We start from the raw sequence: 72,089 nt of genomic DNA, 5'->3' as shown, positions 1-72,089 counted from the left end.
ACTGAACCCCCGCTCTCACTCCAGATTGATGAGTCAGCAGAACCTATCGCGCATCACTCTCCAATCCCCGTGCCATTCTACTGGCAAGAAAAAGTCAAGGCTGACCTGGACCGGGATGCACTGCTTGGTGTTCTCGAAAAAGTACCCATCGGAGAACCTGTGACTTGGTGCCATCGAATGGTGGTTTGTGCCAAGAAGAATGGAGAACCTCGACGTACTGTAGATTTCCAAGCACCGAATGTCTGCGCAACACGGGAGACTCACCATACCCAGGCTCCATTTTATCAAGTACGTCAAGAAAACCGTCACGGACGCTTGGAACGGATACCATAGTGCCCCTCTCTGTGAAGAAGACAAACACCTTACTACCTTCATCACCCTTTGGGGCCGTTACCGATAGCGCACAGTGCCGCAAGGCTACATCTCATTAGGAGATGGTTACACAAGACGTTTCGATGAAGTAGCCAGTGACTTCCCGAACAAAATCAAGGTCATTGATGATTCTTTTCTATGGGCAGATAACTTGGAGGAAAGGTTTCACCAAACAGCAAAGTGGCTTGACCTTTGTGCTCGCAATAGCATCATCCTAAATCCTGAGAAGTTTGAATTTGGAGCTGATACGATCGAGTTTGCGGGTTTCGAAATGTCACTCACCTCTGTCCGTCCTAACAAAAAGATCATTAGAGCAATCATGGACTTCCCAACACCAAAGAACTTAACCGACGTTCGCTCGTGGTTTGGTCTTGTCAATCAAGTTGCGTACACCTTCAGCATGACAGCCTTCATGGAACCATTTCGATCATTGCTAACACCAAAGACCAAGTTCCGATGGAGTGATGAATTGCAAGGAATCTTCAATGAATCCAAACGTAAAATTGTATCAGAAATCGAGAATGGCGTCCGCATATTCGATAAAAAGAAACCAACCTGCCTTGCCATCGATTGGTCAAAATCCGGCATTGATTATTGGCTGTTCCAGAAACACTGCGTCCGTCCGGACATCAAACCATTCTGCTGCAACACTGTTTGTAAGGTTGTGATTGTTGGCAGCCGATTCACCCACGCTGCCGAAACCTGCTACGCCCCCATCGAAGGTGAAGCCGTCGCAGTAGCTGATGCATTAGACAAGGCCAGACACTTCGTATTAGGCTGTGACGACCTGATTGTTGCAGTGGACCACAAACCCTTGCTCGGTCTCTTTTCCGATCGCTCACTCGAAAAGATCACCAATGGTCGTTTATGTAACTTGAAAGAAAAGACCCTTCAATACCGATTCAAGATGTGCTACATTCCAGGTAGAAAGAACTGCGGCTCCGACACCATGTCCAGACATCCAAGCGGATCCAAATCACCTGCCAAGATGCACCTACCTGATGACATCTTTTCTATATCATCCACTGAGCTACTACCACCGAAAGTCCGTCAACCTCAACACACGCAGACGAACAAGTCCTCCTAGTCCAATCCATTGCTGCTATCACCACCACATGCAACTCAGTAACATGATATGATCAAAGAAACCACCTCAAGCGACAAAAGCATGATCCAGCTCACAGAACTCATTGAATCCGGGTTCATCCAATCGTTGGTAGAACTGCCAGAAGCGCTTCGCCCATATCACAAATACCGATCCGACCTATCCACACTGGATGGTGTCGTTATCTACAAAGACAAAGTCGTCATCCCACCAAGTCTTCGGAATGTCATCCTCGACAACCTCAACTCGGCCCATCAAGGTACCAAATCGATGATCGCTCACGCCGAATCTGCAGTATTTTGGCCGGGTATCACAAAATCAATCAAACAACGACGTTCTAGATGTCACCAATTCGACATAATGGCACCCTCTAAGCCAAGCATGCCCTCAACTACCCCACCAACACCGGCATACCCATTTCAGTACCTTTGCTCCGACTTCTTCTACTACATGGGGAAATACTATCTTGTGTCCGTTGATCGCTACTCAAACTGGCCCATCGTAGACCGTGCAAGAGATGGAAGCAGCGGTTTGATTGATAGCCTACGTCGCTCGTTTGTTACCTACGGTATCCCTGAGGAGCTTGCATCTGATGGCGGCCCGGAATTCACCTCGAGATCTACAGAATCCTTCCTTAAATCGTGGGGAGTCAGACAACGTATATCGTCAACAGCCTTCCTTCACAGCAACAGCCGTGCTGAAATTGGTATCAAGACCGTGAAGCGCATGATTATGGGCAACACAGATGCCAATGGGAACCTCGACACTGACGCTTTCCAAAAAGCTATGCTCGTCTACAGAAACACACCACAGCCAGACACACACATCTCACCTGCTACATGTATCTTTGGCCATCCTACTCGATCGCCTGTACCTATTCTACCTGGAAAGTATCGTCCACATCCAACCTGACAAGACTCCCTCCAAAGGCGAGAAGAAGCCCTCCGACACCGTCATCTCAAGATCGCTGGACGCCTCGCCATCGGGACCCGTCCTTTACAACCACTGAAGGTTGGAGATCATGTGCGTATCCAGAATCAAGTTGGCAAAAGCCCCCGCAAATGGGATAGGACCAGAAAAATCATTGAAGTGAGGCAGTTCGACCAATACGCTGTCAAAGTGGATGGATCAGGGAGAGTCACTCTCCGCAACAGGAAGTTTCTGAGGTGCTTCACCCCTGTCATGCCCCAGGACACTTCCTTCCAAATCCAATCTCATTTCACACCTCTCATATCACAGCCATTCACAACTCATCCCATAATTCCATCTCCATCACAAACTCGTCCAGTCCCTCTCAATCACCCCTCACATTTGGGATTGGACAAAACTGCTGCTAGTAGGGGGAAATTTGTAAAATCGCTCGATTTTTTTAGTCAAAGCACTTGTTATACGTTGTTGGAAAGCTAAGGGGTAGGGGAATCAAAATAACTTGGGTGCCAATTTTGTTTCGGACACTTTGGTTTGATTTTCGGACAAATACGACGTTCTGGGGCCAAAATCATAGGGTGAAAAATTAATGAAAATTTCAGCTTGATAAAACGGAGACCTGTTGTATATTTTTGGATAGCTCTCAAAAAATTAATATTAGTGATATATTGCGAGTATAGGTGATTTCTTTACCTAACTCGAGATATTAATCCTTAAAAACAGTGTTTTTCAGTGTTTTTCAGCCAGAAACAGCTGTTTTGTCCAGTTTTTGCGCTTTCGGAAGCTCAATATCTCGAGTTAGGTACTGAAATCACCTATACTCGCAATATATCACTAATCTTAATTTTTTGAGAGCTTTCCAAATATATACAACAGGTCTCCGTTTTCTCAAGCTGAAATTTTCATTACTTTTTCACCCTATGATTTTTGCCCGAGACCGTCGTATTTGTCCGAAAATCACACCAAAGTGTCCGAAACAAAATTGGCACCCAAGTTATTTTGATTCCCCTACCCCTTAGCTTTCCAAAAATGTATAACAAGTGCTTTGACTAAAAAAATCGAGCGACCTCAAAAAAACGAACAAATTTCCCCCTACTATGCCCCTGTGGCGGTGAAGAACGACGAATATCAAACATCATCTGCACCACCAATGAAGGAAGTTATACCACCGCGTATCCAACGGTCAGATGTCCAACCAACTACACCAGTCGTCCAACCAACTACACCAGTCGTCCAACAATCAACAAAGCCTGCTCAATCAACACTGTCCGTATCTTACGCCTCACCATCCGGAGTTACAACATACAATGCTTGTCCACGCTTTGGTAAAAAAAATCAAAGCTCAACGCAAGAACCCAGGCGATCTCAACGTATTAAAAACGTCCCTGGACACTTGAGTGACTATGAGCTGAAATGAGTACTTGAACTGTATAGTACAATTTACATATTATTAATCACAGGGCGAACTATTAAGATAGCCTGCTCATTTTGCTTTCGACGTCATGGTGGTACTTTCATGACTCTATGACACATATATAATGTCATCACAAAGCGAACTATTAAGACATTTCTCAGAGTTGTTGATATGTTGCAATGTTGTTATGTAGTGGGCATTCATTGGGCGAACTACGATACCCTAACCCTACACAAACATGTATAAATGTATATAGACTTGAGACCATGTTCTCCTCATCACTTTAGATGGACATTTATGTATATATTTTATGGGTACATGCCCTATATAGCTTTTTGCTTTGGACTTTCAGGGGGAGGGAGATAGAGTTATATTTATATTATATTATAGAAATTATATTTGCTTCTTATATTTTAGATCAAACATTACAATTATAAAGATAATAAAGTAAATGGTATTCATGCCTATCTATCAACTGTATCTAAGACTCCGTTTCCCTTCAGAATGATATAGACTGGTTATTACTATCCCATCTCGATATCTGTCACGTTCTGACGCTAGGGAAGTTTGGTAACATCAAACATGCTCACCCATAATCCTTAGATGGAAACCAATTGGAACAAGTCTTTGAAAAAAAGAGCTTACATTCGACGAACACATTGCAAAGCAATCCAAAAAAACTCGAGACCTGGCATAATCAATCGAGGATTTGTAAACATGAGTCCAAGTACATTCAAAACATTGTATTGTACATTTGTTTGACCACATCTGGAGTACGCTCAGTCGGTATGGTCTCATTAGCCTGGGTATCAGACTCAAAATTTCAGAGACTGCAACTAAAAATGTCTGGTACAGTTATAATGAAACAGTCTGTGAGTTAACCCCTGTTGACAGAATCTCAAAGATTTGGCACACATAATTTACTTGCCAGAAAACCTCTATTACGAACTTTAAAACTTTTCAAAACTACTTTAAACTACATCCAAACGTCAGCCACATTCATAAAGGCTCCTTTCGATCGGCTGTATTGTTTAGAAATGAGCTTTTGTTTTCAATTTCATTTATGTCATAGAAAAATATCGAAAACCCAGTGAAAATTCTGCTCAGTGATTCGCCGCGAATCGACTAGTCAGATGTACTCACATATACAGAAACAAATATCCCTGCACGCGAGTTAGATGTTGTGGAGCAGACTGTAAACAAGAAACAAGATTATCAAAAACTAGACGGTGAAATGGTTTACGGTCTAGATATCCAGGCTACGTAAACATGTAAATCTGATCGATGGAGAAGAGATAAAATAGTCATTATAAAAATATTGGTCTGGTAGTTTGTTGTCTCTATTTATTGTTGAAAGATGGAGCTTACATACTAGAATCAATTTACTTTGCAAAATTTTTGATCATGTGATTAGAAAATAGACCAAGCACAAGAGGAGATTTAGATATCGTGTTGAAAAAAGTATACAAATCGCAACTTGTCTTTTGTTTGTAACAAAAGATTGAGCAAAAAGCTTAAATTATACATTGCCAGACCAGGGTTTTTTGTTATAAGACTATGAAGATACCATCCCCAACAAGATAGTCCTGAGCGCGACAAAACAGAAGACACAACTTTGAGATGATTCTAAACTTTGGAAGCGGTAGATTCCGTGTTGTAAAGACGAATTCCTTATTTTATCGAACCATAGTATAAGAAAGCCGCGGCTGGAATGTTCGCACCCTCAATTATTCGAATTATTCTTTTGTTTTTTTATTGTTTTCGGGAAATAAAAAGTTGACCTAAGTATGTTGTCGCTAATTGTGAGCTTTCCGACGCGGACGAATTAAAACTTTAATAATATGAGGTGCTAAAGCACCTTTTAACAGATCATTTCTTCACCGAAACATTCAGTTTCTATTTTAGGTTCATCATATATAAACATTTTAAGAGATTTTCTACGCCTGACGTTCTAAAAGTGAAAATAAACATCTAAAATTAGGTGAAATATAGTGTTTTTCAGATTTTGCCAATGTGGGCACTTTGAATCAAAATTCCAAAGCTATCCCTTTGAATAATCACTTGAAGCTTTACCCCAGTATTATTTAACCCTTTCTTGATCTAATACAAAAAAAAAATTACATTAAAATCTTGTCGAGGCGCTTCAAGGCACTTCCTTTTTTCGACCTACCATTGTCACACTGAAGTACAATAATTAATTTTTGTTTTGATTCAACGATAATGTTTTCTAGCAAAGGTGCTTTTCGGATTTTTTACTGTCACATGACAAATAATGTCTTGTGAGAAATTGCGGCCTCCAAAGCCAAACTGTTTATTTGAATCACGTGATAAGTTTTAATTTCTCGCTCACGAGGACAACACATCGAAAATCCACACATTTTTGAATCGTCTTGTGGGAAAGAAAGCTCGTCTTATTGTGAAAATTTTTATCTCTTTTACTGGTTTACTGTTGGATTTTTTTTGGACACTGATTTCTGGACAACCCTCTATTTGACATTATGAAGAATGGTAGAGTCGGATGGTATGTCTTCCATTTTGCTGCAGAAAAAAAGGCATCCATGAATGTAGATTGGAGATCATGATAGATTTGGTTTGAGACAAATGTGCGAAGTTCACGTTGCAAGATGAAAAGGATGTGTGCGGCCTTCGATATCTTTTCAAGTTGTAATGTTATTGTCGTGTCAGGGACTGTGTAACAACAAAGGATGCCTTCGATCACAAAGCTAAACAGGTGTAACTCTTCTGCTACGTCAGCAATTTTCATGGTGATATTCTGTAGCTTTTCAACGTCCGTCACGGCTTCGCAGAATTGGTAGAGTAGAAGGGTTGCCAATTTCACATTCTGTTTATCTCTGGGGTTGAGTAAGCTTGAATTGGACGTGTCGGATTCGTTGGGGGCAATGCTTAAGATTTTACTGATGTTAGACTTGACGAGGGTACGGCCACCAATGCGCATATTGCTGTTGATAATCCAGCCTCTGATCCATTTACTCAAATGTTTCGGGTGAAAATTGACTGTCTCATCATGCTCTCCAACTTTAAGATCGATTAGTTTCAGTTGTACCATGGTATCGTAGATTGGTGATGTAACGCTTAGATCGTGACACATCAACTGGTCGAATAAGATTCGGCGGGTGGGTGATGTCTCCATCAGTTGCCCAATTGAGGAGCGGAGCACCATGTTTCAGATAGAAATCGTTGGAGATAGACGAAATTAACAGATTTTGGTGTTCGATTTCATCTTTGGAGCATGTTGGAAGAGCCGCAACGATTTGTGTATTATAATCCAATGAATTGTTTGAGCAAGCAATGACAATCGACTCCTTAGGAATGTGGAGTTTCCCTTCCTTGACTTTTAATGCCAGGTCCTCTATTTGCTCAAAAGACTCGAATTTAAGATGCTGGTCTTTGCCGTGTTCGTAATAAACTCCGTATATGCAGTTGTCTCGTGGATTCCATCTAAAGAGTGAAAAGAAACTTCTTTCATCTGCTTTTATGATAATTTCAACGCACAGAATATTCATGAACAATCAGTGGAAATTTTTTTTAATTGTGGTAGCATCATTAAAGTGATCAGAAATGTTGGTGAGAGACAAACCAATTTGAAACAATTTTCAAATAAAAAGATTTATTGAAAAATGTACTAGACTGTACTAGACAGGATGCCACTAACCTTATATTTGGCTCCAAATAAGTTTCATCCACCTTCAACATAAAGCCATAGCGAGGTTGATCATCATATAAAGTTATATTGTTTACCAGGGTATGTGCATCGCTTATGACTGATGAGACGATCATATTTTGACACTTTTTGAGTAGCCTGTATGCTGAACTGGTTGATGGTAGATTTATTGCTTTATGCACGATATCAAGCAGACCAGGGCCCCCATACTGTAAGATTAGGAATGCCAAATCTTGATCATTTTCAGAGCTATGAGGGTTATATACCCCATCAATGGCATCAACCATGCGATTAATTGTGTACTCTAACCCCCTTTTACGATTCATTGCTACCTTAACAATTTCATGCAGCTTTGGTATTGAATTTTCCTTGAGCATGTATCTTTGATGGAGACAAAGCGATTTGTGAAGGGTTGTTAGTTTTCGGGTTGATTCTAAGTTTTTCAATTTCAATTTATTCATAGAGTTGTGAGCATTAGCTACCCTTTTAGACATTTGATTGAATGTTCAGAAAACAGTTCTTTGCACTAGAACGGTGCTTCTCCATATCACCAGCATTTTCAAGATAACGTTTCAAAGTAGCATGTTCTTTCAGCTCGGCACAAAACGGATTCACATCAGCTGTGCTGTCAACACCAATGTCAAGAAACTAGTCATTTAATAAACAATTTTTACTATGAAAAGTTCCATTTTCAACAATAATCTCACGCAATGGCTCGTAATTGGAAGGGGAAATTTTCAAAAATGCTTCCAGCTAAGGATGGAGAGTATCCTTGACATTTCTTCAAAGAGACGTTTGTCCCAAAGTTAGAGCACTTTAACAATTCTTCATCAGTTTCTTCAGGATCTAGTTGAATCTGTTGCGGTTGTTCTGGTTCTGGAAGTTTCATCGGTACACTCGACTCACTCTTTTCATTATCATTTCATTGTCAATTTCATTTTTATTAGACTTATCGGACGCTGACTTTGGCTTGAAAAATGATGTTATGGAAGCTGATTGAATCTTTCTTTTACGGGTAGCACATGTCTCAACATGACGATGTCCATTCTGGATAATGTGTCCTACAGATTTCAAATTATATATCTCACCACAGTGACGACATTTTCTGAAGCTTTCACAGTTTGTATTCTTATTTGATTTATCTCCCATATTTGCATTTCAGTATCTTAGGTTTTTTATTTCTAAACCGATCATGTAAAAAATTATTAAAATCATGTAAAAACAAATTACAGCAGATAATTACGCACGAGCGAGCGCAGCGAGCGAGTGCGTCCCTTTTTTCAACGGCGGGCGGGCGTGCGAAAAAAAAAACGAAATTAACCCGAAAATCAATACTATGCGTGTTGCATTTTTCAAATCTTCCACTTGTTTGAACGATTCGAACGTTCAACGGACAAACTCACTAAATTAACTTTACATTTACGAATCTGTTTTTAACTATGGTAAGTCCAACCAAGTATAGGAAATCGGGAAATAGGCGGGAAAGTCACTAATCGGTAAATCGGGTCCCCCCCCCCGACAACAAGAAAGTAAACAAAACATTTTTGTCAACAAAACCAAAAACCTGGAAACTTTTGGTTGTTGACGACATTGATTGGTTTGTTGGGTTTGACTTGCTTTGACTAGAAGATTTGTTTTAAAATTATCAACAACATTAAAAGTACTCCTGTTTTCTATCCTGGTGTTTTTTCTATCTAACAAACTGGCAAATGTCAAGGCAGAATATTCAAAATGGCTAGCTCCAGCATCACTTTTTTTTTTATTAGAGAATTGGTTGTGACTTGCCTGCTTGCATTACAGCTGTCAAAAACAGTTAAACAGAACAGATATATCTAGGAACTATGCCCGGGGGGGGGGGGGGTACTAGGTTTGCGAGGTGACGGGTATGTCCGAGCCGAAAATCGAAAATCGACCCTTTGAGAGACAAACTTTTGGTGATTTTGGGACCCTTTGAGAGACTTTTTCCTAAATTTTGGTCCATTTTTTCAAAATTTTGGTTTGATTTTCACCAAATTTTGGTCAAAATTCTTGGAAATCGTGACCCTTTGAGAGAGAAATTTTTGAAATTTGTGATTTTGGGACCCTTTCAGAGACTAACTTTTGAATTTGTACCCCTTTGAGAGACTTTTGAGGAATGAGAAAAGGTACCCTTATGGCTCGCACATACCCGGCACCCATTTTGCCTAAGTACCCCCCCCGGGGAACTATGATGGTTCAGTTTTCTACCTCATTCTTCAAATTTTGAAACTGTAGCTACCTGTTCACTGATTGCTTTGTTTGAGCGAAGACTGGAAGATTTGATTTTCCTAAATTCACGATTCTTTTGGAAATGGCATGGGAACAGTCACAGCTGGTAAAGACTAGAAATATCAGCTTACTCAAGTGGATGGAAGAAACAAGGGAACAACGGCTTGATGATCAAGTACGATATATTAATCACGTAATACGTGTGTGCAGGTGTGAGTGCTGTATATGCATAGCGTACATTCATCATATGCTTGATAAGTTTATATGTTATGATATCTGGATATGATTATTATTGATGTTTGACGGACGGTAACTGACAGCTGGACGGATGACAACTGACAGCCTGATGGACCATGAAAGTGCATCAAATGGGATTTGTTTGCTTCAATATAAACTTGTTAAATGGATAATTTTTGGATATTTTTCTTCTCTAAAATCTGTATATTACCGTCTAACTTGGGACGATTGGTCAAAACATGGGACTGTTGACAATCTGGCCTGCACCAAGTTTATCAATCTTACTTTCTGTCATAACATGTCACGATAACTTTCACTGATAACGCGCCCTTTTTATCTTTTTTGTTTTCATTCAAAATGACTGGACGCTGATTGGAGAATTAGAGAACGCCCGTCGCTAACCGCTTATCGCCTGATGGGATTAACCAATAACAAGCGTGTAACTTGCTGCCCGTGCAAGTGACATCAAACGCTGTCGTTTTGCCACTAATTTCTTCTTCTTCGTTCCAGACACTGGCATGTATTTCACTACGGATTTTCTTCATATTTTTATTTAAAAGCCTACTTGGTGCGAAAAAGAAATCGTGTATTTTTTGATACGCCGTTCATTAACTGAAATCAAATTATTTTGGAGGTTCGGTGAAATGGTGGCCGAATTGCCGTCCCATGTTTTGTCAGATAGTCCCAAGCTAGAGCAGTTGACGGTATAAATGATTGTGCTGTGCCAGAAAAAACTCTTCATTGGGCTTGGGTGATTTTTCCAGGGACCAGGGGTATTAAGTGATGGGTATGTCCAAGCCAAAAATTGAAAATTGACCCTGTGAGAGACAGAATTTTGCACATACCTGACACACCCAATTTACCTTTAAAGGTACAACCATCCCAGTTCTTGAAAAAATTGCAAAAAACAGTCATACCCAGGCCCAGGGGTCGATTTGTCCAGAGGTAAAATTATGGATTATTTCAACAAAAGAAATAGATTTATATATTTTATAATCTTTGACTTTTCTGGGTTTTTGAACTTATGAATTTTTTTAGGATATATGGAATTTATGGAAATTTCTAGGACTTGCTAGATTTTAGATTAAGTTATGTCAATAAATTTTGAGAAATTTTAGGACTCTTGGGGATTTTTCGGATTTTTCTAAGACCTTTTGGTTTTACAGTTTCGTTTATTTAAACCGGTAGTTTTTTTGTTGAGACCTTGCTGTTCTCATTTTTTATCTCATTTTTTATCTCATTTTTATTTCTATGATTCCTATGAGTTTCAATAAGATAATAAATCAATAAATACTTTATTTGATTTCAATTTTATTGTTTACCACATGCTTGAGTTACTCATATTTTCTTCCAAAACTCTTAGTTGAGCCTAGGATGTTTTTATTTTTTCTATACCAAAGAATCGTTATGATGTTCTTATTTTAGATCGAAATTTTAAGATACTTGAGGCTATCTTTGTCCCATTAATTGTATTTATTGAATTTTTATAATAAAAAAGCATACAGTTTTTGCTTATTTCACCTCAATTGTTATTTTTTTGTAACAACTGTGTTTAAAGTTGTTTTTAATACCCTGGCCATTTGAGCCTCGACTCTCATAATATCGTTCTTATAAAGAAATATGTCATTCTATCTTGTATTCCATCAGGATTTACCAAGTTCTTCTTTAATTAGGTCTTAGAGTAAACATTCTGACATTTGGTGTAGTTAACACGTTTCCTTTCCATTAAAATTCACCAACATTAACATTTGATGCTTTATAACCAATCAGCCGGTGGAGCTGGGGGAGGGTCAGTGTATCATATAGCAGTATGTAATTTGAGGTTGGTCGGTGCCTTCGGAAAATGTTCAGTGTTTTACTACACAGATATTATATAATTTCAATGATTTTTGAAAATAGATTCTAAAGCAATATGTAGAAAAGATTTTCTTAAAAATTCAAAAAGCAGTTTATCTTAAAAATAGGATATCAACTTTCTAAAGAATTTTTGATTTTCAAAAACTTAGTTCTCAACTTCAGTTGAGTTAGAATCTGAGAATGTGTGTGTGTCTGTCTGTCTGTCTGTCTGTGTGTGTGTATGTCCCAAAACTTTGGGGCAGCCTGGAGACTTTAAAAATTGTTAGATTTGGCTGAAATTTGGCACACTTGTTCCTTGGGTGTATATCTGGGGGTGTTTTTTTCATTTTTCAAAATTTTTGATTTTTGCGGCCTGGGGACGAGTTTTCGCCAAAACGAGGCTAAAACTTTGGGGCAGCCTGGAGACTTCAAAAATTGTTCGATTTGGCTGAAATTTTGCACACTTGTTCCTTGGGTGAATATCTGGGGGTGTTTTTTTCATTTTTCAAAAATTTTGATTTTTGCGGCCTGGGGACGAGTTTTCGCCAAAACGAGGCTAAAACTTTGGGGCAGCCTGGAGACTTCAAAAATTGTTCGATTTGGCTGAAATTTTGCACACTTGTTCCTTGGGTGAATATCTGGGGGTGTTTTTTTCATTTTTCAAAAATTTTGATTTTTGGGGCCTGGGGACGAGTTTTTCGCCAAAACGAGGCTAAAATTTTGGGGCAGCCTGGAGACTTCAAAAATTGTTTGATCTGGCTGCAATTTTGCACACTTGTTCCTTGGGTGAATATCTGGTGGTGTTTTTTTTCATTTTTTGAAAATTTAGATTTTTGGGGCCTGGGGACGAGTTTTTCGCCAAAACGAGGCTAAAACTTTGGGGCAGCCTGGAGACTTCAAAAATTGTTCGATTTGGCTAAAATTTTGCACACTTGTTCCTTGGGTGAATATCTGGGGGTGCTTTTTGCATTTTTCAAAAATTTAGATTTTTGGGGCCTGGGGACGAGTTTTTTGCCAAAACGAGGCTAAAGCTTTGAAGCAGCCTACAGGCCTCCAAAATGGTCGGATTTGGTTGAAATTTGGCACACTTGTTCATTGGGTAAATATCTGGGAGTGCTTTTTGCATTTTTCAAAAAAATTTAGATTTTTGGGGCCTTGGGACGAGTTTTTTGCCAAAACGAGGCTAAAGCTTTGAAGCAGCCTACAGGCCTCCAAAATGGTCGGATTTGGTTGAAATTTGGCACACTTGTTCATTGAGTAAATATCTGGGGGTCTACAATTGGGCCTATGAATAATTTGAAGCCACTGCAGTTGAGCCCAGTGCGTTGCGCACGTTCGACTATTTTTTAAGCATTTTCAAAAATACGGTTACTTCGTGAAAGAGGCTCAATGTCCCAAAATCAAGTTTTTGTTCACCAGGCTTAAAATGCATCTGTAGAAATCTATCTTGCTCTCGTGACAATCATCCAAATCACCAAAAGTGGTTGATACATCATGCAAATATAACGAAAATAGCCCAAATCACGCACCATGCCTCGAATTATTTCCCGCGATCACGCATCACGCAAACGGCTGGGTTCCCTTAGTTTTAATTTTACCGTACGTACCCCTAGTAATCGAAAGCGCCAAAATTGCAAAATTATGGTATAGCCACTTTTTTGGGATTTCAGCGCTTTTGATAAGGAAGCGTTTGGATTGTTATGTGTAAGTACGGTAGATAACACCCAACTAACCCTTTATTAAACAAGTTAACAAAAATTGGGCTACTTTCGGTCCTTTTCTGTTGTAAATGGGAAAATTTCGCCGGGAATGAGAAATAAGCTTCCTACGGTACTGTGTAAAAAACCTTTCGCTTGCGAACACGAGACTTTTGTTTTGTGCGTAACCCCTTTTACAATTGATATACAGGTCACCTTAATCAGATATACAGTACACTACCAGGAAAAACTAGACAAAAACACACAACAACAGTCATTTTCCCAGTTTTTCCTTTTTGTAAAAAGTATAATCATATCTCTCGATGAAACTGAGGAAAAAAGTAGTTTTAACCAGTTTCTAACCTAGTTAAAGTGACAATAATGACTTTCCAGAAACATTTTTTAGACAGAAAACACAGCATGTTTGTTCAGCAACTTATCCACCATCTTTAGATAATTTTCTATTTTTCCCGATTATGGATCGGATGATAGGATTACCAAAACAAAACAGAAAACGTTCGAAAGTTCGAAATTTTCAAATTCGAATGTTTTATTTTGAATATTTCTAAGAGTTCTAAGAGTTCCTAGAATTGTAATGTCATGTGTCAAGCTGTTAAAAGGTATTCCTGACTGTCCTAGAAAGAAGATACATAAAAAAGATAGAACCATAAACCTCTCATAAACTGATAACAGTAAAAATCTGAGAAGTCTAGTTTAAAATTCTCGTTTTGAAAACAGTTAATACACCTTTTTTCTTCCAAAATTCTGTATACACCACCCCTTTCGGCAGTTAGTACACTGGTGTACTAACTGCATTTTGAAAATTTGAAAAATGGACCCACCACGGTACTAACTGTCATGTGCGTCGTGTACTAACTGCTTGCCCCCCCCTGATTGAGCCATTAAAAACAACGATAAAATTATACTTTATAGCAAGCCTAATTATGTGGCTTTACCATCCAATCAAAGAGCATGGCATAAAATGTTTTTGCTTTGAATATCATAAAAATTATAGCATGAGTCTATACAAATTACAATTTGGCTCTTCGCTGCAGCCGCCATGTTGTTGTTCCTTCTCGTAGACACGCATCTTCAACAAAAGAAAATTATTCTTTTATCTCGCACGGCCTTAGAAAATAGAAAAGTGACGACGTCATTTGCATAATTAACAATTCGACCAAATTCCTTCTTATTTCAAATTCCTTGCTCCGATTAAACCAACCAAATGCATTGGATTGAGACAGGGTTATAAACAAAAATTTACAGTGTTGTGGTAAAGTAGGGAAGACGCTTTTTGATGAAGAGCGCGTGTATAAACTCACCTTTTTGGAGAAAGATGATCAAATAAAATGAATTAACTTGATCATCAAACAGAGAAAAAAATCAAACAAATAAAAACACCAGTTGCCATTCAGTTGGTGAAAGGCTTTAATAAGAACCTGCCAAAAGTAATGTAGCCAATAATTCCTTTTTTACCTTATTCACTGTTCTTAAAAAGAAATAAACGTACAAAAATGAGTTTGTGTTTTAATAAATTTTTCGCGCCAAAACTTTTCCATGACGTCAAGGCTTTTTCTTTCATTTTAAAAACGAGTGAGGCATGCGGCTATCAATTTTTGGTTTTTCTACACAGAGGATATAAGTTATTTTAATCATTCTGATTATGATAAATTATTCCCCTTCTTTTTTAAATTTTTTTTTCGTTATTGTTTTATATGATGTTTGTAGCTAGCATTATGAAAACTTATTCGTACATAATTAGAATAATTAACGTAAATCGACATAAATCATGCATGGATCGTTCATCGTGCATCGTGAATCGTTGGATCGCGCATCGTAAATTACACAAACCGGTACATACTTTAAACTCATTCTTTTTTCAACCTTTGGATAAATGAATATTTTGTCAGTGAGTCCAACAAATCTCTGCACATGGTTGACAAGGGGTCAACAAAAAAAGATTTCCTGAACATTTTCCAGGTGAACTATTTGAATTCATACCTTTGTAATTTTTCAACAAGGTAAGATCTTGGTAAGTTTGGAAACACTTGACACTAAGAGAAATGCTGTGTTGTCCAAGATGTATTGTAAAGATTTCATCTTTCCTTCATAGTCTTCCTCTAAAATAAAATCAATAAATCTTAGAAAAAAACCTCGTTCATTGAACTATTTTAGAAAGCAGCCATTGATTGCTTTTTTCATTATCTTAAGATTTAAAAGTGCAAAAAACTTCCATTGAGTAACCAAAGGAACCATCTGATAACATACTTTTTTGGGAAGAAGCAAGATTTCTGGTTATGATTGGATATCTGAAATTGTTTATATGACTTGAAATGACGTAACTAAGGGAAAATTATTTTTAAACTTAAAAAAAAATAGTATTTACTAGTAAATAGCAGTATTTATTGGTAAAAAGGTTCAGAATTCTGATAGATATTTCTGGTTATGATTGGATATTTGAAATTGAAATGTCATCCGATCGTATTTTAATCTCGCCAAATTCGACAGTAGTTTTTTCTTTTGTTTGACCCTAACACAGCCTAGTCTCTTCTCACTTTCGCTACTATTTGAAGCTTTTGACATGCAGTGATTGATCTATCATCTTTTTCTAATACTATTTATATTATGCAAGGAAAGTGCAATGCTCTATGTAGGGTAATACTCAAATTTTTTTAGAACTTTATGTATTTTTAGTGAAAATCGTGTTGATTTTTATATATAACCGTATATAACGAGGTCATCAGTTGAAGATGTCAGTCAACAAGGTTTTCGGCCCGGTCCAGTTTGGACTTCTTCAATAACCTCTCGTGACATTGGGCCATGCTATTTGGTCTAGCATCCTCTACGGTTTATATAATAGATGTAAAAGGTAATTTGGTGTAATTACCACAGAGTATTAAAGTAAAATGGTATACCGATAAGATAAGTTCTTTACCTTCGTTTTCTTTATTCATGTTGAGTCTCAATGGATCTCTACTGAACATGGTTGGCTCGTGAAAAAAATGAGTGAAGGTTTCTAAAACCCTTCGTCTTATATATGGGTGGTACGTCCATATTAATACGTTATGTGGATGTTGTTAGAATGTTTCCTTACGTATTTGGTCGAGACCAGAGTCACCTATTGTTTTATGTTTACTGAAACAGTAAAAAAAATTTATTAATAGTCTATTGTTTTATGTTTACTGAAAATTTCAAAATTTTGTAAAAATTTTTTTTTTCGAAAGTGTGAACACTTTGTGAATATTTCTTTTATTTGGAAATAATGGGAGTTACGAAAGTGTTCAAAAGTCATTAGCAGAGGCCCCGCTTGTGGAGAATTCCGTGACCTAGGTCATGTAATTTTTAATTTTCAGTGATCCAGGGAGAAAAATATTTTTGACCCATGGGACTTTTGTACTGTGCTGCGTTGTGTTCTTAGATTTAATAGCTCTAGCTTAGAACCAAAATAGTGAAGCACAATCCCACAAGGGAATAAATTTCAGGGTTGGTTTGATTTACTAAAATCTGTCTTTTATTTGTCTTTAATATTCTCATATATTATTATATTATATATTGCATAATCATCTCGGGGATTTCAAAATAAATCGTGAGAAGCCTAATGTGCTTTGCCAGTTTGAACTTCAGTAGAAGTTTAGTGTCCTGAAAACTTGGAGCTGACCAATATGTCCTTTATATTTTTGTACCTTGTGTATGACACGAACGGTTTATTTGGGAAGGTTTCTTGAAGTAACGAATCTCTTTCAATGATGTTCCAGTGTTTTGTTAGAACTTTGTTAAGTGATTTGAAGTGTTCTGAGTAGGGTGTTATAAATGGTAGGGTTTTCTTTAGCCTTGATATTCAAGCTCAAAATTTTAGAAAAAACAAAAATTACTTTAACATACAAAGCTCTAAAATTATAGAGCTTGGTCTCCCTAGAGAAAGAAAGTGCAAACCCAGGGCAGCAAAATAGAAATTAATAAGAAGCAGTCTTACAAGATCTAAAACTATTTAAAACATCCAAAGATTACACCAAAGTCCATAAAAAAGTTTGCATGCATTATCATGACCAACCATGTTTTCTTGGAAAATGAACTTGCCTCTGTTTTCTTCTTTTTCATGTTTTCATGTAACAGAAAGCCCTATCTTCACTAGCAACTGGAGGACTATCCTATTTTTGCTTTAGAATTGCTCCGCGCTGTGTAGATTGGCCCTTACGGCTTTAGCGAAGTGAGCGCGAGCAAGCGGACTGCATTCTCTTAAAGAGAATGCAAATCGCTCTAGGGAGACCAGGCTGTAAACCAGAGCATAAAAATATCAAAAACTAGACTGTGAAATAGTTTACAGCCTGGATATCCAGGCTAGGTTTTCTTGAGTGTTTTTTTCTTTTTTAAAATATGGTAATTTCCTCTCTTAGAGTTTCCACATAGGAGTTGTCTTTGCGTCATTTGTCTGACTTTATTGATTTCAGTATTGATCACATTTAATGGATAACCTCGTTTCTGGAATGTTTTCTTAAGGTCTTTCAAGTGTAGTTTTAGGATTCTCTTATCACTGATAATCGTTCTGTATCTGATCGCTTGAGAGTACATTATGCTTTTTTTCGTGTGTGTTGGATGGTATGACTGATGGGGATTCTGCACTTGTTCGACAGTACACTTGTTCGACAATACATTTGGTCGACAAATCGTGAAAATTGTCGGCGAAATGTATTGTCGAACAAGTGAGAAGATCAATTGTCAGACTTCCCAGTTGTTCGAAATCCCACTTGTTCGAAATCCCACTTGTTCGACAATACATAATTGTCGAACAAGTGGGTCGTCGAACAACTATATGATCAGTTGTTCGACAATGTAATTGTTCGACAATACAGTTGTTCGACAATACAGTTGTGCGACTTTTATGTCGATATATTGTCGAACAACTGAGATGTCGAACAAGTAAGCGTCGACTAACTGGGAAGTCTAACAACAGATCTTCCCAGTTAGTCGACAATACAGTTGTTCGACAATTTTGCTAAAATGTCGAACAACTGAGCTGTCGCACAAGTGTACTGTCGAGCAAGTGACCTAGGACCTGACTGATAGTGTAAAAGGGTTTTTGTGTCTGTTGGTTTAGTAAAGAGTTTACTTTGTAACTGATGGGTGTTTGGGTGTTTGTATATTGTAGTGTCTAGAAAGTTTATTTCAGTCTTGGAGACAGTATATGTGAACTTGATTGTATTGTGAATTTGGTTCAGATGGTTAATGAAGCTGTTAAGTTCTTTTTCATTGCCTGTCCATACCATAAAAATGTCGTCTAGAAATCTTAGAAACATTTTGATAAATGTTTTGAATTCAGTGTTTAAGATTTCATTTTCTTCCAGATAGCCAAGAAAGATATTGGCATATTGCGGTGCCATGATTGTACCCATACTGGTTCCAAATAGTTGAGATAAGATTTTTGTCAAATTGAAAAAAGTTATTTTCAAGGACAAATAGGAATAGCGTATTTAGAATTGTTCTGTTTGGTACAAAATTGGGAAGTTCATGTCTGTATTTCTCAATGTAGCGAAGGCATGCATTTATACCTTCTTTGTGTGGAATATTTGTGTATAAAGAGGTAACGTCAATTGATACTAGGAAAGTATCTTTATCAATTTGTGTTTTGTTTGTAAGAATACGCCGTAGAAAGTGTTTGGTGTTCTTAATATATGAATCTAATTTCGGAACCAGATTGGCGATACATAGGCTTAGGAATTTTGAGGTATTTTGTGTAAGAGAGTCTATGGAAGACACAATTGATCTCCCTGGAATATTTTGTTTGTGAATCTTTGGTAAGATGTAGAAATTACCTATGCGGTGGTTTTCTGGAGGTAACATGAATTTTTTAGTTTTGTTTGTGATATGCCCTTTCAATTCTAGAATCTCCATGAAGCTTGTCATTAGGATTTTGGTGTTGGATATTTCCTCTAAGTTATATATCCTTTCATAGGCATTTTTGTTATCAAGATGGGCAGATACTTTTTCCAGATAGTCTGGTGTGTTTAAAATAACTATCGCGCTACCTTTGTCCGCTTTTTTAATAACAATGTCCTTTCTAGACTTAAGGTTGTGTATGGCATTTTTGTCAAATATAGTCATATTGTTTTTTATTGGAAGATTCTTTATTTTAGCTATAAAATTTCCGAGTTCTTAGGGACGTTAACTTATGAGCCACTTATTTTCCTCGAGTTTCACGAAATAACCTGATTTTTCAGGAAATCGGAAAATTTTCTGGAAAAATCTGGGAAACATTGAAAAATCGGGAAAACTGCACATGATGGGTGGAAAAAAGGGAAAATTCACGTATTCACGCACAAAATAGCCCAGATTCACGCATTCACGCAATCAAAAAGGGAATTTCACGTTTACGCAAATTTTTTCAATTCACGCATTCACGCATTTTCTTTTCAATTTTCACGCATTCACGCAACCGAAAATGCCCATTCACGCATTCACGCAAACCGCTGGGGGGGCCACTTATAATAGCTTTGTAATTTGGGATTTTTAATAAGTGGTGGTTGCCAATTTGTTTTTGTATAGAGTGGGTCCCTAGTCTGATAGGTGCTGGTATGGAAGTGGTATATTGTGGACATTTTGTTGAAAAATCTTTCCAAGGATGTTTCGAGAGCTTTAATTGCTATATTTTTATCAGGTGTAGGAATGAAGGTCAAACCTTTAATTAAAATCGAAAGTTTCCTAATTTGTAGTTCTTTATGTGACAAATTCATGACAATGTTATTTTCGAAAGTGGAAACAAGTTTCTTTCTCTTGGTTTTAGACAAGTTTATAGGGGTATTTCTTGTCGAAGTTTGTATTTCAGGGTAGTTATTTATTGAACTGGCTACATATGAGTAAGTTTCAGAGTGGTGTCTTTTACTAAGATCTATAAAATTATACAATTTATATGTAAAATTTTCACTAGGTTCTAGTCATTGTCTTTGTTTTTTCCTATATCCATTGTGGTAATTGTTTTGTTGCGCAGGGCGTTTTTGTTTGTGAGGGCGTGGTGTATGTTGGTTTTGGTTGGGTGGATGGTTTTGGTCTGTTGGTTTGGTTCAATGTTAGTGGTCGACTGGATGGTTTTTAGAATATTTGGTTGAGTTTTGGTAGTCAGTTGGTTAGTAGCAATGGTGTTGATTTGTTGTTTTGGTTCTTCTTGAGTTTCTATTGGTCTAGTGATGGTTGCAGAGCTGTAGTTTGATTTTGTTGGTTGGTCGGCCTTCTTTGGTATTTTGGGAAGGTCCATAGCTTGCGTGAGGAATTCGCTAATGCTATTGTCTGAGTCCATCGTTGTGTTGAACATGGTGATAGGGTGTGGAGATTTTTTGGTTTTCTGTTTAGTTCGACTTGTCAGTTTAATTGTCTCGGTTTTGGGATTAGTACGTTGTTTCAGAAACAATGATTTTGTTGCACCGGTGACTGGTGGTGACAGCGGTGATGTAGTTTCTAAAAAGTATAATATGAGTTGAATGTTAGATATATTATGTGGAGTTCACGATTATTTATTCATCCCCTTGAATTATTTAAGTTTAAAAGTTTAGAAGTTTAAAATTTGGTTTTCCCTACAGTGTGTACAGGGGACAAGTATATTGCCCACGTAAACTGTACATAGGTAAAACACTAGGATGTAAACATCAAATGACAAATATAACTTCAATGAGTCACAACGCCATTTACAGTGTTATACCTAAAGTCTTTTTCTAATACTATTTATATTATGCAAGCAAAGTGCAATGCTCTGTGTAGGGTAATCCTCAAATTTTTTTAGAACTGTATGTATTTTTAGTGAAAATCGTGTTGATTTTTATATATAACCGTATATAACGAGGTCATCAGTTGAAGATGTCAGTCAACAAGGTTTTCGGCCCGGTCCAGTTTGGACTTCTTCAATAACCTCTCGTGACATTGGGCCATGCTATTTGGTCTAGCATCCTCTACGGTTTATATAATAGATGTAAAAGGTAATTTGGTGTAATTCAGTTCTTTCATCAATTGAACAGCAATTTATACATTGGTACTTTCGATAGCCTTTATTGAGAATTATGTCTGTCCTCTTGCAATTTTGACATTCGATTCTCATATCATCATTATCTTTGATGCAGTTTTTTTCTGTGCATCGATCGGTACCATTTTCACTTTTCTTTTTTGGTCGATGTAGCAGCAGGAGAAGCCGTTTGTTGTTGAAACTTGGTTATTTTTCTCATGTTTTTTGATTTTTTTTATAAATGTTTTACATTTAAACATCAATTTTCTGTTGGGGGACTAAACTAGTTTTTAATATACCTCTAGGCATTTTTTTCTCATGTTTTAAGAATCTACTCGGGTAAATTAATGCGTGTCCAAATTTTCGTTAATTTCGCGGAGGCAATTCCACCCCTCCTAGCATAATAAATTATACCTTTAAAGAAGCGCATTACGATGTAGAACATGAAAATCGGTGTTACTTAAATTTAGGTTTCGCCAATTTTGCGAAAAACCGCAAAAACCAAAAAATGCTGACGTCAGCAAAATTAGTTTGTTAAATAACTCCAGTTTGGCTAATGGTGTATACATGAAATTTGGACCAAAGTTGCATATCATTAATAAAAACATTTTTGCATAATCCTTTTTTTCAAATTTTGCTGACGTCAGCAGAAATCAGCAAAATACGAAAATTTGTAATAAAGTGCTGAGATCAGCAAAATTAAAAAAAAAAAAAATTTTCAAAATGATCCTTTTAATGATGTGCAACTTTGGTTTTTGCGGCTTTTCTCAAAATTGCATCGTAATCCACTTCTTTTAAGGTATAATTTATTATGCTAGGAGGGGTGGAATTGCCTCCGAAAAATTAACGAAAATTTGGACACGCATTAATTTACCCGAGTACTGATATTTGTAATCATATATGATAAATCTCCTATATGAAAATGTAGATTTTATTTTTATTTGTTTATACTTAAAGGGGAACTAAACATTTTTTGAGGTCATGCTTTTTTTGTCTCCAAGAACTACACAACACAGTATAACTTCGAAAATATATAATCTTCACTCTCAATGTCTTTCCTATTTTGTATAAAACCTTCTTTAAAAAACGTATAATTTACACATGTTTGTGACGTCATATCGTTTATATTTTCTATGAATTTTGTGTGTGTTCGTCAACTTTAAAGCTTGATATTTCGTGAACAAGAAATTTAACAGTCTCAAAAAAGAATGACCATTAGTGAGGTGCTGTGTTTACTGACTTCTTTGACATAACGAAGACGCTAAAAATAATACAATAAACACATAAATATAAGAATACAAAGTAGATTCTAAACACAAGTCAATAGGTAACATAGACAGATAAGCTATACATAGCAAAATAGAATAGAATAGAATATGTACAAGAAATAAACTTACTAAAACACTGTGGCACAACACTACATCACATCACGTCACATAAACACTACACAAGCTTCTACAAATTTCACAACACATTTTATACATTTTCAAATTCTAGCTCAATAATAGCCTAGGGACATGACAAATACATTTGAGAATACTATATACAAAGGATAATTACTATAATAAAAGTACTTAACCGTACAAACACAGGAGAAGACCAACACACAAAAGATGCAATATCCAAGGAGAGTGACATAAAAGGATAATGAACTAATTTACAAAACAATAAAACATAACACAGATTTAAACTGCCTCTAAAAGGTAGTTACACTCCCCACCGTCAAGTATAGTGACATATTGCTTGACCAAAATCTGGAAATCAGAAAACCAAATAATCTCAATGTTCCATACCGTAAATCCAAATCACAAAGGCCATAAAAGTTCATCTGAACACTTTTCCATTTATTGGCTAATTGCAAAACAAGTATCAATAACAACTTTTCAATCATATCATGAACAATTGAACATTCGTGGATTTTGGAATCGTTCAATTCGATAACAGGTTCACGTTGCGTTACCTCCAAACCAGCTGGAAAATACGGTTCTTTAACAAATGACAAGTTTGATTCAATGACAAGGCTGAAACATTCCATGCGGATTGGTTCCACGACAATAGAGTGCAACGGCTCGACGATAACTGCACGTTTCAGCTCGACTACAACTTCAATCAGCTCTTCAACCACGGGAATCGACTCTATAACAGAAACTTGAATTGGCTCCACGATGACAGTGTGCATTGGCTCTACAACGACGCGAGACGAAACTATGGGAACATCATTTATTGGCTCTGCTTCGAACAATACTTGTGACAGATCTTCATTGACGAACAACCTTATAGCAATCAAAGACTCTTTAACGAAGGATGGCTTTTCAACGACAAATGAATCATCAATATGAAACGACTCTACATGCAACGGCTCTCTACTGACGCTCGACTCATTCTTGGCGACTGACTTACCATTGCGATTAGTTTTCCTTTGAGACTTCAACAATTTTCGTTTTCTCAGCTCCTCCTCCAGTCTTTCCAATTTTGCTTCATGTTTTTCGATTTGTAGCTGCAATTCACGCTTTCGTTTTTCGTACAGGAGATCATATTGTCTCTCCCAATTTCGACGTTTGATTTCTAACTTGGCACAGTATGCTTCATATTCAGTTCTCAGTTCTCTGCTCATTAAATTGCAAGAATACACTGCAGTTGCTGACTTTTGACTTGACATCGCCAGGAACGCCTCGGACCAAAAAGGAATTAACTTCTTGATAGTTTCCTCTATCCAAAACTCATTACTTTCGGTATATGTCCTTCTTAACGATCTGGATGAATCCATGTTGCTGTCGAATCGAAGGTGGCAGCTTCCAATATTTAATTACTGTGAAGTGACATGTTGAATAGTGTTTTACTTTAACGGTCCCAAAAAAGAATGACCATTATTAGTGAGGTGCTGTGTTTACTGACTTCTTTGACATAACGAAGACGTAAAACACTGTGGCACAACACTACATCACATCACGTCACATAAACACTACACAAGCTTCTACAAATTTCACAACACATTTTATACATTTTCACATTCTAGCTCAATAATAGCCTAGGAACATGACAAATACATTTGAGAATACTATATACAAAGGATAATTACTATAATAAAAGTACTTAACCGTACAAACACAGGAGAAGACCAACACACAAAAGATGCAATATCGAAGGAGAGTGGCATAAAAGGATAATGAACTAATTTACAAAACAATAAAACATAACACAGATTTAAACTGCCTCTAAAAGGTAGTTACAAGAAATAATAGGTGAACAAGAAATAAAATCATTTTTGATTTCAGGAAGGATTCAGTTTTACGTGGACTAAATATGGGGTTTTCAGCTTATTGCAATAAAAAGTTTTTTCAATCGACTCTAAAATCATTTTCACTCACTTGTTTCGAAAGTTCAAACAAAGTTTTACTCCCTCAAAAATGGCTTTTTAATGAATTCAGTCTCTTGGTTAAACCATTTGTGGATAAAAAGTTATGGCTACATTAAAAAAGTTAAAGGTTCTCTATCAACTAAAAGTAATAGCTTTTCCAATTACTTTCTGAATGTGTTTACGTCAAACAGATGGCTCGACCTATTCCCCTAACAAAATACGCATTGCTTTAAAAAGATTAGATTTTCTGAAACATAAAGAGCTATATTTTTGATAGAGAAGTTTTTAGAGAAAAATATTTTCAGAGGTCATTCCTTGGAAGTATTTAATGTGATTTAGGTATTTTCAAAAAAATCTAATTAATCACCTCGTATAAAAACCCCGGTCTGAAAGCCTTTCCATTTTGTGATTTCGATATTTATCTATTGATATTAAGTTATATTTATCCCACGGTACTGAACACTACATGGGATATATTTTTAACGTAGTTTTGTATATATACGGTACATTATGAAGTAAAGCATTTATGTACTCGCTTTTAGCCAATCAGACTGCTCATATTTTTCATGTTGGCGATAACAAAAGAAAAAACTGACATGTTAAAACTGGGATCACCAGAAACGAAACAAGTATCTAAGTAAACTAAAAAATTTAACCTTCTATTCGTAATACGTTCTATATCGCCTCCAAATGATACTGGGGGATCTTTGAGTCCGTCGAAATAAAACCAATCTGGTGAGTTGCAACGAAAATGATAAACAAAGTTAAATTTGTCATCGCCTGCCCATTAGATGGTCCAAAGAACTAGCGCTAATGTAAATGATTTTTCCAAAATATCAAACATAATCAAGAGTGGAATTTCATCGACTGAATTCATACATTCAGTGGATATGACAATGAAATGAGGGACATCTTTTATCGTGGTTGTGAGATTACCTTGAAAGCACTCTGAACAAACCACTGCGGTTGTGTTAAGCACCTTGATGATTCTATTGATCAAAGGAAGACTACCTTTATAAACTTTCAAAGTCTAAACCCTCCGTTTAGATTTACAAAATTCATCGCAAAGATTTAAACACCAAAGCTTACTACTAGTGTTTCTGACCATGGGTTGAAAAAGTTCTTTCTTTCGTTACGGTCAAAGTAGATATGTTCATGTCCGTAGATGTCTCTACCTGAAAAAGATTTGAACCATTCTGATTTGCCATAATCAGGAGCATTTTTATAACATTTAAAGACTGCTATCAATGAGCCATCAGGTAGCTCATCAAGGAATGTATGAAGTCTTTGACTGGACTCAATAGTCGCCATCAACCAAGACATTGGCTCGTTAACAGTATCAGTGTTTTTCAATTTCCGTCCATAGACATCTCCAACCATTTTAAGAAAATCGAGTTGAAAAATTGACGAACATCCTCATAGTGAGCTTGTTGACATCGTAAGTTGACCATATTTTTCTGACTTCTTACCAGTACTAGGAATGACAATTCTTTTACCGCCATAACTAACATGGTTCGAATTTACTATCTCAATTGTGACTGGACAGAGCATCAAATGCTGCTTGGATGACCATGCTATCGATCCTTGATTTATTAGTTGACAAAGATTGGTTTGGTCATCATAAAGGAATTGCTCAAAAAATGACGCTTTGTATTCACTTCATCTGCTGGTTTATCCCTCCTACATTCCTAGTGACAGAGCATAGAAAAAACAGTTACCATCATGTCAGTTAAATTTTCTTTCCCTCATGATTATTTTATACTTTCCATGGATGCCGTTTCGATTTCAATATGTTCTGTACTGCTTCTTAGGGCTTCCTGTAGGTCTTGTTGATGTGTGAATTGATTTAGAGCACATTTTCAGTCGCATTATGTCTTCAATAATGACTTTCAGCTAATATAAAAGTTTTGTAGTCGGTTGTTTTTGATGTTTTCGATCTATATTCTTTGCATGTGATTTCCCCTATGAATCTGATATTAATCTTTCACACTCATCGTGTTACCAGATTCGACACTTTTCACGTTCCTTCATGTTCTCTCCGTAATCAGGCTCAAGACAATAACAATGTAGTTGCTTTTTTTTTCAAATAAATTGATTAAAGGCTCCCCACACTCCATGAAACTAGTGATACCTTCCAAAATCTCTCTTTCCTTTTTAACCTTTAAACACACTGGATCTTTTCCATTTGAGAGCAACTCCGCAATACAGATTGAATAGGCGCCGGAAAGATTTGACTTTGATGCTGGAGGAACATCCACAACTTTAAGTGTAATTTCTTTCCCAGGAGAGCTGATAAATCAACGAAGTGATCTCAAAAAAGGGATAGGATACGAAAGACGTTTCTTTCTTGAGTTATAGTGACTTTTTTGAAATGAATAAAAATTTCCTTTGAGCGAATCTTTGGATAACTACTGCTAATCACTGGTAGCTTTTAGATTTGCAATTCAATATTAGGAGAAAACCCAAATTACAAGCAGAAAACTCTCCTTCGGAAGATGTTTGAAAGTCTGTACTACAACTGCTCTTAAGAAAAACATTGCTGCTTCCATTATCCTAGAATCAAAGGGTCGTCCAGAATGTATGTAACTTTTATCCTTAAACCTCATATCAAGAATGTGGCTGGAGTCAACATAAGCTTTTGTTTCTAATGACCCTTTCATCACACTCGAAACCTAAAAATAGTTTACGTTTGTGTCTCTTCGGTTAAGATCCATTTTTGTAAACATTAAAAACTACTTGCGATTCGGATATAGCAGATTTTGGACTTGGCTGATGATTGAGATCGATTGAAGACTCCGGGTTACTTATTTCATCAACTGGTTCAGATTTGAAACTCGATTAGAACCAATTGAAGATTCAAAAATAACCTACTTCAGAAGCTGGTTCTTGTGGAACAACTGTTTCTTCCATTGGTAGAGAAGCTGTACCCTCATTACTGAGCATGAAATGACTGCCAAATCGGATTGTACCAAGGATGTTAAAGTTATAACTTTTATTTTGCACGGTTTTGGTCACCAAAGTATTTTTTTATGTTAAAATTACTTAGCATTGAGCGAAAAAGGAATATATGGCTTGAAGGTTTCATCATATGAAGAAAATGTTTGGCCCTCCCAAAAACATAGAATGAAGGACTGTAATCTTTTCCATCCTAAAGTCTAAATGCTTAGAACTAAAGTGTCTTTCTTTTGAAAAAAGAAATACATATGAATACAACCCTAACCCTAAGCAAAAAATAAAGCATAAAATAAAGTTCTAATAAAATGTCGTTCTGTTTAAAAATCGTGCTAAATGTCAAAAACAAAATAAATCTATGCATGTTCATGTCGGAATAAATGATGTATAATGTATCAAAGTTTAAAAATATTAAGCGGATAATAAATTTTAGTCAACGAGATATCAGTCAATTAAAAAGTACTTTGTCTCGATATTCTTCGTGTACACAAAATTTGTGTTAACAAAGTAATGCTGGGAGAAATAGGGTGAAAATAAACAGGCGATGAATAAGAGCCCTAACCCTAACAGAAGCTAGCTAACAAAAGGTTGTTTATCTAATTAGAGGACTAAAATATGGGAAACAGTATGAGAAATAGGGCGTTTTATCAATGTGGAGGTTGCAGCTTTGATGATTAAACTTTCCAGATTTTCTTTTTTCGGAATCGTGTAAATTGAACTCTCGTTCAAAATGTCCATCATGCTTTGTTGGGTTTGTTCGTCAATAGCATCCACATCAGCATCAAACTGCCTCCTCTCTTCCTCCGGTAAATAAGCAAAAATCTTTCTTTCAGCTCCGCATCAGTTACTGGGAAGCCGAGATTGTGCTTCAGGGTCATCTTAGACAAAGATATCGGGACAATATTGTAAGTGATAAAAGCGTGGGTAAAGATTTTGCCAAATAACAACAGTTCTTCATCTTTGAACGCGATATTAAGTTTACACTTTGTGATATTTCTTTATCGATAGATGGTTAGAAATTCTTCATAGATATTCTCCCTCGATACTTCAATATCCTTTGAAATCTAAAGATTAAAAAACATAACTCACAGACAAACAAATATTGACACGGTATAGATACCGGGTAACTGGGTTGACCCACAAAACACTCAATAGTCTGAATGTAATTGAGTGTGGAGACATTTAAAGACGTTAACGGTTTAACTTCTGATTCTGATCTGTTTAAGAGCAATTGCATATAAGATAGACCCTGAGAAGGCAAAAGTGGTATCATGGGGGTCCTGGGATTAGGCTGGTTTTCACATATCTAATAAGAGTTAATGGGGAGGTCGTCAGTAGTCCGACAGTAAAAGTGCCCGACGTTGAATTTGACGAATGCGTCAGTATTCCGACAACAACTTTTTCCGACAACGAGTCAAAAAAACAAACATATAAAACGAAATATGAATCGCCGAAGAGGAGCCACATCTTTTATAAGGAACCAAATTTTTGACTTTGAGGTGGGCCCCTAAACCCGACTTTTCTTAAATTTTGGGAAGCTTATTAGGATTAGGCTTTGACGAACGAGTCAAATTTAACGAACCCTTTTTCAACATTCGACACTCTAAAGATCTTTCGTTTTCGGACGATTGAAGATAGCAGAATTAACCATTCCGGGCAATTTTTAGGCTTAAAGGTCCGCTAACTTTGAACTGGATTTTGCACATCGCAACACTATTATTTTTGGAAAACAGTTTTTTTCTCATGAAGCTTTAGCCTTTTTTACAATGTGAAAAAATCCAAGCAACATATTTTTTATCTATTTCAAACAATTCGCATCCAAAGATATCCTATTCTTGCTCAAATTTCCCCTAGCAACGTCCTAGTTGCGTTTTTTAGCTTGGTTACATTAAAGCCAATGACCAAATCTGCATAAGAAAGGTTTTCTATATTAATAAGAACCATTTTGGGTTAAAAGTTTGGTTTCTTAGGGTGTTTGTGAGGCTTAAACTTGAAAATATTGAATTTTTCCCCATTTTCCCTTAAAAACGCACTAGCAACAAGCCCATTTGGCCCATTTTTAGCATTTTTATCAATTCAATAGTTGATAATTAGGTTCATTTTTTAGCTAGAAAGATAATCCACATTCACAAATCCTGTTGTCGAACTTTGTCAAACTAATACATTTTTCGACTTGTCGAATAAATCCTGAACTTTTGTTGTTCGATTAAGTTCGATCAGTTCGACGGTCTGTTTGATTAATGTGGCGTAGAATGAACAGAAACCTGAAGGTGTATTTATATATATTTGCAGTGGAAACAAGAAAGCCTGTAACTTTTGACAGGGCTTGAATTATAATGTGATTCTGAGCTCCTTGAAAAGATATTTTTGAGTGGAATATTGTCATATGTCATATTTCACATCTACCTCTTCGGTATCATCTTCAATCTGCTCATGAATGATATTTGACGCAAACCCTTTAAAAGCAACAGTCCCTTATGGGGACATCGGTATAGCTTCATTTAAGAGGATCATGTTGTAAGAGCCAGAAGCAAGTTCTGTATGCAGAGGCAGAATCTTTCCATTGTATGATAAGATGTTAAAACATTGTGGATATACTGCCAGACTACCAATCCAGTCATACACTTGTTGATAAGATCCAGTACTTTAAACGATCTATTTCAAGGGATTCTTCATACTCTCTCTGTTGTTGTTGCCTCAAGATTACTCGCTCATGATTGCTTTCAATCAATCCAGATGTCTAGAAATAAGAGATATTTAAACTATAAAATAAAATACATAACAGACAATGGGCCTTCAGACGAACAACTTAACCATACTTGGACGGGGGGAGCTGCTCAAAAACTTTTAGCTGTTTGAAAATAACTTTTGACTTTTCGTAAAATTGTATTAGAAGAAATAAAGAAGCATTTTTAGTCAAAAATGTATTGTATTTCAGCCAGTGGCACAGTGTTTTTATCGGATTTAGGGAATATGTTTCACTTTTAAGCCAATTTTTCGTTCAATAATTCTCATTTTTATCCAACGTTCGCGAAAGTTTAGGCTGGCGAAAAATATTTTTAAGTGGCTGTTCCAGCATTTTTTAAGGATGGAAAGTTTTGGGCATCACCTTATTCAGTAAAGAATCGAGCGAATAAGTTGAAAAATGTCAAGGAAATGCACAAAAACGGTGATTCCCGGCACTTTTCTGGTTCTTCAGACAAGACAATATTATCTTCTTCCTATCTAAACATTTCCAGATCAGGCGACCGTAAAATTATCTTCGAAAATCGGGCTCTGTCATTTTTTGGGTTTCACCATTTTAAAATATTAGAAAAAACTGGTAACAGACTAACGAACGAATGAACAAACAAACATAGGTTAATTTATAGAACCTCCAAGGCAGGTCCAAAAATTATGCTCACCAGGAGTAATGAGTATTATAGTACAGATGCTTGAATGATCTGGATTATTTCAAGTTGGTTTTAATTTCTATGTTTGTGAAAAGTTGGGAACTCCAGATTATTTAAAAGTCCCAAATTATTTAAAGTTACCTGATTATTGATAGTATTTTGGTCTCGAGTAGAATATGACATATCCTAAAAAAAAAGAAGAAAAAAAATTATCTAACAGTTCAGGTGCGAAGAAATAAAGTTTAAAGAGAAACTTTGAGCTGTAGGATTTGATATTTTTCATTTTTGCTTCTTCGTTGAGAGCGAAGCTTTATACTTAAATTTGGAGCGCATTATCAAGACAAGATACTTTGTGTGCATAGTCTAGTTAATTCCTCCTCCAGCCAGGCTTAAAATTTGAGTATGATCTTTTCTGATTGTTCCTATCTAGTAAATTTTAGAGTTAAATTGCCCTAATCAGCCAAAGCACCAAATATTAAAAAAGGGGACACTGACCTGCTTTCCTAAAATACAACCTGCATATAACCCATTATACTGTAGGCATAACCCCTGACTTAGAATAAAACATTCAAGAAATACCTTGTTTGAGACATTAGGTGTGGAATCCATGGAATCATCACTCAAATCAATGAAATTATCACGAGGTTTCTAAATAAACAAGCAAGCAAAATGCTGAATGGGCCTACCTAATAATTAACATCAGATAAAAATAGGAAAAAATGGCAAAAATAGTAAGACAACTTAGACTGCAAAAATTCGAAAAAAAGAAAAATATTTAAAACATTAATGGAATATGCATCTTTGTGCAAAAAATCAAAAAAAAACTAATCATGGAATCTTGAGAAAAACGAGAATGAGCCGATTTAGAGAAAAGCTGGTAACAGACGGACAGACATTGGTTAATTTAAAGGACTGCCTCGGTAGGGTCCAACAAAGAATCATGTTGAGAAAAATTCATAAAATTTACATCATCTCTCATCTATCTCAAAAAAATAATATGATGAGCTTTAAAATTTGAGATTGAAATCACTCAGAAGAAAAGTTTCTAGAGAAGCAGATTGCTTTTAACCTAGGCTCTTCGTACATAATTATATGAAAACTTTCAGAACGGTTGAATCTTTCCTCCACATTTTGAAAAAGCCTCAAGCTTAGGTGCTGATATTCTCAACCTTGACCAACCTGGTTTGAATTTCATTGCCATAGCTCTTCTAGATCGAAAAAAATAGGTAGATACTACCCCCCCCCCTGGGGATACTAAAGTAAAAAAAGCTTGGGGCTAATAGGGTTAAGAATAATATGCTGAGCCTCAATTTATGAGATTTCAAAACATTAAAAAACTCTTTAATTACAAAAAAGCATGCAATGTACAAATTCATAAATTGCATCATCACATAAGCATAGTTTCAGCATATTCAAGGCTATTTTTAAAGTTTCCCTGTGGATACACTTGATTTAACATTTTTATTGTGTTTTCCATCTCAGACGAAAAAAATATCCATCAAGACTGATTAAATGATAAGTCGATAAGGTTCAGTTTGTAGGAGTAGACCACCTTTACTTTAACTTTACTTTTCCGTTCCTTTTCAGTATCAGGTCTGTGGCGACATTCACCAGTGACATATTCAAGCCTTTTATTGTCAAGTGTATCATCCATACTATACATGTTAGCTCTTTGACCATCGGATGAGCCATCCTTTCTTGTTCTTTCTTTTAAATAAGTTGTTGTCTCTGATATGTCAGCCCAACGCCCTCAAAGAATTCAAGTTGATAGATTTTTCTATTTTTAAACACATAAGTTGTTTTACTTCAGTGTATTTGAGGAATTTTTGCCATTCAAACAAGAGAAACACCGGCTAGTTCGAAACGCAGGTTCAGGATTCAGATTACAGGTTAAATCTTTTTTATGGAAATTTCAAAAATGAAATATCCCAACGTGTAGAGTGGAGCTTTGCGGTTTCGACAATATATAAATTATTCTATAATTGTTAATAGTCATTGAATTATCATACAAAGTAAAATGTCATAAAAAACTCGGTTATGTGAATCACAGAACTCACTCCCGAGAGGGGCAGGTTTAAAACGCCTAATACCTACTACTTAATACTTACTACCTAATACTTAATACTGACTACCTAATCCGTTTAGATACTTTACAGACCAGAACTTCCAGGCTATGGCTCTCCTTCGCCTGTTCGAAATCTATATTCTAAGAAAATGGTTTCGTGGAACGTGTTATCTAAAAGAATATTCGAATATTAAAGTAGATATTTTCTTCGCCTCGTATAATTACAAAGCAAAAGGTTATTATCTTTATCTATTTTTTCTTTCTTTTACTTCTCTCTCTCTATTATGACTTTGATTTAATTATAAGAACACATTTGCAAATATCTAAAATCAGCTATTCTTACACACCCCTGTCTCCTTTATAAAGATCCAAATGGCTAAAACGTTATTTAAACACCAACTCCACATCAGATATAAATTCTACAGAAATCAAATTGTTAAGCTCTGTAGAAGAAGTAAGAATAACCATTATAAAAAGTACTTTCAAACAAATATAAAGAACAGTAAAAATATCTGGAAAGGCGTATACGAATTGATCGAAAGTAAAAAATGCCGTAGTAGCACAACAATATCTCTAAATATTGACGGACAAGTAACATCTGATCCTAAAGTAACAAGCGAGGAATTGAATAAATATTTTACTTCAATAGCCGATAAAATACGTCAAACTATAAATGTTAATAATGAGGAAGCGAACTTTCATCAAACTCTTGTAAATTCACCAATAAATTCTCTGTTTTTCGAGGAGATACAAGCTGAGGAAATCGTAAAAATTATCAATGCTCTTAAACCTAAGGCAAATGGACCATTCAGCATTCCACCAAAAATCTTAAAATCGGTTCTTGGTGAGGTAGCTCAACTCCTTGCTAAAATTTCAATTTATCAATACAGACAGGCAAGTTCATAACAACTCTTAAAGTAGCAAAAGTAATACCCGTGTATAAAAATAAAGGTTCCCCATACGATCCTAACACTTTAGACCAATTTCGCTCCCTCTCTAATATTGATAAAATCTTTGAAAAATTAATTAAATTCAGAGTTGTAAATTTTCTTAACATTTAACAACAGCATTTTCAAAAACCAATTTGGATTCCGTAATAAACACTCTACTTCTCACGCATTAATAAATCTAACAGAAAAAATTCGGTCAAATATTGACAAAGGGTTGTATTCTTGCGGGGTTATTCATTGATCTTCAAAAAGCTTTCGATACAGTAGATCATGAAATTCTTCTATCAAAACTTCATCACTATGGCATACGTGGCGTTGCGAACCTCTGGTTTCGATCTTACCTGACTGAGAGGAAACAATATGTTTCAATTTCTGGGCATGATTCCTCAAAACGATCTATCAGACACGGAGTCCCCCAGGGCTCTGTCCTAGGGCCTCTACTTTTTCTAATATATATAAATGACATTCCTGAAGCCATTCTGAATAGCGAAACAAACCTCTTTGCTGACGACACCTGTCTTCTCTCTTCCGATTCGAATCTAAATTCACTTGAGACGAAAGTGAATTCTGACTTAATCAGACTCTCCTCTTGGCTTCGTGCCAACAAAATCTCTCTTAATACTACAAAAACTGAGGTTATCCTGTTTAGAAGTAAAAATAAACCTGTGCCATATACAATGAATCTCAATCTTGATGGGCATGTCTTGAAATTTTCGAAATGTGTCAAATATCTTGGTCTTTTTCTCGATGAATGTCTAGCGTGGAATTTCCATTTTGATCATTTATCCGCAAAACTTAGAAGGTCAAATGGCATTTTATCCAAACTGCGTCACTTTGTTCCACAGACCATTCTTAAAACTTTATACTATGCTATTTTTCACTCTCATTTGTCATACGCAATAATCGTATGGGGGCAAAGTCTCACTCAAAACTCTAGAATAGGCAAACTTCAAAAAAGATGCGTGCGCATCTTGACTTTTTCAGATTTTAATGCAGAATCTGCTCCTCTTTTCATTAACCTGGATATTCCAACTTTGCCACATACTGTAACAAAGTTCAATATCCGACTCGTACATCAAACTCTCACTAATCTTTCTCCTGAAGCTGTTACGAACATTTTAAACTTCAAAACTCTGTCTCATAATTATCTTACTAGAAATAACGAACTGAAACTTTTGAGCGCCCAAAAGCCAAAACATTAAACTATGGATTGAAATCGATTAAGTACCAATCTCTTTTTAAACTGGAACCAGCTAATATTACATACTAAAATCGATCTACAACCATTATCTGGATATATGATCAAAAAAAAGATAAGCGAGTTCCTTCAAAATTGACCTCTTTGCATACCAGAAAATGAAAGTCCATATAGATATAAAAATACTCTAATTTGATTTATTAAAACAAAAGATTACTTATATAACTATATTTTTTTTGTCGATAGTTACGTTGTGTTTTTTTTTTTTACTTTGTTATTTGGAATATTGAAATATTGTTACTCTAATAGTTATATCAACCCCACAGAAAAAAAATCTGCGTCCAGGTAGCCATTCCATATGATTAGACGGAAACGTCTATTGGATGGACTCCTGGCCTGCATCCCCTCCCCTAATTTATACAAACTTAAATATGTAAATTTTTAATGATATGCAGGCGAATAAATAAGTTTTGAATTTGAATTTGAATTTGAATTTGAATTTGAATTTGAATTTGAATTTGAATTTGAATTTGAATTTGAATTTGAATTTGAATTTGAATTTGAATTTGAATTTGAATTTGAATTAAACGTTATTTGAGATTAAATATATAGGTCATTTAATTGTATCCTTTTTTATTTATCTGCATCATATCGAGTAAAGTGTCATACTACTTCTTGAGGTTGGTTTGAAGGGCTTTATCATCTCAACTGATTCTTATAAATAAAACTAATATGAATGAGCATGCGAAATATTTTTCTCCTACGAAAAAGTGTGTGTAGTCTGTAAACTTTATAGAAAATGCGCGGGAAAATGAAGTGAAGAGAAAAAAATAGAGAAAATATTTTCATGTTTTCAAAACGCTGTAATACAAAAACTTGAAATTTTTTTGACACCAAAATTTCAGATTTGGTCATATTTGGCATGCTGATTATTTTAAAGGTATCTTCGAGCAATTTTGAGGTATATATAGTAAATATTAAGTATTAGGTAGTAAGTATTAGGCGTTTTAGACCTGCCCCTCCCGAGAGTGAATATTCAAGATGGTAGCGAAGAGAGCGGACGTGTTTATGCCGCTTCTTGTGTTCATGATTTTTGGAACTTTTTTGGTGAAAAATCCAAGTTTTTGTACATCAGATGGGATCAGTTTAACTTTGAATGTACCAGTTGTATTTGAAAGAGAGACATTTATTTACTCGACGATGTACACTTTCAAAATTCATCGTTATTTACACCCAAGAAGGAAAAGTTTGTTTTGCTTGCTTTTGTTATTATGTGGAGATATCGAACGCTGTCCTGGACCTTATAATGGTTTGATCGAAGATACTATGAGGGGGGGGGGTTTCACTTTTACGGTATGACGGTATTGGGCCTTTTTACCCCCGGTAAATCGGTATTACGAGAAAAAAACGACGGGATTACGGTATTTCATTTTCTACCGGTATCGGTAAATTGCCTGTTTTTTTGTCGGTATTTCGATATTTTTATCAATAAAAAACGGTATTTCGGTATAAAACTATTTACCTTTTAGTTTCTTCATGAGTTTCATGCAGAAAAATTTTCAAAAAAGATAAGTCTATTCCACTATTTTAACCAGTAAAATTTTCTTGCTCGCTTCGCTCGCACAATCTTGGATGTCCCATTAAAGCAAAACTTTACAATATCTAAACAAATATTTTCGTTATTTTTCTGCGGGAACATTTTTTTAATGACAACTTTTGTGATGCAAATACTGCATCCAACGAATGAGTCTAGATAAAATTTTCTCCGTCAGCACTAAAAATGATATGGTCGTCTCTCTGTATTCACTTATATTGCTACTACAGTTCATGATATGCACCATTGCAATGTCTTCCGTTCCACCCAATAGCTGATTGGTTGAAAGTGACGTATTGACTGCTTTTACGTCACTTCCAACCAATGAGCTATTGGTTCCATGACGTAATGTCAGAAGACATTGCAGTGGTGCATATCATGAATACAATACACTAATACTGCAGTGACTTAGAGACAGTAAAGGCGGTATTTACTCCTTCAATAATTCGTAAAAGTAGGTAGTTCTTAAGTCATCTTGTGCAGCATCGAACGATTAAAAAATAATTCACATCACGATTTTAAATTTTTTCTTGGGCGAAACTCTTGGAACGCCACACCGGGTACGGCAGGTAAGTCGCTCACCGTACCATATTTTTGTCAACAAATGGTCAGTGTTAAATAAAATCAGAAATTGTGTGACCAAACAAGGCATACTTGGCTAACAATAGCGTTTTAAGGCCGTTTTTCAATAACAAAGGAGAGTGACAATTGTCGAAAAATTTTCGCGATCGCTTCGCTCGCATTCTTATTATTCCATTTATTTTCTTTCCTCCGATAGGGGGGTTAAACTTTAAAATTCACGTCCTCTAGTTGCACCACAGCGCCACCTCTATGAAGCCTGTGTTGAAGTCTACGGCTTCTAAGACCATGATTGGCCCAAACCTCGATTTTAAATTAATTCTAGATATAAAAGACATCTTACGGGTCTGCGAGGAAAAAATTATTGTGGGAAAGGCTTCATTTTGCATTTGCCTCCCGTAACAAGCAAGTAACTTTGGCGCGGCAGACCTAAAATATTGCTTTATGAAAGCTCAAATAGCTGTAAAAGAGGCCTTAAAAGGTCGACAATATCGAAAATAAGGTCACAAAATTAGCAAAAAAACTTTATATATTGGCGAAAATGTTTGGTATAAGCATGAATATTCCGTCATAATTCTGTTTCTTTGAATTATTTAGGTAAAAGGATTGACAGAGCTTGAACATTACTCGTAACGCACAAAAAGATTTTTCTTGATTTTTTTCACAAGTTTGCAATATATTCCATCAGCGTTTTTCAACTCTGAAATGCGGAGTTTCAACTGCGTGTATACTTTTGAATCCCTTTTGCCACTCCAATAATTTTTTTATGACTAGAAAAAAATAGCTTGCCAAAGTTGAGAGCCTATGTTATAAGCATGTCAAAATTAGAATGCGACACTCTCTAAAATTATTCGACACTTTTAAGTCAAAATTTAGAAATATCAGCTGGAGTTTTGACAATCTGACGATGATTTTGCCTCTGTTATCTTTGTTATGATATAGATAAAAGACTTAAGAAAAGTAGAGCAACAGAGACTTTTGTCGAAGTTTTGACGTTGTTAGCAAGGTATTCCCAAGCAGTATATCATCAAAATTTATTGTTTTATTTTATGCTTTTAACGGGGCGGCAACGAAGCTAACAGCCCTTTCTACAAAAAAAAACAAAGGAGATAGATGTCCAGTCGTTTATATGTTAATGGTATAAGAATAGGTCAATCTGTTTAAAAGAGACCATAAAAAGGTTAAATTTAGCCCAATAAGGTCACAATCGTTTAACCAAAGATGTAAAAGCAAAATTAGGGACCTCATAAAGTACAAGACTTGTTTGTACAGTTTTTAATTTGTTACTACACAATAGATTTGATAACTGAAAATTCATTATTTTCGAAAAAAAAACATAAATATAATATCGGTATCGGTATTAGGCTTCCTTCACCGACGGTATTACGGTATTTGACCCAAAATTTGGTCGGTATGACGGTATTTAAGACCCCTGAAACCCCCCCCCCCCTATGAGGTTTTGCAACACCAAAGGGTTGAAAATCTTTAACCTTAACATTCATGGATTACAAGGGAGTTTTGACGAACTTAAAGATATCTTACTCACAACAAAAATTGATATCTTTGCACTGAACGAAATTTTTGTAAACACAGACGAGGACGAAAATGATAACACACAAAACGAGACTTTTCTCTCATCATACAAATCTGATACAAAAACTTTCGATATTCAGGGGTATGAGTTCATTTATAAAACACGAGATAAAGGTACCGGAGGAGGAGTTTATATAAAATCGAATTTAAACTATGACATCAGGAAAGATCTTGAACCCTTTGAAATTGAAAGTATTTGTATTGAAATCAAACCAAATAAAAGCAGATCTTGGCTTTTCAATACGATTTATCGACCCCCAGATTCTTCAAAATATCTGTCAAAAACTTTCAACAACTTTTGACAAATATCATCGGTTCTATGTACAATGAGAAAAAAAAACAATTATCATGGGAGATATTAATGTCAATTATCTCTCTAAAGATGATCATTAAGAGTTAAAGGAACTGTTTTTATTAAATGGCTATGGTCAATTAATCAAAAAGGCAACGAGAATAACTGAAACAAAAGCTACTTTGATCGATGTTATTTTAACAACTAACGCATCAAACATCTCGCGTTCCCAAGGTATTAATTAGTACCAAAAGTCTCCAAAAGCATACGTTTTTAGTTTTTAGCTTTACTACTTAGTCTCTTCTCTCAGCGTCTCACCTTCTAGTCTCTTGTGGCGTTTTAGCATTAGATTTACCACCACTTCTCTGAGTCTTGTATTTTACAGAATGTCCCATTAAACTTCATTCAAACAATAGTTCTTAATCTATTGTTTCTGGTGAGCTTTATGAGGCACGCTATAGAATTCTTTATTATTCTAAATCTTTTAAAATTATTTTAAAATTTATGTTTTTTAGAGATTTTTTATAGTATTTTAATATTTATTTTATATTTATATATAGTTGTATATTCATATTTTATTTCATATTTTATATTTACAGGGACCCGATGGAAAACAGTATATTTATATAACTGAGGTGTATATCCTGTATAAGTATTCGTAATGATAAGTCTGTTTTTATTTTGAAACACGTTCAATTTACTTAATATTCATTTTACAGACCGGTGTTTCTAATCCGAAGTTCACGCACTGTGGATCCCCTGATCAAATCCGATACGGTTTGGGTCAAAGTCCCAATTTTTGACCAGGTTTTGATATTTTATGTCTTTTTGGGTGAAGATTCCAAAAAAGTGGTCCGAAGTCCTGAAAAGTTCATGGGAAGGCTCTACAGGGGTAGGCTGCACGCATCCCCTAAAATAGTTTTTGATATAGGGGATGCGAATCAGACTCTCAAACTAGTTCCGACTTCGCAAATTTTTTGCTAAGTGATTTGGCGAGTTATATAATGCTGACGCAGGCTGACGCATGCTAAATTTGAATCAAAACAAGAGAGCGAGCGCAAGGGAAGAAATTGCTTTGGAAAGATGGATGAAGTGTTTGAGCATATGGAAATGTACTTTGATGTCCAGCTTTATGATTGTCAGAAAGCTATACTGAATGAGTTCCTGACTGGTTCGAAACATACATTTTTTAGTGCACCAACAGGTATATACTACTGTCGTACTGTCAATGCTTTTTTCCCAGTTTCTTCAAAGTGTGTATAGGATAATAATGTGTGTGGTTTTGAGTCTTTTAGAGGGGGAGATTCCAAACACCAAATAAAGTTGAAACAATTGACTGAACTGTTGTCATCATACTTGGGCAGATATAGCTAGAGCTTACATTATTTTTAAGCCCATTTTTTCCAACTTTCAGGTTACGGAAAGTCCTTAACGTTTCAGTGTTTACCATGGGCATATGACACCTACCATGATAATGAAATATGCACATCAAGCATAATTATAGTCTCACCCCTTGTGTCATTGATTGAAGATCAACTTTTAAAGGCAAAAAACTAGGCATTCCTGCAATATATTTAAGTGAAGAAAAGTTAAATGAAAGTGGTGACATCGACAAAGCTTATCAAGGTATATAACAAATGTATTTTTATAGAAAAAAGTGATGTTTATCTTCTTAGTTATGTATATAATTAAAATTTCCATTTCATAAACAGGCACATTTTTTGAATAGATTAATAAAATTCACCACAGGTGACCAGAAATTTATATCTCACAATTTTGCATATATTTCAAGATGTCGACTGAACTATAAATGGCCAGTATATAGTATAATTTGAATTCGATTTATATTATTAGATATTCAAGAGGGATGGTATTCTTTGATCTATGCTTGCCCAGAGGGTTTACTACAGAGTAGCCGCTGGCGAAAAGTGATATCAAGTCAAGAATTTAGGAAACATCGTATTGGAGTTGTAATAGACGAAGCACATGTATTAGTCCAGTGGTTAGTATCACCTTTGTAGCATGACCTCTGTGAGAATTTTTCTCAATTTTGTTCTGCTTTTTTGTATCATTATGCCTAAATTTTACCAAAAATGATCTTCTAGCACAAACTATTATTTCTGATTTAAAAAGTATATATAACGAATTGTGCAAATGTCCAAAATTCCTAAATAAAAAAGGTTGACTTTCATTCAGGATGCTTTAAACCAAACTAACAAGGATAACTTGAGGAATAAATAAACTATCTTCACTCCCGATGAATAAAAAATCATGTTTCAAGCACACCAAAATTATAATCTTTTTCACGGAAAGTTTAACAAAAACAATTTATTTTTACAGGGGCCTTTCAACAGACTCAAGAAAGCCCTTTCGCAAATGGTATGCTGCTTTGCATGAGCTGCAGTCGTTATTGGGCAATGAAATTAAATATTCTCTGTTCACTGCTACAGCAACGCATTTAACAAGATCAAAGATCTTTTTAATGCTAGGATTGGAGGAGAGTAACTTTTACATTTTAAATAAGCACCCAAACAAAAATAATATTAGATATTGTGTGAAACAAATATGTAGAGGTGAGATCATTGAACATTTCAAAGAAGTCATTGACACATTAAAAAAGAAAAAGCATACTGCAGAACGTGTTCTGATTTATTATCAAGCAAAAGTACCAGCCCAAATTTTGTTCAATAACATTTGTTATGAGCTTGGAGATCACCTTTACTATATGGAAAAAAAACCTCCGAACCGCATTGTTGAAGTTTTTACTGCTGATAGTCCTTCAAGTGTAAAAAAACATGTTGTGAATGAAATGGCAAAATCTGAAAGCCACCTAAGGTGTCTTATATGTACATCAGCCTTTGGGATGGGTATTGATGTACAAGGTGTAACAAAGTCTATTCATTTTGCACCTCCTCAAACACTTGAAAGTTTTGTGCAAGAAAGTGGTAGAATTGGTCGAAATGGTGAAAAAAGTACCAGCATAATTCTGAGTAACAGTATTTTACAAGGTAAGCCTGTCAATATGATTTGATTTGAGGTTTTTCCATTCAATTTTCTTTTTCAACTGTGAGAACTTTCTGAAAAGTATAAAAATATTTTTTAAAGTCCTCCGGATATCTCGAATGTACCTTAAGGGAAGAAATTTTTGCAGGAAGAAATTTTTGCAGAATTTAATTTTGTGGCTCAAGGCTCAAAATTTGCAAGTTTCGCAGAATTTAATTTTGCAGTTGTGGGAATTATTTGTCTACGGGAAGCCTTATTTTGCCCTAAAAAGACCAATTTTAGTGGTGATTTTTTTTAATTGTGAGAATATTCGTGTTTGGCGAAAATTTCTTCCCTTAAGGTAGTTAAATATATTTCCTTTGTATACTATTTCAAAAGGCAAGTGTGATCAGTCGATGAGAGAATTTCTTACCACTTTGGAATGTAGAAGGGCAAAGTGTATGTCATTGTTTCCAGGAGACTATACTAAACCTATACGTGATTGTGAGTGTTGTGATGTTTGCTACAAGAAGTGCTCATGTGGAGATTGCAGTCCAATGTACAGAAGTTTAACGAATAAGCCATCTACTGAAAAAGAAAGGAGCAGATCAGTAAATCAAGAACAAAGAACAACTCTGAAAGGTTTCCTAGAAAACTATCGCATTTCCTATTTCCAACAAACAAGGCTAGTGAAACAAGTCTCCTTACCAAACATGTTTTTTGAGTTCAATGAATATCATGTGAACCAAGTGATGTGTAATGTCAGCAAGATTTTTTCAATCTCTGATGTCATGGACAGGGTTGAAATATGGAGGCCAGTGCATGCTAGACAAATTATTCAATGCTTTTCAAAAGTTTTTGACGATGTTTGCTTTGATGGAATGGACATGGAAAAGGTTGAGGAGTCACCTAATATTGATCCTCATTGGTTATCTATTTTGAATAATACTAGTCAACAACATAGTCTTAATGACTCAGATTTTTCACGAATTTGTCAACTGTCAGAAAATGCCTTTGAATCTTCTCAATCAAAGAGATCATTGGATGATATTGACTGTGATGATACCATGTAAATGTTTTGTTTATTTTTCTGCATAAATAAATGATAAATAACAGGGACCCCAGCAGTTGGGAAAAACCTAGCCTGGAGACCACTTTAGGTTATTGATGGACTGGGCGGACACAATAAAATGGCCCGGAGGCAAAGGGTCAACCTTTGATTTTGAACTTTGTCTTTTAAGGTTGAAAAAAAATTTACAACTAGTTTTTTTTTTTGAAGTTTATTATAACTTTTTGAATGAAAATAAATTTCTTCTTTGAGATTGCAATAACATTTTTTGGGATGTGACTACTGACTAGGGTCGACAGGTTTCAAGTTTGGCCGTGCAGGTGACAGCAAACTATTAATTCCAGCCTAGTTTTTTTGTTTTTTAAAGAGATTTATATTAAGCTTTGTTGTTTTTGAAATGTCTTCTAGTCAATCTACTTTAAGGGAACTAATTTTGGCGAGCAGCCAAAACATTGAAATATTTTTGATTTGGCAAGAACTTAAACATTTTGGCGTCTAAGCAATGGCAGTGATTTTTTTTTTAATTTGGCGAGAATAATATAGCAAAATTTGTCTAATAGGCCAAAATTTGTTCCCTCAAGGTATTTCACTGGAAAACATCAAAAGTTTTAAAATCCTGACTAGGGTCATTGTTATATTTGGTTATTACATGCTGTTTTTTAAGCTACAATTATTCTAGGTAGATTTTTCTATAAAGATTTTGGGGTGGGGTAATTATCATAGCTAAGACATTAGATCTTTCTGATAAAGTATAATCATATATTTTTAGTAGTTTGATATTGAAATTTAAATGTTGAAACATTATTTTAAAGGCAGAGACGCGGGTCAGAGAGTGGTGATAACCTCCACCAATCTCTGCATGTTACGGATCGAATCCTGTTTGGCTGAGCATGCCAGCCTTCCTTTGGGAGGTTCAGCCGAAAGACAAAATGTCAAAAATTAGTAGAGGTTCTACATTTTTCACGAAACTGTACTCTCAAAATGAACTTTTAGTTTTAGTTGTTAAAGTGTGCCTCTGAAAAAAAATAGAATTGGTATAAATTAAAAAACCTAATATTTCATTTGTATGAGACACTGTTCTAAAAATTGCACAGAAGGGTACAGAAAGGTTCCGCGTTCCATAGTAGAATCCTTTTAAAATTTTCAGTCTTTGTTTTTAGTTTGTAGTCAGTTCTTCTGTCGATTTTGAATGCTTTTCATATATCAAATTTCCTTAAAAAATTATTAATTTGAGTGAGGAGAACCTTGAGAAACGAGGTTTATTTAAGAAAAGTCTTATGCAGAACTATGCACAAAAATCAAGTCTTAGTTTGTATGTAATGTATGCAATGGTTCAAACTTGTCTTTTTAATTTCATAAACTTGTTTGTTTGTATAACAATATAGATAAAAAATCTAAACTTTTAAAAAAAATGTTACTTTGTTAAAAATATAAATATAGAAAATAAAAAATGTTCACAACTTTGAAAAAAAAATAAAAAATGTGCTTTTCTTAAATGAATAGATCTTAAAAAAAAATTAATGTAGTAAAACAACGTTTCCTTTTTAAATTCTAATAACACTTGACATCAACATGGATGTACATTGTTATCTGTCTGAGAAATTTGCAAGTAAGATAGAAAAATCTAAAATTGGAGTTAAATATTTTCCTTAAAAATTACGTCGCAAAGTTGTTTGACCATACATTTTTGCAAGCTTGAGATACAGACTGTAGGTCTATGTTTTAAAATGATACAAAAATTTAGCGAACGGTTTTACAAGTTTCCATCTTTTTAATATGTATTGAAATATAGTCAAAAATGTCATGAAAGTTCAAGTTTGTTAGTAAACTTTTTGTCATATTGAAGTGGTTGTAGTTTCTACCAGCTTCCGAACGAAACACCTTTTCTGACAGTAACTCGCCAACAAGTTTCTCCAAGTCATTTTCGTCACTTTTTTTGGTATGCTTGCCTGAACGTCTGATGATTCCTGTCATTTGGTCAAAGTTGGTACATAATTGCTTGTTGACGTTCAGGGCTTTGCAATATCGATCCATAATGTGTCTGTTGAGGGCATTTGGACCCAATCTACGCTTAATGTTTTTGATGATTCGGATGCAATGCTCCATCTCCAAATCAAGTGGGATATTTCCACCTAAAATTAAATAGAATATTGTTCGATGAAAAAAATATCATTCACTCTAAACTTATCTTTGTGTGTTTAAAATATCCTTTCACACATTTTTTCTTTAAAGAACCAAAAAACTTTGGCTAAGGCTCAGATTTTTAGTATCCGTTAACAATAAGAAGATTGACCTAAATCATCTAACATGTGGTCAATTTTGGAAGGGCAATTAAAAAAACTATTTTATCAAATCACAATATACCTATCATGTACTGAAATTGTACCAATTCTATCACCACCAGACCCAAAAATAACTGGGTCAAACTAGAGGGTACCCCTTTTATTAAACTGATGAAGATTAATGTTTGAAACCAATAAGACTCTTTAGGTTAGACTATAGATGGCTATCTTAGATTATAAGAAGAAAGCAATTTTGAGCAAGGAAATCAATATATACCTTTTCCAGTTTTGTTTTTAGCTGTTCTATTCCAAATCCTTTCGTGTGCGATGCGTTGTGGGAGAAGTGAATTGATTTGAAGCAAGAGATAAAACGTTTCTAAGGCATATTTACGGCTGCCAGGTCCGTCTTGTAAAAAATAAGGAAAGAGGAATTTCCTACAACGAACTGTTCTCTCTCCATCACCTTCACTAACCGAGTCATTGAAATTGTGCCACAAAAGTAGAATTTCCAACAGACTGGTTTGGTAGTTGAGCTTCCCATCTTCGTCCTCCTGTAAATAAATTACCTTAGATTAATTCATGTACACTATGAACTTTTTTTTCTCCTGAAACTATTTTTTTCCTTGTGAACTTTTATTTAGTATTCAAAATAGGAATAATAACAATAATTTTTTTTTAAACTTCATTTTTTGTATTTAAAAATTAAAAAGATTCCTAAAATATACAATAAAAATTAGATATGTTTATCTCAACAATTTACAAAAGTTGGCCACCATATCTATGTTATCGTCAAAATTAATTTTAAAAATATATCAATAAAATTTAAGTATATCAGGGTTTTCCCATTCAATACTATTTCGTCTACAATAAATAAAATAAGAGCTTCTAATTGCTACTTCAGACATTTTAAGCATCATTCGTGTGGTATTGATCTGAGCAAACTGTCTGCAGAAATTTCGAAAGTCTTTGATTCTTCTCGGGAAGAATCCAAGAGATGAAATTTCAACAAACAATTTACTCAGAACATGCTCCTTATTAACTAGAGTGTCTTTTAAATTTTCATATCGTTTGATTTTATACTCGTGAGCTTTTGTGAAATTGTTTTCATAGCAGCACGAAAGTTGAATTGCAGTAAGTTCATTTCCTATCTTTAATAAGATATCTGGGCGTGGTCCATCAAAGAATTCAGCTGGATTTCGGAATCCATCAAGATCTGCAAAAAGTTCAAAGCCCATATTCTCAAGTAGTTTCAAATAGTGACACATTGTGAACAGAATATAATCGTGACGCCATGTATATCTTCCACCATTTAAAGCAAACGAACAATTATTGAAGATATGTAACTGGGTTTGCTTATTGTTGACACATAATCCACAAAGGTTTGATTGGATCTTTTTCCATCGAAATAAATTGGTGTTGTTCGCTAGTTGAAGAATGATTGCTTTTCTAACGAAAACGAAGATGTTAGCTGGGAGCTTTTCGCAAACGGTTTGCCATTGACTGATGGCACTGACAGAGCATTCCTGAGCAACCTGATTCATTATCGTGTTCTGTTCTTTTAAAACATTCATATCGTTTAATATCTTTTCGACGGTTTTGTTGACAAGACGATCTTTCGGTTGTTTCGGTTTTTTCAGATGAAGCAGGGTATCTATCTCGATGTGTTTCTGTGCTGTTAACTGGTAAAGATTGCGAATTTCAGGATTGGCGGATTCTTTCAGGATATTACGAGTAGTCAACTGACTTGATTTGTAGCAATCAGATGGTAACATAAATTTCATACCAAGTTTCTTGACTGGGAGGTAAAGATGTCTGGTATTTGCACTCTGGGGTAATCTGAGCCAACGTTTTGTGTACTCTTTCACTATAGAGTCTAGATTCTGTATCACCCAAGTTGTTGAAAGGTTGTAAATCGAAAATCTCCAGCGCATTTTGCTATATACATATCTCGATATAATAAGCAATTTATTTCTCGGATGAATTGGAAGACGGTTTATGGTGTCAACGTACTTGTTCATCTCTGAGATTAGCTCCTCTTTCACTTTACTTGTGCTCATATCAAATGAAAAGTCCTTTCCAAGATATGTAAATTTATCACCAATTTTAACTGCAGGTACTATTTCGTTTAGTATACGAAGATAAGGTTTGAATTGAGCTGATGTTGAACCGTTTTTCTTGATACCGAAGGTAACGCATTTATCAACTCTGACAATCAGGTTTGCCCAGTTACACCATTTAGTGAATACATTCAGCAATAGTTGAGTATCCTGTTCAGTTGATGTGACAAGAGCTGAATCGTCAGCGAATTGGAACCAATGGCGTGGTGCTAGGGTGTTGCAAAAGTTATATCCCATACAGCGGATCTTTTCGTTGTCGATTGTTTTGATCAATGTGTTAACTATCATATTGAAGAGAAGTGGGCTTAAGCAATCTCCTTGGAGGACTCCTTTCTCGACAAGGAGAGAATCAGTTGAGAAGGATTCGGTTCCAACTGTTATGCTGTAATGTTTGTAATAGTCACTGATGAGTGATTTAATTTCTTCTGGGATGTGATGATAACTCAGAACTTTTAACAGCAAACGATGGTCGACTTCACCAAAGGCATTTTTAAGGTCGAGGAGTGTAACAATAGCTTGGCGTTGTTTGTTTTTGGCATGTTTGATGATGTGTGACAAAAGTTCTGTGTGTTCAATTGTTCCTGATATAGCTTTTCAAAAACCTTTTTGGATATTTGAAAATAATAATAATAATAATGAATAACTTACCAGTGGTTTTAATCCATGTTCTTTTACTTCATGGTTTTCCTTAGCTTTTCCATCTTTCTGGAAACATTTTTGGCAGCCCTCAGCTCTGCATTCAAATTTACCATCAACTACTTTCGAAGCCATTTGCAAATTGGTCAGATGTTGCTCAGCAGTTGAGGAAACCAATACAAACTTGTCAACGATTTCTCCACAAAGAGTTTCAAGGAACCTGAAAATTTGAAGAAATAATGTATTAAACTATTTTCCTCTTCTAAAAATTAAAAGTGTACACTCAAAAATACTAAAAACTCAAAAATAAATATTTTTTTGTACCAAGATTAACGAACCTTTCGACTTTACTCTGCTAAGCATGCAATAAAGCATGAAACGAAATTTTGCATAATTATCCGGACGATTTTACTGTATGCTTATAAAAAAAAGCATAATCAAGTAAGAAGTAAAAAAAAAACACATAAAATTACTTCTTTTTAGAATCTTTATTGGATTTGTGTTCATTAAGATCTTTCGTTTCATCCATACTACTTAGACCAAGCTTCTCCATTGCTGCAGCGATAATACGTGATCTAAGCTCAATGAGCATAAATTGCTTTGTTGCAGAGACACGTTTCTTCACCTCGGAACATAGATTCCTTCTATTGATGAGAACCTTATCAGCTCCAAGGGTGCACTTGTCCTGAGAGGATACTTTGAAAAAATGATCCCAAATATACTAAAAGTAACAAAAAAAAAAAAATAAGAAATAAAAAAATTATCTTACTGGAAGTTTGACATTTCCGATTTTTTTTTTATTTTCTCGGTAAAAAATGTTTTTGTAAATATTTGTGTGAAATTTTTTTAGGGGTGTGTGGGTTTTGGTTCAAACGAGTAAGGAAAAACAAAGTTTCTTTAAAGACCAAGATGTCTAAGTTGTCAGAATTATATGGTATGAACATGTTTTAGTTTATGAAATAAATCAAAAAACAAAGTTAATTACATTCTTTGTCAAAAAGCTTATAACTGAAAACAATTTATATTGAGACAAACGAACCTGCATTATTTTAATGTCAGCATGAAAATCAGCTACTTCGTAATGTAGGCCTTCAAACCTTTCCTCAGGTTCAAAACCATTGGCACACAGGGAAGCGGCATTTAGTGCTCTTTCAATGGTCAACTGGTCACCTGCAACAGCATGATTGTAGCATATTTTATCAGCTCCTTCACCATAGGCTGGCCAGAGGAATGTAAAGAGATGGAAAAACAGCTTCTTGAAAACAATGGAAAAACGGCTCGTCATATACCAGGTCTCTTGCCCTTAAGGGAGTTTATGTCGAGTAAATAGGTTTCTTTTGTTGTCGCTATAAAAAATCTGCATAATTAGCGTGTTGTGACAAAATTCTTTTGTTTCAAGCCTGATTATGCGCAAACTTTTAGGGCTTATATTTTGGGTACACCTCTCCTATACGAAAAGGTACCTACATCTTCTTGCTCAGAATTTCCTAGCGATTCTATTGATATGACCGCATCATTATATGGAAAGCTAGAGCGCAAGAAAATTATAACTTCATCTTGATTTTACTCGACTTCTGACAGTTTTACAAGAACCAATTTAATATAATTGCGTTAAGAATTTCTTTTGCTATACATTAGTAAAAATATTGCTCCTTATTCTTAAAAATTGAACTAGTAATCGGCAAAAAAGGAAAAACAAATTTTCATTTTTATCGTCAAATCATGTGGAAACCGTCCGATTTGTATGGCGAGCCGTCTTTTCTGGACTTTCATTTAATGACCTAATCAACGTTTTTACAATAGAATTTTCAATAGAAGTGATCGTTGAACTTTGAGTAATCAGAAAAGCTGTTTTTCCATCTCTTTACATTCCTCTGGGCTGGCTGGTTTTGTTGAAGATCTTTGAGGACTTTTATCATTCCTTCAGTTGTATTTTCGTTCTCGTATATCATTCCTAAAAAGCACTACAAAGAAAAGAATTTCAACTTAGGTAAATACTTTCAAAACTACCACATCAAAAGGGAAAATTAAAAAGTAGGTAGCATATATTTTGACGTGTTGTCTTTTTCAAGTGACTAAGATTATAATATTTAACACATCATTTCAAATCAACATAGCAAATGAAAAGCAAGGCACAAAAATTATTACATTTTCAGACTTTTGAGACATCTCCTTGCTGTAGTCATGGGGAATGTGTTTGATGACTTCACTTGAAAAATCTTCAAGACAGTCTAAGTTGGATGTGATTATCCTCCCAACAAGTGTCATGTAATTGAGTCGCTGCTTCATGTGATCGACCCCAGAGCAAACAAACTCACCATGAGTAAGGTCACTAAGGGGTATGAAGGGCTTCTCGTCAGACAAGTGGTCACCACAAACACGACTAACAACAACCATTTTTGCTGTGTGGTGTAAATCGATATTTTGGTTGTCTTCGTTCATCTCACTCACTTTGACATGCGTATCGACGTTGTCTATTACAGACTTGTAATTGTGAACTAAAAAAATATATTTCAATAGTTTTCAATAATGAATCAAGACCATCAAAAAAGAAGAATGACACTGACTTATGTTTTACTAAATAGTTTCTCCAAAAATATTACAAGTTTTATTTTGTGTACAGTAAATAAGAAATAAGCAAGTGTTTTTACTTACAATTGCTTTTGCTACCAAGTTCTGGATTACGATCACGTAATTTTGAGCAGTGTGGCGTCGAAGTGGAGACTGTTGAAAAGTCAACATCTAGTAAATAAATGTATTTCAAAGAAGATTTAATTTTTTTCCTTTAAAAACTTCAAATAATAAAAAATCAAAACTGGTATCTTGTTTGTCTCAAGCATTATAGAATCGTAAATTCCCTGCTAGCACTTCTGTTTTTTATTCAAAATTACCTAAATGTAAACACACTGTTAACCCTTTCATAGACAAAAATTTCATAAATCGGCAAAATATAAAAAATTCCGACCGACCCACCTCAAAAATCTAGGGTCGGTGACGGCAAACTAACAATTTTTTAAGCCCAGCCTGAAGTAAGTGCTCTACAAAATTAAACATAGAATCAAAGATTGCAAAAAACCTACCTTTTCCTTTGTTAGAACTGTTCTCTCTATTGACAGTAATGTCCTCTTTATCTGGATTCTTGGTTGTATCTACGGGAAAAGTTATGCAGGTTATAAAAGATTAAGCAGCTTGACTTTGACTCAGACATTGAAACATTCAACAAGAAAGAAGGAAGGACTCATTAAAATGCACCTGATTAACTTGATTAACTTTTAAGTTGTAAATACCTTCTACTATTGTGTTTTCTTTGTCTTTTAGTGAACCATTTGTATATTGAATATCTGAAAATAATAAAAACATTTGCTAATTTAAGAAGGCATCATTCATTCGTAAATCTGTAAGGGTTTTCATCCATTATGCTTGTCACTTATGACTAAGTGACTTATCAATATTATTATCGCAGCAGGCTATGATATTTTATAATGTCCTACCATGATCAAAAAGCTTTGCACATAAGTAAACAAATAGCAATAAAGAGTATAAATAATATATAGTCATAAATAGACATAATGTGAACCCCCATTTTTAATAGGGGATGAAAAGTTTTTGAAGGGGATTTCTAGGGGGTGGGGTTTCAGTTTATAGGGGGGTCAAATAAAAATAGGGGGATTTTAAATTTTAGATCAATCTTACTTTGAGGTGATATGCTCAACATTTTCAAGACTGATAATACTTTTGTAAGGATTCGAATTAAAATCATTTCCTTCCAATCTTTTGAAATCAGAAAAAAATTTATTCATATTTTACCTAAAGAGATTGAATCAGTACTCAAATCCGGTGCTTGAAGCCTACTCCTGAATTTTTCAGCCAAGTGTAGGGAATCCTGATGATTTGTGTTACGATCTGCTTCTGGCTGCTTGTAACCTTCTAAAAGTGGAATAGCAATCACTTCATGTTCTTGTTCCAAAAGTTCTTCTCTCTTCTTCTTTAATCGTTTGAGTGGTTTGTCATGATCCTTTCCAAGTTCATCCATTTTTCGGTTTAAAAACTGGGGAGTGACACAAATACGCAAGGTTTTCATACGAATCATCGAAGACTATAAATAAAGATATTTGAAACATATTTCATTGTTTATAGATCAACAGAAAAAAATCAACTTTAGCAAATTCAAATGTCATATTGTGATAAATCAAAATTGATTTTGGATATACATAGAGTTTTTGTATCATGAGTTATTGTGGTATGAATAAATGATTACCGAGTAAGATGAGTGATTCAACATTAAAGAAATGTACAGCTGTAGAGCTGTCATTTTCGGGGATCGATTTTTCAGAAGCACGGCTGCAGACATGCACAGAGTATTTATCACACTGGGTTTCATTGTATCATTGATGGTACCCCTCTTTGTAGTTGAAGCTGTCAATAAAATGGACGTTAGCATTGGGCATCTCTCCTTTAACTCATCAACTACATCTTCAATTGAAAATTGGAGAAGGTCTTCTTTGGTTGTCTTTTTCAACACACTTCGACGAGCTTTTTTCTCACCATTAATCCAGACCTTAAAGTAAAAGATTTCAATCCTTCAGAAAATATTGCACGTAATCTTCACAAGAAAGAAAAAAAGAAAAGGGGTACGAACTATGACAAGAAAAAGGTTCTGCTTACCTTTTCGCTACAAATCGATACACATTCCTTGTTAACATCTTTTAGAACTAGTGGGATGATTGCCTCCTTCAATACAGGAGTTGTCCATACCGCCTTGGCTAAATCAGTGTATGTCCCTCTCAAAAGCTTTGTAGAAACATTTTGCAGGACTGGATTTAGCTAAAGTAAAAATGAAAAGTAATCAAGATTGTCTTTTTGTCGATATAAAATTAGGCCATTCAGAAAATTTTCCAATCTGAAGGAGAAAACTTATGTTTTAATCTGCATCGGTTATTTGTATATAAGTTATATCTACCTCTTTCCATCTGTTACCACTTGGCCAAGATAAATAGATATAGCTATGTGACGCTTTATCATCAGCTGGTGGAATGTTTGGGTGAAAAGTCGTTGTAGGTTGAGGTTGGGAACTTGATGAATGGGGACTATTTGGTGATTGAGTATAATTTGATGGCTCAGAGGATGTTGCTGGATTTTCAATGCACCCTTTACGCACTTTGGCTAGAAGATCAGGTGCCTCCTTCAATTTCTTTACCTGAAATGTAAAAAGTTGAGTATTATATACCCTCCAGCTATTAATAATTTGTCCATTAAGGTTTGAATATTTTACCATATTTTTTTTTTCTGTTTTTCAATTTTAAATTTTTTCCTGCCTTTTTGCCAAAACATACATGAAAACTTCTAGATAAAAAATAAATCAACAATTGCCTTAGAGTAGCCTCTAGGTTGCTCTTAACTAGCATTGCCTAGCTAAATGTCAATACGGTCAAAGTCAAATCTCTTATATATTGACACTCCCAGGTTCAATCTCATTTTTATATAGCCTGGATATCCAGGCTGTAAATTATTTCACAGTCTAGTTTTAGATATTTTATGTTCTGATTTACAGCCTGGTCTCCCTAGAGCGATTTGCATTCTCATATGAGAATGCAGTCCGCTTACTTGCGCTCACTTCGCTAAAACCGTAAGGGCCAATCTACACGGTGTTGAGCAATTCTAAAGCAAAAATAGGATAGTCCTCCAGCTGCTAGTGAAGATAGGGCTTTCTGTTACACGAAAACATGAAAAAGAAGAAAACAGAGGCAAGTTCATTTTCCAAGAAAACATGGTTGGTCATGATAATGCATGCAAACTTTTTTATGGACTTTGGTGTAATCTTTGGATGTTTTAATAGTTTTAGATCTTGTAAGACTGCTTTTTATTAATTTCTGTTTTGCTGCCCTGGGTTGGCTAGGAAACATGGGTTTTCACTTTCATTCTCTAGGGAGACCAAGCTCTATAATTTAAGAACTTTGTATGTTGAGGTAAATTTTGTTTTTTCTTAAATTTTGAGCTTGGATATCCAGGCTAATTTTTATAATGTTTTTGAGTCTTTTCGTCACATCAATATAAATCTAGATTAATTTTCTCTGGAGTGAAAATAAAGGCTAATTTTTTCATCTCTAAGTTGAACCAAAGCAAAGAGTTAACCAATTCCCTTGCACTACCTGAGATTTGAACCTTTAGTGAGCAATGATATATAATTGATTGACTGAAGTCAAGCTCGCTCCGTTCACTTTCAAGGCTATGTTATAAAACTCTAAGCATGCCTGATTAAGTGATTAGTGACATAAAGGCGCATAACAAAAATTACGAATGACAGAATGAGACATTTGACATTGTCTACAAAATGTAATCCACTCCATTACTTACTGTTGTTTTTAATTTGTTTTTGCAGTTCCTGCATACCCTGGCATCTGTTATTTTTAACTGTTCCTCGTTTACTTCAATTGAAAAAAAATCTCCCAGCAATTTGATGTTGCTAAAGGTTATATTAGAAATGGTGTTGAAATCATGGCCAGCAACTAACTTCGAAGGGCAAACACTGCAGATTTTGACAGCCAGGTCAGGTTTCCCTCCATTCTTAGCCGCCATTTTGTTTGTCTTGATTTGGGAAAGTTCGGGTAAGCTCTTCCAGACGCATTTTTAGACACTCGTCAATATTCTGTAAAATACATGGGTGTTCTGCAAACTTCTCGGAAGTGATATCCGAGTCCGATTCGCATCCCCTATATCAAAAGTAATCAGAGGGGATGCAGGCAGCCTACTACAGGGGGGTCAGAGCTCGTTCCAGACCAGCTTGGAGTCGCCGGTGGGATGAAAAGCAGTGAGACGTTGCTACAACTCGTGAACCACTTGGTACTGACGTACACCTTCAACCAAGTCTAAAAAATACTCTGTTGGGTCCCTATTGAGCTCTGGGCCAAGCCAAGCTAGCGAAGGAATGATATCGCTGAGAAATAACACTTAAGCACGGCTCTAAGTTGGCCCAGTGGTACAAGGTGTTGGGTTCACGCACTAAGGATCCCGGATCGTACCGGGGTTGGGGTCAACTTTAAAATTGTTATCCAGGTTTTGACATTACATGTTTTTTTGGGTGTAGGTCCCGAAAAGTTGACGGAAGGGCGCTACGGACCGTAAATGACCCCTCCCCCAGCGCCGGACTGGGTAAGTCTCACAACTTGAAACTTTCTGAAGACTTTCATATCGAAGGGGGAAAGCATGCCAAATTTCATCACTCCACCGTCATCGGTCGCCGGGCAACGGGTCGTGCAAGGTACGCTGCAGGACGTCCCTGTACGAACGATTGCCGGGCAGTACGGCGTTTTCAGTCGGTCAATTTTTCTCTTTTATCACCCACAAGAGGTATACCAGAAATATATACAGAAGAAAACTATATACATGTTAGAAAAAAAACTTTTAACATACACAGAAAAGAGAAAAATAAAAAAGAATTTTTTCTATCTGGTCTGCAAACTTCAAGTCGAAATGATATATCTGGTCTGGCAATTATTCCGTTTTAACCTGTAACCTGAAACCTGAACCTGCGTTTCGAACGAGCCGGAGAAACACTTTCATTTTAAATCAATAACTAATGTTTAGATTATCTAATTCTGATTCTAATCATAGATTCAATTTTTATCTACCTGTTGAAGGACGACCCTGTTCATTTTTTCTCCATTTGGCTTCCGTTTGAAAAGATTAATTTACATCAACTCTGGCGAGACATTTAGCGCGTGTATAAACTCACCTTTTTGAGAAAGATCAAATAAAATGAATTAACTTGATCATCAAACAGAGAACAAATCAAATAAATAAAAACACCAGTTGCCATTCTGTTGGTAAAAGGATTTTATAAGAACATGCCAAAAGTAATGTATCCAATGATTCCTTATTTACCTTATTCACTGTTCTTAAAAAAATAATAAACGTACAAAAATGATTTTTCATTTAATAAATTTTTCGCGCCAAAACTTTTCTATGACGTCAAGGCTTTTTCTTTCATTTTAAAAACTCTCGCTATCAATTTTTGGTTTTTCTACACAGAAGATATAAGTTTTTTAATCATTCTGATTATGATAAATTATTTCCCCTTCTTTTTTTAATTTTTTTTCGTTATTGTTATATGATGTTTGTAGCTAGCATTATGAGTACTTATTTGTGCATAATTAGAATAATTAACATAAATCGACATAAATCATGCATGGATCGTGCATCGTGAATCGTTGGATCGCGCATCGTAAATTACACAAACCGCATTAATTGCAACTGCATCCAACCGATTGAACGCCAATAATTCGAATCTGGCTTTGTCACATTCTAAAAGAAGTAGTGTACTTTTTGGTTATAAATAAGCTAAGGTGAGAATTAAAAAATAATAATAATTTAAAGTAGCATTACAAAACTTTTAAAGTAACATAACATCCTAGTCATATTTTCCTGTTAAATTTGTAATCGGCTTTCAGGTCCAAACCCTCAAAATACTCAAAATATCATGTTCCTTTAATCAAATAAAATGAAGTTGCTTCGTGTTTGAGTTTTTTTAAATAAAAATATTCCAGAAAGATCCACCAATTATACGTTTTAATCTAAAAAAACTTTGTTGCAAATAGACAAGTTACCTGAACTTACCTAATTAATTTAGAATTAAAAGTGTAAAACAACTCACCAAAAGAGCCTGAGTGCTTGACATTTTCCTTAAAGTGGAATTCGCATGAAACAGGATTATCAATGACTTTTTGTGAAAATATTCTGATGCTGACTTCCAGAAAGCTCCTGCTTCATCAGAAATGAGACCAAATGGGTTAAAACGCCTTCCGGGAAAAGCAGTTTCAAAAGCTTCAAACATTGTTTTCCAGAAGAGTCTTAGCATATCAGTGCTTTGCACTGTTGCATCACTTGAAGTTTGAATTTGCTAGTTTTGAACACATAACTCGGTTCGCCGTTGTAACTTCTGCCATTATAATTATGTATCAAAAACCTGTCCTTCTTATCATACTCCTGCTTTATTATAGAAACAACTCGAATTCATTGTCCTATAGGATTAAGTTCGAGCATTCCTTCTTTTTCAGATTTCTTAATAGCTGTGTTTCTGCAGCTACTTCAGCAAACTCCTCAACCTTGTCCCAGTTTACTTTTCCTTCCAATTTTGAGCCAGTTGGGAGGGCTTTTATTTTATATAAGCATCATACCCGTCAAGAGTAGTAGCTCTCCATTGCATTTTGCGAGCTGAAAGTACATTCTAGACAACCCGCTAATTAGCAAATATTTATAAATATAAATTATACATATATTTTCATTTGTTAAAATTTAAAATCCATATATTACTGTCAGTTTCACACCTTGTGCGATCATCAGATATACTATACTAAAAATAAAATTTTCTCTCATAAGATGTATACACTATGCTAGAAATTGCAAACCGTTACGAATGAAAGAAATTTAATAAAATGCTCTTGGGAAAAAAATTGATAATAAAAACAATAGTTTAAGACATTAAAAATTAGTCTGGTGGGACGACTTTGTAATTGTTCAAGATAAATTTATTTAAGTGGTGGCGGTGTTCTTTTGTTTAAGAGAGGTAGTTTTGATGTGATAATGTGAAACTTTTCCGTCACGCACAGGTTGCAAATTTTGCTGCCGTTTTTGTACGAACTAGCACGATCAATTATGCTCCAAGAGAGTTTAGGTATAACCCCCTTGTTTTTCAGTTCCCAAACATATTTTGATAGTTCTGTAGATTTTGAAGCTTTTTCGTGTCGGAATGAATGATTGTGTGACGCCCAACGGTCTTTGAATTTTCCACCGGTGAGAGCAATGTAATGTTTGCCTTCGTTGTTTTCTGATTGTGTGACCTGGCACTTGTAAATGACACTTTCAGTTAGGCACGAACCATCCAATGGGCAATCGTTTCGATTTCGACAGTTGCACAAGTTATTGTTAGCAACAGGATTCGGTTGTTTGTGTAAAATCTTTTTGTTGTGTGCAGAAATGATACTAGCCATATTTGGAAGGCAGCTGTAACTGACTTTTAGTGTGTTTCGATTTAGAATTTTCCTGAATTTATGATTTTTCAGGAAGCAACGATCAACAATAGTTAGAAATTTTCGCGCAACGTTCGTTTTTACATTTAGGCTAAGGGGAGAATTTTTTTAACCAGATAATTTGGCGTCTCCGGTATCGTTTCTATTTTCGTGGCTTGTTGTTGTAGGTTAAGCTTTCTTTGTAGCCACTGGGTTGTAGGGCGTTGTTGTAGTAGGGTGCTGCTTGGTCAAAGGTTTCTTTGCTGGACGATATTCTCGATATGCGGTCTGATATCATGCTAGGGATGTATTTTATAATATTAGGAGGATGGTTCGATTTCGTGTTGACATAGATTGGATCACTATTCGGTTTAGAATAGGGTTTGTATAACTGTCTTTTTAGGTCAAAGGTTATATCTAAGAAGTTGACGATTTCTAAATTTGTTTCGATTGTGATTTTAAGTTCAAATTATTTCAGGAAAAAATCTTTTATTTCTGATTCCAAGCGGTCGAACAGTCTTGGACTACGTTTACGAAAGCATCCGAGGCCGTCATCTCTATAAAGACCACACGTATCAATACCATATAGATCCTTGAGTTTATTCAATATATATAAGCCAACCAATTCACACTTCGGCACCATCATATTTTATATAAATGTTTTTCCCAGGAACATTTTATTAAATTTCTTTCATTCGTAACGGTTTGCAATTTCTAGCATAGTGTATACATCTTATGAGAGAAAGTTTTATTTGTAGTATAGTATAACTGATGGCACAAGGCGTGAAACTGACAGTAATATATGGATTTTAAATTTTAACAAATGAAAATAAATGTATCAAAGCTCTACCCAGTGTATCGAGCACTGTTTCAACATTTGTTTTCAAAAATGGTATAAATATAAATGATGTAATCTTATAGAACGGTTGCATGTGATTGGTCGACTTTAGTGTTGGACAATTTTTGATTTATCATTCGACGTAAACAAGTGAACAAGTTCATACACAGAAGGATATCGAACGTAAAACTTTTCATTAGTAGCAGATGAAGAAAGCTCTTTTGAAGGTAGATACTGAAGGCATATCTCTTATACGACAACCCAGAATATTCCACTGTGATATGCAGTAAGGATAAAAAGAATTTCGGAAACGCTCAGTTCGAATATTAAGTTGATAATTGGATTTCTTGTTCTTAGATTATCTGGTGCCGCAAGTCTTGCTGGTAAGTAGTTAGGTAAATAAGAGGGGGCTAAATTGTTCAAAATTTTGTAGAAGAAGATCATCACAATAAGCAAGACTCTCGAGACCACGAAAGGCATTATATTGGATAGATTCAAGCTTACGCACAAAAGTAAAATTTCCAGGATGTTCGTATATGATATCCCCGTAATCTAAGTGAGGTCTAATGTAAGATTTATAAAAAGTAAGCAGAGATTTTCTTGGTACATGTTTGCGAAGTCTGTTAATGAGGCCAATACCTTTGTTGGTTTTTTTTATTTTTTCGTCTAAATGATGATTTAATGAGAGTTTGGAATCCAAAGTAAGACCTAGATGCTTCTGACATTCACTAATTCTTATGTCAGTATTATTGAAAGATAAAACCTTTTGGAAAAGTAAACTTCCACAGCTTGTTTTGCGGGATAAGGAATAAAAGACATCTTCCATTGACGAGCCCACTCACTTATTATTGCAAGATCTCTGTTTAATTCCTCACTGCTCAAAAGTTGGTGAATCACTAATGAAAATAAAGATGTGTCATCAGCGAAGATTTTAGGCTTGGTTTCGAGATTGTTGGGAAGGTCGTTGATATGTAGATAAGAAAAAACAAAGGACCATGTATTGAGCCTTGAGGAACTCCTGCCTTGATTTGTTTCCACTCCGAGGTCTTTCCATTCAAAAAAACCCTCTGATACCTACCTGACAGAAAATTCCCCAAAAGGGAAAGTAAGGGACCAGATACTCCGTAAGACTGGAGTTTATAAATTAAACCCTCATGCCAGACTCGATCAAATGCCTTTGAGATATCAAGGAACACCCCTCTCGTGTCCAAAGGTGAATCAGTGTCAAACCCTGTAAAGATGTCATGCGTTATGGAAAACAACTGAGAGACACAAACATCACCCTCCCGAAAACCTGACTGGCACAAAGTAAAAAGATTTCTGCTTGCAAAATACTTGTAAAGTACATTGTAAACGCACTTTTCAAATAATTTGCTAAACACTGGAAGAAGAGACACTGGTCTGTAGTTTTTGGTAATGCTTTTGTCCCCCTTTTTATAAACAGGAACAATATTGCCTTTCTTCCATTGGGAATATGTATACCCGAGTTTACCTAGGAACAAGTCTGCATACGCTGGTGCTGCCCTTGTCCCCATTGCGGTACCCCATTGTTGTTTGTATAATGTGTCCTCGAATAGGAAAAAGTTATTCTGTAGGACAAAAAGAAAACGTGTTTTAAGAATGGTTTTGTTTGGGGTGAATGACGGTACTTCTTGACGATGTTTTCTATATAATGTAGACATGCGTCAATCCCGTCCTCGTGAGGTATATTGGTATAAAGTGAAACTACATCAACCGATACAAGGAAGTGTCTTTTTTCAAGTGTTTTAGTCTAGTATCCCCAAACATTTCTTTCATGAAATCGTTGGAGTCTTTAATATGAGGTCTCAATTTTGCACATAAGGGTTGAATGCAGTGTGTTAGAAATTCTGATTTATTCTCTGTGAGTGAGTTTACCGAGGACACGATCGGTCTCCCGGGAATATTTTGTTTGTGAATTTTTGAAAGGATGTAAAAAATCATATGTATTTTTATCAACCTTGTACGAGTAAAGAATTGTTAAAAGAAATGATTCTATGTCCTTTTATAAATCTTTGAGTGGGTTAGATTCGACTATTTCATAGGATACTTGATTCTTTAATTGATTCATGACCTTAGCCTTATAGTTTCTCTGTCAAGGATTACAATGGCACCACCTTTGTCAGCCTTTTTGATAATAATATTTTTCCCTTTTTTCAATAATTTCAATGCTTTTTGTTTGCACAGGGTTTAGATTATTTGTGTTGGTAAGGAATCTCTTAGATTCTATATATTTAATAATTTCATTTCTTGTTTTCCAGAAAAAAACCTTCAGAGATTTGTTATTAGGAGGGGTTGCTTTCCAATTACTTTTTCTGTACAAGTGTTTCAATCCTGCCCGTTTATGATTATTACAATTATTGCCAAAGAAATGAACAATGGACATCTTATTAAAAAGTTGCTCAAGTGCAGATAAAATTAGAGATTTTACGTCCATTTTAGTAGGTGTAGGGTGTTGTTACTAAAAGAGGTAACGAGTGGTAACGATGTGGGAACGAGTGGGAACGAGGTGGGAACCAGTTGAAAACGGTGGCCCTAAGGCTCCAAATTTAAATTTCTCGATTCTGGTGTTTTTGGAACAGATGCTGATGGCTCTTGAGGTTCTGCAGCAGGACCTGACAGATCTGGTGAATGTGCATTAGGAATTGGTGATTTAGGCGAATGTTATGATGTAGTTGATGGATCTGGTGAATGTGATGGTAAAGCTGGTTGTTTGGGCTAATGTTATGGCGGAGTTGATGATTCTGGTGAATATAATGCTGGTGTTGATGGATCTGACGAATCCAATGGTGGAGCTGGTGATTTTGGTGAATTTGCATCAGGAGTTGATGCATCTGGTTAATGTACAGCAGGAATTGGTGGTTCTGGTGAATGTACAGCAGGAGGTAGTGGTTCTGGTGAATGTACAGCAGGAGTTGGTGGTTCTGGTGAATGTGCAGCAGGAGTTGGTGGTTCTGGTGAATATTCATCAGGAGTGGGTGGTTCTGGTGAATGTGCAGCAGGAGTTGGTGGTTCTTGTGAATGTGCAGCAGGAGTTGTTGATTCTGGTGAATGTTCAGCAGGAGTTGTTGATTCTGGCGAATGTGCAGCGGAAGCTGGTAATTCTGGTGAATGCAATGGTGGAGTTGATGGTTCTAGTAAATGTACATCAGGAGATGGTGGTTCTGGTGAACGTAATGGTGGAGTTAGTGATTCTGGTGAATGTACAGCAGGAGTTGGTGATTCTGGTGAATGCAATGGTAGAGTTGGTTGTTTTGGTGAATGCAATGGTAGAGTTGATGGTTCTGGTGAATGTAATGGTAAAGTTTGGTTCTTTTGGTGAATGCAATGATGGAGTTGATGGTTTTGGTGAATTTGCATCAGGCTTTGATGCTTCTGGTGGATGTGGTTTTGGTGCATGCAATGGTGGAGTTGATAGTTTTGGTGAATGTGTAACAGGAGTTGTTGATTCTGGTGAACGTGCATTAGGAAATGTTGGTTCTGAGGAGTATGATAGTGGAGTTGATGGATCTAGTGAATGTGATGGTGGCATTGATGGTTCTGGTGAATTTGATGGTGGCATTGATGGTTAAATGTGCTGCATGATTTGATGGTTCTGGTGACTGTGATGGTTAAGTTGATCGTTCTGGTGAATTTGATAGTGGCATTGATGGTTGTGGTGAATGTGCTTTAGGAGTTAAGTTTTGGTGAATTTGCAGCAATATACTGATAAATTGTTATTGAGATGTTATTCATGGATGTAATAACAACACGTTCATTAACTAGCGAAAAATTTCAGATTCACCATAACTGTATTTTCATTACATCCATGAATGACATCTCAATAACAATTTATCAAAATATTAACTCCTGCTGCAAATTCAGCAAAACTATCAACTCCTACAACCATTCATCACAACCTTCAATGCCGGTATCAAATTCACCAGAACCATCAATGCCAACATCAAATTCTGCAGCACATTAACCAGAACCATCAACTCCTGATGCACATTCACCAGAACCACCAACTCCTGCTGAACATTCACCAGAAGCATAAACTACTGCTAAACCAAACTCCAACTACTGCTGCCATTCACCAAACCACAACTCCACCATTGCATTCACCAAAACAACCCCACACATTCCATCACACAAATCAACACTCATTGGATTCATCAATCCATCAACACCAGTATTTTTTCACAAGAATCACCAACATTCCCCAGAATCGCCAACTCCTGATGCAACCTCCAAACCATCAACTTAGATGTCACATTCACCAGAACCATCAATTCCACCATTTCATTCACCCAAACAACCAACTTCACCATCACATTCACCAGATCCATCAACTCCACCATAACATTCGGCTAAATCTCCAATTCCTACTGCACATTCATCAGATCTGCCAGGTCCTACTGCAGAACCTCAAGAACCATCAGCATCTGTTGCAAAAACACCAGAATCGAGAAATTTAAAGTTGGAGACTTAGGGCCACCGTTTTCAACTGGTTACCACTGGTTACCTCGTTACCACATCGTTACCACTCGTTACCACCTCATTACCACTCGTTACCACATCGTTACTACTCGCTACCACATCGTTACCACTCGTTACTTCTTTTAGTAACAACGGGTGTAGGGACAAAAGTCAAACCTTTCTCTAATACTTCTATGTCAGTTTTTCTGAGTTTGAATTTTTTGAGAGGTTTATGATATTGTCTTTATGACTCAGATTTTTTGAGATATGGCTAAAGTTTTTCCAGTTTCTGTAGTTTTGAAACTACATTCAGCCAAATAATCCTTGGGATCATTAACAATTGTACAACTTTTTGGTTCACTTTCACTTTTAAATGTTGTTCCTAGGGAAAATATTTACATCGCTTTTACCAACATGAATCTAGCGTCATATTCACTTTCAATAGCCATAAATTGGACCAGCAATATCATTTATTTATTTTGCAATATATTTCGATACTTTTGTATCATCATCAGGCTAAAAACATAATAAAATAAACAGTTAAAAACAGTTTAAAAAAATAATATTTTCATCATAACATACACATATACAAGCTCTATCAACACATAAATATTCAATCAATATTTACAAGTCAGAAAATACAAAATTGCTAACTCCCTAGAGAGGAAAATTCAAAATTTAATTACTAACGCACGTGATGGATATTCGTCTTTTGTATTAAGGCTAGCCAACCATTAGCTAGATGTGGTGCAGGTGGACTTCCCATTGCAAGTCCGTCGATTTGTCGGAAGTACCCTTCATTGGTTTGCATAACCACGTTGGAGCTGCAAATTTTCAAAAGTACAACAAAAGTTCAACAAAAAATCAAATATTCACTTTCGACAGATTCAAATCGAAAGTGGTAGCATAGCCAACCTAGACCGAATGGCACGTGACCCAAACATAGTGTTGACAATATATATACTCAATGGCGACCTTTTACAGAAAAAATCAAGTTCGTATCGTCCCTCACATGACTAAAGGTTCAATCTCAAAATCGCATTTTGAGAAAATCGCATTTGAAAATGAAGACAGTAAATGTGTAATTTCTCCTCAAACCAAAAAGATCAATCCAAGCCTTTTATAAGAGGGAAAGTTGAGTAGGAAAGGGTTGTTTTGAAGCAAAAAAATAATTTTTCTACTAATCAGATTTTGGGAACTAGGTTCGAATCTATAGATTGGCCCTTATAACGCCTTATGACTTAAAAGAAATTTGAGATTGGTCTTTTTGATAGGAAATGGAAACTGTTATCTCTTGCAAAATAAAGAAAGTAATGAAATATCTAAAAGTAAGTAATTGAATAGTATAAAAAAAATATATCTATATATTAATAGCGGTATTCTGTATGTCGTTTTGTTTGTCTGTCTGTTAACCTTTCGTTTTCGCACGCAATGTTTTTGTTCTTCCAAAGGATAACTTTTAGTTCTTGCTCCACAAATTTGTTTAACGATATTCGTGCCGTTTTATAAAGACTTTATTTTGATTGATAGATTAGACTTTTTCTTTTTTTTTTCTTTCTTTTCTTTTGTTTTATGTTTTCGAATGTAATTAACGACCTTATTTGATTTGAGACATTTTCAAGCAAGCTATTCTCCAATTCCTCAGACCCAGTGCTAACTCAGTTTTCAGAGCTAGTGACAACGATGGCGTAGTTCTCCTTAACCGATTAAGGGTTGGTTTCAGTCATCTTCGTGAGCATAAGTTCAGACATAATTTTGCAGACACAGTTGACCCCTTTTGCAACTGTCGACAAAATTCAGTAGAAACAACGCAACATTTTCTAATGCATTGCTCTGATTACGACAGACTTGCGATGTTCGACAGGCTTCTTCAACTTGACATAACCTTGTTTCTATTTAATCCCAAAACATTGTGTAGAATACTTCTTTATGGCGACCCCGACTTTAGCATTGTCCAAAATCATGATATATTGAGCATAACGATCAAATTTATCTGTGATACAAGTCGTTTTGGGGGACCGTTATTTTAGTCTTTTACTCTAACTGCTCTCCTAGCTCTTTTTGTTTTGTTTTTTCATTTCTGTTAGTATTTATCCTCTGTAGTTAGTTTTTATTTTTCCATTTATTAGTTTATTTATTAATTTATTGTTAGCTTAGTTTGGGTTCCTTCCTCCTGGCGGTATGATCTGGTGGTCCTTTCGCGGGAGGTTAGGAACCTTTAGTTTTGTACTATTTGTTCGTGTTACCTATACTATAGATAAAAAAAAAAAAAAAAAAAAAAAAAAACTTGTAAATTGATGTTCCAATTTCATTACTTCCACGTTTGCCCTCACTTTCATCCCATATGAAACAGTTTCCTTTCTTTATCACCAGATTGAACATTGTGGAATTGTACGTACATAGTTTTCTCATATAGAATATTGTACTGACTTTGTCACATGTACCCACATGGTGTATACAGTGCTGCTTCAAGATCAAAATTAAAAACCAGTAAGTGGGGATTTTCTTTTCCCTTTGTTTTATATTCTTCCTTCAAGGTTATGACATCTTTGTTGCTTTTAACATGGAGGTTGTGAGATTCTTTTAATTCTTCCTTTCCTTCAGGACTACTTCTGTTAAATTATGTGCAGATTTTACATTGATCTTTTTTTGGTTTTTGGATTTTAAGGTTTAGTTCTTTGAAGATTTGTTGTTATTTTGTATAACTGATTGGATCAGTTATTCCGTCTTCTTTGCATTTATTCAGGTAAAGTTTATCCATTTTGCCGACAGTCAATTTGGAAAAATTTGTTGTATCTTCGATGTATTTCTTCGTACTTTTCTTTCGTACATAATGGGATTCAACTTTTGGAAATGAGTTTAAATGGTGCACTGCTGTTTCGCGTCTCTCATCTGTTAGCTTATGCTTTGGTTGATGTTTGCCTCTGGCGTCTTGCTTACTAAAACCTTCAGTAGCGTGTTCTCTTGTGTACCGAACAAACTTTCTAGTTACTTGAAGGGTTGAGAAAAAAACTTTAGCACATACTCCAATCTTATCCCCTGCTGTTCCAGAAAGATAGTAGAGTGGAGTTTGTTTTCTTCTGGAATCTCCTCCTTTGTGTGTTGTTCTTTGTTTTGGAGCGTTGGTCGACGTTGTGGAAATGATGAACTGCCTTCTTACATTGTCAGATTCAAGGCTACAAAAGTTTTCATAAATCTTTTGTCGCTCTTCTTCAGTTACATTTTTCTTCACATTTGTTTTTACATTTACATTGCAGCCATTCCATTTTCTTTCGTGCTGGGACAGTTTTTCCTTTGCTAGTTTGGTACTCTTTACCTGCCAATTTTCTTCGAGCTTCCTTTTGTTCACTTTCCCACGCTTTCGTGTTTCCTTAGGGCTTGTCTCAGGCTGGCTTTGGGATAAATTTTTCCACTCATGGTAAACTTTGTCATTTTTGTAATGACATTCACCATCACTACAAGTCGAAATGCAACCCAGATCAAAATGAACTTTATACCCATTTAGAACATCTTTGGGTATAAATTTCTACAAGGCAGCCTATGGTCTTCTCGGTGTCACCTGAAACAATAGAGCGAGGGAGCTTAATGAAAGACAAAAAACTTATGCTCCTTAAACAGATAACAATTCTGTCACAAACATAAAATCGAAATTGTAGACTTGTTGTGTAAACTATCTTGAATGTGTGTTGCGTAAATGTTGTATGTAAGTGGTGTATGTGTGTGCACCTAAAATGGTCAATGGTAAGATAAAGAATGTTTTCCTTTGTATGAAATGATTGCAGTGCAAGTATGACCACAAATTTGGACCACAAGTTAATTTTGAATTTGATTTTTACAAAGCCAAAAAAGACAATATTGATTAACAGTATACAAACCTTTAATTCTGTATTTTTTAAATCCCACGCAATAAATATTCCAACAACATGGATATCTTTGTCAAATTGCTCCCATTTTGATGCATTTATTAAAGACACTATTTCAAATTTCCGTTCTATTCCCTGTAATGGTGTGTTGTGGACAACTTCAGCTCCCTGTATCAGTTTTTCAACAAACAGCTTAAGATTCCCATGGAGAAGGTGATAAAGCCTATTGTCTACAACATCCTGTAAAATGAGTATTTTCTCAAATTAAATTTCTGATGTTTTGATAGTAAGATAGTAAGATCGATCTGTGAGGATACCGAAAGAAATGAAGAAATGCTTTTGTGCACAAAAGATCAATTAAAGTAATTTTTACCTCTGCTTCATCATCATCATCATCATCTTCACTACTACTACTGCTGTTGCTTGATTCCTCTGTTTTTTCCCAATCCCCATCATTTTCATCATCAATATCTTCATTGCTATCAGAAGAGCTTTCGCCGATTCTAAACCATTGCCTGCTTTATCAGTGTTATTGCATGTCCCACCAACCTGCTTAATTTTTGCTTCACCTACGAGTTTTAGTTCCGACTTTTTGACAGATGATTTACTACCATCATCAAACAAAACTTTACAGGATTGAGAACAGACTGTCAGTATAATTGCAAACACTTCCTTGCAGGTTGCTGAGAAGCGATCTTCTGGTGCCATTCTAATATCATCAAAATAACTTGCATCAATCGATACTCTTTCTCCAGCCACAAAATCTTGTCTGTTTCTAAGCTTAGCAATATCTGCAGCCATTTTTCTATATATATTCTCCTTTTTAACTTATATAAACCAGCTGCGCAGGAAGGTCAGCCAAAAAGGATAATATAGATATAAATATTCTTGAGATATCTTGAGGTCATTTGAGTTAGAATTTTTTCATAAATCGAACATGTTTTACTGTCTTATTACATTAGCTAACCAGGCCTAATAACTCTCTATTACTTGCTTTGCATTCGAATAATGGAGACTTTAAACTGTATTATTTTTATTTTTATTTATTTCATATGGATGTCAAATTTCTATAATCAATGACGAAATGCGTAAAGAATGTTCAATCATGGTACACGATTTCATAAAATTTCTCTTCGAAACAAGAGTTTTAGAAATATATGGCTTTAATAAAACTATTTTATTTTATAGTTGAGTTATTTTATAAAATATTTTTCAGAGGGGTGACTTTCCATGTGTACTTTTTCCAACCGATGCCGTGCGATGCTAAGTTTCGAAATTTTTTTCATACACACATTTTCTTTTTTTTATAAGCAACTCCAATTTTCGAGTCAGGCCTTGAGTTGGTAACAGCTAAGGATTTTTTGAAATCCAGGCCCAAAGTTGCTTGTAAGGCGACAGATTGCTTTAAAATTTTCTAGTTTAAGATGGGTGAAAAGCACATTTTTGCATTTTCAACAATTTTTCAATTTTAAATGGACAGTAGAGCTATTTTTCGAAGATTTGCAAAGGCTTTTATTTAAAGTCGTGTCAAAGTTATTTTTTATTGCTGATTTGGATTCGAGGCCTCAAGGTTGCTAAGCAAGTCGCTTATTTTTTGGGCCATTTTGAGGCCTGAGCCCTTAGCAACTCAGCAACTCGGCTGTTTATAATAAAATGTGTACTTTTTATATGAAGATTTGTCATAACTATATAGAATGCAGTATTTGTTTCTATCTTATTTTTATATTTATAGAAGTAATTGTTTTCCATTGGAAGAAATTGAAAAATTGAAATCGTCAATTTATCGATAAGTTTTTCTTTCCATGATGATCTAAAACTTTTCTTACGTTTGTTTCTATTTCTCTAAAAACGTTGTTTTTATTGCAGGTATACAAGGCAGCATTTACTAAAATTTGACTCTATTTTGTCCCTTTTACGTTTTCTTGTTATAAGAGTCTACTCTACTTAATAAGAATATTTATAACGGGGCTTGTGAAAAAGTTAAAAAATGTCCTTTTAATTAAGTATTGAGGTGTTGTTCCCGACCCATTGACTTGCTTTGAGTAAAGTCCGAAAAGTGTTCTCCGTACCGATAGTATGTGGACAGACTGAACCATTAACATTGAAAGGACTTCTAGAAGAGTAACGAATTAGGCTGGTCATTATGTGACTTGGATGAGAGCCGGTACCTTGAACACATTCAGAATGCGAACTAGATTTTAACACGCCTGAACATTTATAGTAAGAAATTCGCTTGTGGTTAAGTATATTGACGCGACGAACGAGAAATGCTTAGGCTAGTGTAGTGAGTTTCAACCAATCACGTTGCGTATTTTCACTAGCCTATATTTATAATATTTTTTGCTGTTTTTCGTCGTCTCGGCGTCTTTGAAAACAAAAACAAACTGTGCGATGTGGTAGCGAATTGCCCCTTTAACCTCACTAATAATAACGTGTGCAGGGTTTCCTCTACACATCATCGCTTTTGGGGGTTTGCTCTGACGAATGTCAATACGGTGCGAGTTTATTAAGTACATGTAAACGGGCCCTTAATCAAAGACGGCACGAAGGCATAGAGATCTTAAATTCATGATATTCATGACGTAATCTTTTATACGGAAGCACCCGAGATAACTCGGAACTAGTGGCAAAATAACAAAAGACTAGTGGCAAATTTTGCCACTAGCTCCGGGTTATCTCGGTTGCTTCCGTATAAAAGATTACGTCATGAATATCATCTTAAATAAACCCTAGAGTCGGCATTTCGTCAGATTTTGATGGAAGTTATTTTCGATTTCCTCGGTCACATCGGTTGAGGAGGAAGATGACAAAAACTGCCATCATAGATTTTAGCCGGGCCGAGGTTGAGATCATTGAGTTTCAAGCCCGAAGGGCTAGAGGTCAATCTCCTTGGTAGGATTTGAAGCCAACAAATCCTACCAAAGTTGCGCGGCCTCGAGCGACCCGCCTGGTTTTTACACAAATGACAGATTGAAACTAAAATTTACCGCTTGATTTTGAAAAATATATCACTCAAAAACAAAGGAATTGCTAGATTCAATCCGTCATCAAAAATACGGCGCATATTTTAAGGCTTCACTTTTCCTTGCCTAAGAAAGGTTAAAGATTGACCTCTAGCCCTTCGGGCTTGAAACTCAATGGTTGAGATAGCGACTCTGTCTGAGTTATCGACCGCCGGAGGCGGTTTCTTTCATAGTGGTACGCTAATCTCGTTTTGCCTTGGCTCATTACTTTGTCTACCATTTTCGTTCGGTTTTTTTAACTATATTACCCAGGTGTTTCTCTTTTTTTCGCTGAATGTCTTTTATTCGGAAATGAATAATCGAGACATGAAAAATGACTATATTGTAATCTGTTTTCAATGAATAATCTAGAATGTACTGGAGATGACATGTTTATCTGGTACATGACATGTAAGCGTTAATAATGTGCGCGCGCTCTTTCGCGAGCGTGATGCGTGATTGCGTGATGGAAGGCGGTCGTTTCAGTGTGGTTTACATCCACACTGTGACCTAGTATATAGCTCTGTGCACGTAAGTTTTCTTCGGCTGTGTATAGAGGGTTTAAAATATTATAACAAATATGGTAGAGATAGTTGTAAGTGGTATTTGTTTTGACTCAAAATTGCAAGCTCTAATTGGAAGCTATCTGTTAATTTTAAGACAAAAGATACAGTAAATAAATTTTTGTTTTGGCAAACGTTAAGGTCTTGGATTTTTTTACAACTAAGCACACAGTGAATAATTTCCTCCAAAAAAGCTTAAAATCTGAACGTTAGAAGAATAGCAGTCTAAATGATAATGAGACTAAAAAAGGCAAATTGTGATATAAAGACTACTTCAACGATCAAAGCTTTCTGTTGGAAGAACTATCCATTGTGAGAACATGATGCATATCTATCAACTAAACTAATATCAAATAAAAACAAACAGTTTAGCAATGTTAAGTTTTTTATTGTGATTCATCAGAATCGTCCACTGCGTCAGCAGCTGCTAGTGCTGACCTCTCAACTTGGTCAACAATGAATGTCAATTTTGAATATTTCACTTTCACACGCATCCCAATTAGTTGTTTTAAAAATGAAATTTTGTTTGAAATGTCATCTGTGGTTAACACAACTATTTTTGAATTGACACAAGACAAATTTACTAAACCACTACTTGCTTTGACACTGAATTTAACTTCAGCTTTCTTAATCACATCTTCTTTTCCAGAGACTTTCGAACAAATACTGTTAGTGCAAATGAAAATATGTTCATTAAGATCTACAATACTTTTGCAATATGGGCAAATGTAAACAGGCTCTAGTGAAGACATGGTCACGTTTGAAATTGTTCCTGTTATTGAT

The 72,089-nt window shown here is 35.4% G+C and overlaps 3 protein-coding genes across 3 annotated transcripts in view; all 3 read right to left on the bottom strand.

Annotated features, from left to right (window-relative positions):
• Positions 1 to 22,689: 22,689 nt before the first annotated feature.
• On the bottom strand, positions 22,690 to 24,231 carry LOC136813995 (uncharacterized). The gene is made up of 2 exons (XM_067070501.1): positions 22,899 to 24,231; positions 22,690 to 22,762 (listed from the first exon to the last, which is right to left on the bottom strand). The coding sequence occupies exon 1, from the start codon at positions 24,158 to 24,160 to the stop codon at positions 23,198 to 23,200; it is 963 nt and encodes a 320-aa protein (XP_066926602.1). The 5' UTR covers positions 24,161 to 24,231; the 3' UTR covers positions 22,690 to 22,762; positions 22,899 to 23,197.
• Positions 24,232 to 45,214: 20,983 nt separating this feature from the next.
• On the bottom strand, positions 45,215 to 55,136 carry LOC136814025 (uncharacterized). Its single transcript, XM_067070532.1, has 16 exons — positions 54,915 to 55,136; positions 53,521 to 53,757; positions 53,226 to 53,384; positions 52,819 to 53,118; positions 52,368 to 52,656; positions 51,848 to 51,901; positions 51,641 to 51,709; positions 51,216 to 51,302; positions 50,709 to 51,058; positions 50,429 to 50,524; positions 49,600 to 49,815; positions 49,034 to 49,281; positions 48,573 to 48,780; positions 46,704 to 48,257; positions 46,085 to 46,358; positions 45,215 to 45,657 (listed from the first exon to the last, which is right to left on the bottom strand). The coding sequence occupies exons 1-16, from the start codon at positions 55,134 to 55,136 to the stop codon at positions 45,266 to 45,268; spliced, it is 4,755 nt and encodes a 1,584-aa protein (XP_066926633.1). The 3' UTR covers positions 45,215 to 45,265.
• Positions 55,137 to 71,692: 16,556 nt separating this feature from the next.
• LOC136814024 (uncharacterized) overlaps positions 71,693 to 72,089 on the bottom strand; it is a 1,544-nt gene continuing 1,147 nt past the window's right edge. Inside the window, exon 3 of the mRNA XM_067070531.1 lies at positions 71,693 to 72,089. This exon is cut by the window's right edge and continues 634 nt beyond it. Coding sequence (XP_066926632.1) covers positions 71,693 to 72,089 — 397 coding nt within the window.

The sequence above is a fragment of the Clytia hemisphaerica genome, unplaced genomic scaffold (assembly GCF_902728285.1).
Source record: "Clytia hemisphaerica strain Z4C2 unplaced genomic scaffold, Clytia hemisphaerica genome assembly, whole genome shotgun sequence".
Lineage (NCBI taxonomy): Eukaryota > Metazoa > Cnidaria > Hydrozoa > Leptothecata > Clytiidae > Clytia > Clytia hemisphaerica.
This window is presented reverse-complemented; position numbering and strand designations above follow the sequence as displayed.

Bases quoted from the DNA above. Each gene is read 5' to 3' on its own strand.
- LOC136813995 (XM_067070501.1), bottom strand. From the start codon at position 24,160: ATGTCAAGTCAAAAGTCAGCAACTGCAGTGTATTCTTGCAATTTAATG.
- LOC136814025 (XM_067070532.1), bottom strand. From the start codon at position 55,136: ATGGCGGCTAAGAATGGAGGGAAACCTGACCTGGCTGTCAAAATCTGC. The intron at 51,059-51,215 runs GTAAGTAAAAAC...ATATTTTTTTAG, and splicing joins ACTTGGTAGCAAAAGCAATT to TTCACAATTACAAGTCTGTA. The intron at 48,781-49,033 runs GTAATTTTATGT...TCAAATTTTCAG, and splicing joins AATAAAGATTCTAAAAAGAA to GTTCCTTGAAACTCTTTGTG.